This window comes from Gossypium arboreum, chromosome 8 (genome assembly GCF_025698485.1).
Source record: "Gossypium arboreum isolate Shixiya-1 chromosome 8, ASM2569848v2, whole genome shotgun sequence".
NCBI classification, from domain to species: domain Eukaryota; kingdom Viridiplantae; phylum Streptophyta; class Magnoliopsida; order Malvales; family Malvaceae; genus Gossypium; species Gossypium arboreum.
In genome coordinates this window covers 3,352,600-3,424,688 of record NC_069077.1, presented here as the reverse complement: position 1 = coordinate 3,424,688, position 72,089 = coordinate 3,352,600, and the positions used below count along the sequence as shown (strand labels likewise).

Sequence of the window (72,089 nt, the reverse complement as noted above, 5' to 3'; positions counted from 1 at the left end):
ATCTTGTCATGTTTTGCATGAAAATGACCGGTTACGTGAACGAAGATAAGCTACTCGTACATTGTTTTCAAGATAGTCTAGTAGGATCAGCTCTTCGGTGGTACAACCAGCTCAGTAAGGAAAGGATCCGATCCTAGAAAGACTTGGCGTCGGCATTCTGTGAGCAGTACAAGCATGTATCAGATATGGTGCCTAATCAGATGACTTTACAAATGATGGAGAAAAAACCGTCAGAAACTTTTAGACAGTATGCGCAGAGATGGAGGGACGTCTCAGCCCAAGTGGAACCCCCACTAACAAAAGCGGAGATAACCGTCCTCTTTATCAACACCTTAAAGGCGTCGTTTTATGACAAACTAGTGGGAAGTGCCACGAAAGATTTTGTGGATATTGTAATATCCGGTGAGCTTATAGAAAATGCCATGAAGAGCGGTAGAATGAAAGGTCAAGAAAGTTCAAGAAGGGTAGCGCCCGTGAAGAAGAAAGAACCAGAAGCCCATATGATGGAAATTGGAAGCCGCTATACCCCGAGTCCATATCCAAACCAATCCTGACCTCGAAATTATCCACCTGCGAATTTCTATTATCCTCTTCAAACCCCTTACTATCAAACATCACTTACTTATTCTTCTTACCCCGTTTACGCTACAAGTAACCTGAGACCAACCGCCACGTTCCCATAAAATACAATGCCCATCCAAAGCCAACCCAAAAACGAGCAAAGGCCAGCAAAACTCAATTCCGAGATACCACAATTTACCCCTATTCCCGTGTCATATAGGGAACTGTACCCAAAAATTTTGGAGAAGCAATTGATATCCCCACATTATATGGCACCCCTGAGGCCCTCATACCCGAAATAGTACGACCCAAACGCTAGTTGTGCATACCATGTGGGAAACCAGGGACATTCCATAGGAAATTGCCTAGCCTTTAAGAGGAGAGTTCAAGGACTAATTGATGCGGGTATCCTACGATTCGATAGTGCCAGTAATGCAACTGGGAACCCGTTCCCTAACCATACTGAAGGGAATGTGAGCACAGTAGGGAAAGAGGACGAATGGCAAGTCAAAAGATGTGTTTCAGAAATAAAAACGCCTCTGCAAAAAATCTGGGAGGTACTAGTTAAGAAAGGATTGCTTTGTCACCCCGATAGATTTCTCGGGGAAGAAGGTCAAAGTTTTTGCAATTTCCATGGAATTGTAGGACATGACATTCAGTCGTGTGAGGAATTTAAAAGGTTGCTTCAGGACCGAATGGATAATAAGGAGATTAAGGTCCTTAACAAGAGGGAAGAGACCAACGAAAGAGAAGTATGCAACTCTGATAACCGTTAGTAATTTATTACGACGCGATGAAGGAGTTGGTGAAATCAAAAATGATAATCGAAGTACCGTCTCATTTCTCGTACAAGGACGACAAAGCCGTACCATGGAAATACGACGTCAATATCGTCACACCTGAAGATGAAAAACCCAAAACCATAACTGGAGATGTTGGAGAGGTAGGTCATTTTACCCGAAGTGGAAGATGTTATTCGAAAGAGGTCGAACCAGTGAAGAAGAACAGTGACTGGAAGCAAAAAAGGAAAGCAGTGATGCATGAGGCCAAAGTCGAGCAAGAAATTCCACCCGTGCAAGAAACTAAAAAGCCTGTGGATGAAGAGGAAGCACATGAGTTCTTGAAATTTATCAAGTACAGTGAATACAATGTAGTGGAACAATTGAATAAGCAACCAGCACGAATCTCGATTTTATCTCTGCTATTAAATTCGGAGCCACACCGGAACGCTTTGCTGAAAGTGTTAAATCAAGCTTATGTGGCAAACAATATATCCGTAGAGAAGCTTGACAGATGGGAGAACAACTTGATTGCGGATAATTTTATCTCTTTTAGTGATGATGAAATACCACCCAATGGTAGAGACTCAGTGAAAGCACTGCATATTATGACTCGCTGCAAGGGATACATAATACCGAACGTGCTCATCGATAATGGGTCGGCACTCAACGTCATGCCTTTGGCCACACTTTCCAGAATTTCGATGGATTTGTCCTATTTAAGGCCCTGTCATTCCATGGTAAGGGCATTCGATAGGACAAAGCGTGAAGTCATGGGGAAGATTGAGATCCCTCTAGAAGTGGTTCCCTACATATATGATGTCAAGTTCCAAGTCATGGACATTACACCCTCATATAACTGCCTTTTGGGAAGACCCTGGATCCATTCCACTGGAGCGGTCCCATCATCCCTCCATCAAAAGGTGAAATTTATCATGGATAGCTGTTTGGTCACTGTCGAGGGAGAAGAAGGCATTTTCGCATCTATCTCTACTGATGTGCCATATCTTGAAGTAAGCAAGGACGCAGTGGAATGCTCCTTCCGATCCCTTGAATTCGTCAATGCCACTTTTGTCACCGAGGAAAACAGAATCCCAGTGCCAAAATTATCGAGAAATACTAAAATGGGTGTCAAGTTGACTGTAGAAAAGGGAGCTCGAGCGAGAAGAGGTTTAGAGAGATATCTGCAAGGAATAGTCAAGGCTGTAACGCCCCAATTTTCGGGAATTCTATGAATGTTGGCATAGGTTTAATTATGTTAGTGGCCCTCTAGAAAGCCCAAACTTAAGATAGAACCCGACAATTTTAGTTAATTTTTTCTCCATAAGAAAAAGGGGGTGAAATTATGAAATAGGACCTATGTGAAAATGTTTGAAAATGCTATAGGCTAAATTGAAGTGGCCAAATAAATAGGAGTGCAAAATAGGAGGATTTGCATGACAAACCTCCCATTTTACATGAAGTGGCCAGCCATCATGTTGTTGTAGACAAAATGTACACTTGATATCCATAATTTATGGTACAAATTGATACAAATTGATAATAGCTTAGGTAAATGTTCCATGATAATAGGTTAGGTAAATGTTCCATGATAATGGGTTAGGTAAATGTTTCATGATAATGGGTTAGGTAAATGTTTCATGATAAGAATTTCATGTCGTTTGTATTAAAGAATTAAATGGATGAAATATGAAGTTTTATTAAAAGAAAAGGGTGAAAAGAACAAAGTTTTGTCCATCTTTGTTCATCATAGCTGAAAGTTAGAGAAGAGAAAGGAGAGGAGAAAACTCTTGAGTATTTGGTCATTAGGAGGAGGAAAATTGAAGGTAAGTTCTTGGTACCTTGCTTCTATTTTGAGGTTCATGAGTTCTTCTTGATTCTACCTTAACTCTTGAAGTATATTTTGATTTTTAGTTGTGTTGTGAGCATTTAGTCATGAATTAAAATGAAGGAAATGGTTGTTGTTTCATGTTCTTTTGATGAAAAATGGAAGATAGGTGAAGTTGAGCCAAACAAATGATCATGCATGTGCCTTAGATGTTAAAGGAAAAATCAGCTAACATGTTGTGCTTTAAAATGATGAAATGGAGATTATACTTAAGTAAAATCATAGATATGTGATGATTGATTGGTGATATACATGTTTAAATAACATGCATGCAAGGTATGTGTGAAAGAGTGATTTGGTAATAAATCTGCTTGGGACAGCAGCAGTAACGTGACTTTGGAAAATCACCATAAATTGTGGGAGATGAATTAGAAGCTGAATAAATTATGTAATTAAAGCTTATTGAGTCTAGTTTCTAATGAAATAAACAAGAACATATTTTGAATTCTGTAAAATGAGAAATTTGATTCGTAATGAAGAGTGGTCAGATTAGTCAAACAGTGAAACATGGGAAACTTTAGGAAAAATCTGGTATTGATTGGCCATACCAAAAATTCTGAAAATTTTATGGATAAAAGATATATGAGTCTATTTTCAGGGAAAATTAACGGCACTTGATTTGGAGTTTCGTAGCTCCAGTTATAAATAATTTAGTGACTGTTGCTCAGGAAGACAGCTTGCAGTGAAATTATGATTATGTGGTAAACATTGACAAAAATTTGTTAATGAGTTGCTTATTGATTTCTTATAAGCTTACTATGATCTGTAGGTGTGGTTGGCCGAATATTGTAAGGGGTTAATACATAGTTTGTATTTGAATAGTTAGATTAACGTGTTAGTAATCCAATTGTAGGCAGTTCGTGTGTGGATCTCACAAGATATCGTCGCAAAGCAGTGTGTAATCGACACCCTCTCATAGACTAGATTGGCAAAAGCCGAAAAGCCGAAATGTCGAAAAGTCGTTATTTTGGGAATTTGCGAGTGTGCGAATGCTCGTAAGATAGTTGGGTTTGTATATTTGGTAATCTAAAGTAATAAACTGCAGTACGCGCGATTGGGCTTAATGGGCCAAAGATCGGGTTCATGGGCCAACGGCCCAATTAATAAGTATCTTGTGGTAAGTGTTACGATAGTACGTAAATAGTTAGGATATGCATAAAACGCTAAAAGTAGCTAAATTACTATAATACCCCTATGTATGAAAAATTATTTATTATACCCCTAGGTGTAAAATTACCGTTATACCCCTAGGGTTAATTTTGACCGAAAAGCATGACGATCGATTACGTATGATGTATGCCATGATTATATATCATTGCATGGGGACATGGGTTATATTATGGAGGAAGCGTTCGGTGGCTATGCCACAAATAATCGATCTGGTGGCTCGCCACAAATATCGATCTGGTGGCTCGCCACATATATCTCGATTCGGTGGCTCGCCACGATTATCTCATATCTGGTGACTCTGTCACATTATTCGCTCAGCAGCCATGCTGCAAATTACGTGGTGTGTAGCGGTTGGGTGGGTCGAGTTGTCTCCCCACACGGTGTAAGGTTGGTACGGGATGTATACGGTTGGATATGGTTGGGTTTCGCATAAACATGTAATATCTGCTACGTTACATTATGGGCCTATGGGCTTTATTTTGAATTCATTCGGGCTAAGGCCAACTTATTCTATTTCGTGGTTTAAGCCGATATAGGCTATGGTTGGGTTAATTTACACACCGAGTTTCCCCAAACTCACCCTTTTATTTTCATCCACGCAGTAATCCCCAACCATAGTGGGCTTGGAGTATGAGGGATTCGAGTGGCCACCTATTCGAAAGTTTGATTTTCTTCGGTGAACTGGACATCCTTTTATTTACGTTTGAAGTTTTGGGTTTTAAATGTAATAAGGCCGCTTATTTATTTTTGATGGTTTTTTATATGTATTACTAAGATAAGTAATACTTATTTTAACTATTGAAATTGGATAGCTTTAGGCGCGTTTTCAAAAACAACAGATTGATTTCAAAATAACACGACAACAAGCAAAGCTTCCGCAATGAAAGTATTTTCCAAAAATTAATCACTTTTCCTAAAATGACTTAATCAAATCGGTTTCCTAGAAATATCCATGACGTTAAGGTGTGGCAATGGCGGTATGCATGTCTAGGATTGGATCCGAAGGAGCTTGGTATAGCGATCCGATGGACTCACCACCTCTTTTCCGGTTTCCTACGGTGCACGACTTCCATTCACTTTAACCCTTAATGAATTAATCTTTTGAACATCAAGTATGATTTTCGGACTTAGAATGGAAATTTTTTTTAACGTTTTTGATGTGGCATGCCGGATCCGGCCATAACTTCTGGGCCGGGTTTGGGGTGCTACAAGGGCTCTAAAGCCAGTATACCACAAGGCCCTATACGGTTTAGGGTTCCAGCCAGACATGCGTCAAAGAAGAAAGCAGTGGAAGAAAGATCAGGAAAGAAGGATCGCGAGAACATTAGGCCGAGAACCAGAATGGGAGCCCATGGAATTCCCTCATTTGTCAAGAATATTTACGTCTGCGAGAATGATATACCCAGGGCAGTATAGTGCACAAAGTACAATGTTAATGATCGAAGAGGGTTTTCAGAATATCAGTATAAATGTCATTGACAAAGGAGCTAACGCGAGTAAAGACGTCTCAAAGATACGCTCTTGTCCCCCGGGTTTCATGTTGAACAATTGGACTGCCGAGGATCTTCTTGTAGTTTATAAGTCTTCAGAGTAATGCTGAAACGTTAACATTCTGTTATGTCCTTAGATATAATAGAATTCTTTTGTAAGAGCTTTCATTCGCTCTTTATCATTTAAATGAATATCAATGAAGATGCATTTTGTCACGATTTTTCGCATTATCACTAATTCCATAATCATTTCATATCCTATCTTTACAATTGCCTCATGCCATACCATAACATTCAGTTTGTTGGTTTCAATACTTAGATGCCCATCTATAGTTTCCTTTTCCATTCAACTTTCAGGTGCTCAGATATCAATTGCATGAATAAACCCATTACGAGTCCTGAAATCAATTTTGAGAAGGCTGTTTGTTTAGGAAAATTCGAAGCCGAAGAAAATGTTGAAGACTATGTCTCATCTCCTGACTTGCTAAAAATGGTGGAACAAGAGGATAAACAGATTTTGCCTCATCAAGAATCTGTTAAACAATAATGTAATACCCTGAAAATTTTTACAGTAAGATATTATCCTTGATATAGTAAAATAAGGAAATAAAGTGACATAAAGGGAAATTTTGAGTTATGTCAATATTAAGAAGTATATTATGATATATTAATTCAAGAAAGGACTAAATTGTAAAAGTGAGAAAAGTTTTGTTGCACAAGAGTAAATACTCAAAATTTAAGGGGTTAAAGTGTAAATATGAAAAAATTTGAAGGACCAATAGTGTAAATATTTTAAGAGTGGAATGATCTAGAAACTAAGGAAAATGGATGAATTAGGACCAAATTGAATAGGTGAAGAACTATGAGGGACTAAATTGCAATTTTACCAAAATTAAATGATGACTCAAGGATGTAATTTTAAAAGATAATAAAGGGCAAAATGGTCAATTGGAAGAGAGAGAAATCTAGAAAGTAATGATGATGTTGATGATATTTTATGACTATTTAATTAGATATATATTATTTTAATGAGATATTTTATTATTATTTCATTATTAATTATTTAGTATAAAAGGAAGGAAAGATGAAGAATTTTCATCATCTTTCCATGCATGCAGCCAACGTTAGAAGAGAAGGAAAAGAAAGAAATTTTCTTTTCTTTACAATTTGGTCCTTCCACCAAAAATTCACCATTTTCACCTAGAAATCAAAAGAATTTCCATTGCTACTAAGAGAGAGAAATGTTAAGGAGGCCATGGGGAGTTAGAATATCAAGTTGGATTCAAGAAATAGAAGCTGGAGGAGAGAGAAAATCAAGTTAAAGATTAGTATCAATAGAACAAGGTAAGTATATCAAGATTTCAATATGTTTTTAAGTTTGTTATTATTGATAAAACATGGAAATGATGTTATAGTAGAGTTTTCTTACATAAGGTCTTATGTTCTTGATATGTTAGTGAAGAGAAAATAAGAGAAAGTGATGAGAAATGGTGTAGAAAAAGAAAATAAGGATGTTATAACATGGTAATTAATATCTTGTACTAAAATAGTATTAGACAGCAGCAGTAGACTAACTTTGAAAAATCACCATAAATTGTATAAATCGAATTAGAAGATGAAAAAAATATTAAATTAAAGATGATTGAGTCTAGTTTCTCATAGAAGAAACGGTGTAAGCAATAGATTTGTAAATCATGAGATATAATAAATTTTGTGAGACAACATCAGAATGATTTCGGGTTCCCCTGTTCTGACTTTGAAAAATCACAAAAAATTGGATAATCATAATTATGGGCTTAAATTTATATTTTTAGAATCTTGAATGAGTTTAGTTTCAATATAAATAAACGGGAACATCATTCGAATTCTGTACGAGAAGATAATTAACTTTTAGTGAAGAAGGTTCACAACTGTCAGACGGCAGAATAGGGGTAACTTTAAAGAATAAACTGTACTTATTGAATGAAGCAAAAATTCTGAAAATTTTATGGTAAGAAGATATAGGAGTCTAGTTTCAGGGAAAATTATCGGATCTTAATTTAGAGTTCTAGAGCTCCAGATATAAATAATTTAGTGACTATGACATAGATGGACAGCTTGAATATTCATAAAAGTAAATAATAAAAATTATGGATAATGTTACTTACAAGTGTGTTATCTACATTAAGGATGTGGAATGGAAAGGAGGAGGAGGAAAAATATGTATGAATATTCATCTAGCATGGGTAATTTGCATATTTTAGGCTCAGGGACTAAATTGAATAAAAATAAAACTTTATGGGCAATTTTATAAAAATGTCAGAAATGACCAAATTGCATGAAATAGATTATTTTATTATTTAAATTACAAAATTGAATGAAATTATTAATTTAGTTCAAGATCGGGGGAAAACATGTTTTAGGGATTAAATTGAAAAGTGTTGAAATTATGGAAAATTCTGATATTTTATAGAATTCATGGACTGTTATCAATATATATATGAGAATAATAGCTGGAAATAAGGATTAAATTGCAAGAATTTTATTTTCCTGACCCTAAGGGCGAAATCGTCATTAATTAAAAGTTAAGGGCAAAATGATAATTTTACCTAGAGCATTAATTAAATGCATTAGAATATGAAATGAATGAAAATGATGATCAAATTTATTTATAAAGATCCGGACGACTCAAATATGAGACTTGATCGTGGAAAAGAAAAGATATCGGATTACTGAAATTATAAACACAAACAAGCAATGAGGTAAGTTCATGTAACTTGAATTATATTCTTAAATGCTTGAAATGCATGTTTTTGATATGAATATGATTTGAATGTTCAGTATATGAAATTTTATGAAACATTGACATATTTGATAAAAGAAGAAGAAATTTCGGTTGAATGAAAGGAAAATTCGATGGATCTCTGAAAAGGAATTGACGGTAAAAAGGATCTAGCCCGGACGGGTGATCCTATCCTATTATAGCTCTCCCGAAGAATACGTGTAAATGGATTTAGCCGGACGGGTAATCCGAATTAGGTCTGAATTTAGCTTTGGATGGTAATTGGATCCAAGCTCATTAGAGTAATTGTCGTTGCGAGGATTTAGCCTAGACCGGTAATCCCGACAATACTCCATGAGTTTATATTACAGGGGATTTAGCCTAGACTGGTAATCCCACTGTAAGGATGAGGTTCACTGGAGTGTGCTCTTTGATATGAAATGTGTAAGACCATGGTTGAAAGATACCATGGCAGCCTGATATGAAACGTGTAAGACCATGGTTGAAAGATACCATGGCAGCCTGATATGAAATGTGTAAGACCATGGTTGAAAGATACCATGGCAACATGACGGGAAATAAATAAGACCATGGTTGAAAGATACCATGGCAGTGTGACATGAAATGAATAAGACCATGGTTGAAAGATACCATGGCAACATGACAAAAAATGAGTAAGACCATAGTTGGAAGACACTATGGCATCATGTCAAAGATAAATAAGACCGTGGATGGGAGACGCTATGACATCTGTTGAAAAATTGATATTCAGGTAATATGTATCAGATGGCGAATGGTTATATGAAATAATTATAAAGATAGATAAACTAAATAAGTATAAGTACATGGAATATAATTTATGTTAAGTTTGATATAAACTATTACCGGAATAAATATACATAAAATATATGGAAATGATAGAGCATGAAATATTGATATAATGAAATGAATGATATATGCTTATGAAGAAACGGTAAGAGCATGATATGTTTCATGACATGTACATATATGATTATCTTTGATATGTTGATACAAGGAAAATAGATATATCAATGTTGAATTTATATGAGATATGTGCAAGTATACTAACAATGCTGCTGTTTGATGCTTATACAAGTGTCAAAACTGTTGACTGAATGGTAATATATTTATTTATATGATGCATTGAATCGGTAAGTATTTAAATTTTTTTTAGTGATCTGTAAATGGTAGTAAGGCTCTGAAACCCTGTTCTGGCAGCGGATACGAGTTAGGGGTGTTACATTTAGTGGTATCAGAGCTACGGTTTAGTCGGTTCTCGGACCAAACGTAGTATATGTGAAGTCTAAAAACACATGTCATTATAAATGTGATAGTATGATATCTCCCGACTCTGATGAGATTTGTTTTACTTATAAAATGATATGCTTTCTAACCCAAGATAATTCTGATAATGCTAAAAAGCGATACTCGGTATATGAGTAAAAAGTTGATTAGAATGAATTGGAATTCATAAAGGTATGAATAAATACATGTTGATGATGAATGTTATGTGTATTATTAAAAGTAAATTATATTGCTACACGAAATATTGTGCTGATGACTAAATTACAAAATATATAAAAGTCGTATATGAAGTACATGATAAGGATTATTAGTAAATTATGGATGAATAAGAGAATTTCAAAAAAATATTACATGTATTAAAGGTAGAAGACATAAATAAACGGATTATTGGTACAAGGATTAAATTATAAAGCATGTAATAGTATTATGCGAAAGGTGTAAAAGTGATATGCGTGCATGAAATAATTTGCCCAAGTAGACAAGATTAGAACTACCAGGATATTAAGGGACCTCAACATGTTCTTTGATTTTCTAGCACGTTAGTGCTCTCTGATTATTAGCACATTCAACACATTCGTACTCTCTGTATAGCACTTCAGTGTTCTCTGTTTAATAGTGCATAATAATGCACCTCTATATAAGTCTCGTATATCCGAAGTATTGTATCTAGTCTACTGGGCCTCTGCTAAGTAAAAAGTAAACAATTTTCGTTATGAGGAAAATGATTATCTCTGAGTAAAAATGTTAGTTATGATGAAGCAGAACTCGTAAAAGTACGGATAAATGTTTTATAGTACTTGAGAATGATAAATGTTATATGAGTAAATACATGGAAATTAAATTATGAGGCTTTACGATCTATACTCCTTTACTAATACAGTTATATGCAATGAAATGCATAATATTTATATTGATTAAGTTCAGAAGCGGAAAGTGAAAAGCTCAATGGTTGAACAATTGATAATGCAGTCGGAACTGAGAATGAGTTAATAAGTAAAGATGGGTTCTGAATAAAGATATCAGATTTTTCTTAAACTAGTTAAGATATACAGTGTCACTGTTAAAGAAAGAAGTTATTTATGGGAAAATTGATTTATTTAAATATGGTATTTACAGAATAGTTAACTGAAAATTTCTTCCGAATTATTTTTTTTTAGTGAAGTAAATGATGTGAAATTATTGATGACTATACTAGTCAATAGATTGGTGAATAAATTGCAAAAATATTTGAATATAGCCGTTATAACTGGGTATATTATAGTAAATTTTTGGGATTTTATATGGGTATCTTATATATACTGATATTTTCAGAGACATATGGAACTGTTCATGTTTGGATGCTATAATCAATATATGAAAAGGTTGGATAAATATGCTAATAGAAAGAAATTATCGCAAGTCTAATTGATTCACAAGTGGTACTACTTTATCTTTCTTTGGTTTTCCAAGCCAATATATGTGATAGAACACTTGAGAATAAGATTCATATGATATTATTTTCTATTTCTGTTGGTAGAAGCTCTGAAAGGCAAATGTGAAATATTGTATTGAAAATATATTGTGAATGAAAGGATAGAGAATGGATATAAATGATAAACTGGGCAAATATGTACAGAAAGAAACTATAGAACTATAGAAATAATGAAATTCATGATCAAAAGAAAACAAGGAAATTTCGAGGACGAAATTTATTTTAAGGGGGAGAGAAATGTAATACCCTGAAAATTTTTACAGTAAGATATTATCCTTGATATAGTAAAATAAGGAAATAAAGTGACATAAAGGGAAATTTTGAGTTATGTCAATATTAAGAAGTATATTATGATATATTAATTCAAGAAAGGACTAAATTGTAAAAGTGAGAAAAGTTTTGTTGCACAAGAGTAAATACTCAAAATTTAAGGGGTTAAAGTGTAAATATGAAAAAGTTGAAGGACCAATAGTGTAAATATTTTAAGAGTGGAATGATCTAGAAACTAAGGAAAATGGATGAATTAGGACCAAATTGAATAGGTGAAGAACTATGAGGGACCAAATTGCAATTTTACCAAAATTAAATGATGACTCAAGGATGTAATTTTAAAAGATAATAAAGGGCAAAATGGTCAATTGGAAGAGAGAGAAATCTAGAAAGTAATGATGATGTTGATGATATTTTATGACTATTTAATTAGATATATATTATTTTAATGAGATATTTTATTATTATTTTATTATTAATTATTTAGTATAAAAGGAAGGAAAGATGAAGAATTTTTATCATCTTTCCATGCATGCAGCAAACGTTAGAAGAGAAGGAAAAGAAAGAAATTTTCTTTTCTTTACAATTTGGTCCTTCCACCAAAAATTCACCATTTTCACCTAGAAATCAAAAGAATTTCCATTGCTACTAAGAGAGAAATGTTAAGGAGGCCATGGGGAGTTAGAATATCAAGTTGGATTCAAGAAATAGAAGCTGGAGGAGAGAGAAAATCAAGTTAAAGATTAGTATCAATAGAACAAGGTAAGTATATCAAGATTTCAATATGTTTTAAGTTTGTTATTATTGATAAAACATGGAAATGATGTTATAGTAGAGTTTTCTTACATAAGGTCTTATGTTCTTGATATGTTAGTGAAGAGAAAATAAGAGAAAGTGATGAGAAATGGTGTAGAAAAAGAAAATAAGGATGTTATAACATGGTAATTAATATCTTGTACTAAAACAGTATTAGATAGCAGCAGTAGACTAAATTTGAAAAATCACCATAAATTGTATAAATCGAATTAGAAGATGAAAAAAATATTAAATTAAATATGATTGAGTCTAGTTTCTCATAGAAGAAACGGTGTAAGCAATAGATTTGTAAATCATGAGATATAATAAATTTTGTGAGACAACATCAGAATGATTTCGGGTTCCCCTATTCTGACTTTGAAAAATCACAAAAAATTGGATAATCATAATTATGGGCTTAAATTTATATTTTTAGAATCTTGAATGAGTTTAGTTTCAATATAAATAAACGGAACATCATTCAATTCTGTACGAGAAGATAATTAACTTTTAGTGAAGAAGGTTCACAACTGTCGACGGCAGAATAGGGGTAACTTTAAAGAATAAACTGTACTTATTGAATGAAGCAAAAATTCTGAAAATTTTATGGTAAGAAGATATAGGAGTCTAGTTTCAGGGAAAATTATCGGATCTTAATTTAGAGTTCTAGAGCTCCAGATATAAATAATTTAGTGACTATGACATAGATGGACAGCTTGAATATTCATAAAAGTAAATAATAAAAATTATGGATAATGTTACTTACAAGTGTGTTATCTACATTAAGAATGTGGAATGGAAAGGAGGAGGAGGAAAAATATGTATGAATATTCATCTAGCATGGTTAATTTGCATATTTTAGGCTCAGGGACTAAATTGAATAAAAATAAAACTTTATGGGCAATTTTATAAAAATGTCAGAAATGACCAAATTGTATGAAATGGATTATTTTATTATTTAAATTACAAAATTGAATGAAATTATTAATTTAGTTCAAGATCGGGAAAACATGTTTTAGGGATTAAATTGAAAAGTGTTGAAATTATGGAAAATTCGATATTTTATAGAATTCATGGACTGTTATCAATATATATATGAGAATAATAGCTGGAAATAAGGATTAAATTGCAAGAATTTTATTTTCCTGACCCTAAGGGCGAAATCGTCATTAATTAAAAGTTAAGGGCAAAATGATAATTTTACCTAGAGCATTAATTAAATGCATTAGAATATGAAATGAATGAAAATGATGATCAAATTTATTTATAAAGATCCGGACGACTCAAATATGAGACTTGATCGTGGAAAAGAAAAGATATCGGATTACTGAAATTATAAACACAAACAAGTAATGAGGTAAGTTCATGTAACTTGAATTATATTCTTAAATGCTTGAAATGCATGTTTTTGATATGAATATGATTTGAATGTTCATTATATGAAATTTTATGAAACATTGACATATTTGATAAAAGAGGAAGAAATTCCGGCTGAATGAAAGGAAAATTCGATGGATCTCTGAAAAGGAATTGACGGTAAAAATGATCTAGCCCGGACGGGTGATCCTATCCTATTATAGCTCTCCCGAAGAATACGTGTAAATGGATTTAGCCAGGACGGGTAATCCGAATTAGGGTCTGAATTTAGCCTGGACTGGTAATTCAGATCCAAGCTTATTAGAGTAATTGTCGTTGCGAGGATTTAGCTTTGGTGGTAATCCCGACAATACTCTATGAGTTTATATTACGGGATTTAGCTTGGACCGGTAATCCTCTTGTAAGGATGAGGTTCACGGGAGTGTGCTCTCGATATGAAATGTGTAAGACCATGGTTGAAAGATACCATGGCAACTCGATATGAAATGTGTAAGACCATGGTTGAAAGATACCATGGCGACTGATATGAAACGTGTAAGACCATGGTTGAAAGATACCATGGCAGCCTGATATGAAATGTGTAAGACCATGGTTGAAAGATACCATGGTAACATGACGGGAAATAAACAAGACCATGGTTGAAAGATAGCATGGCAATGACATGAAATGAATAAGACCATGGTTGAAAGATACCATGGCAACATGACAAAAATGAGTAAGACCATAGTTGAAAGACACTATGGCATCATGTCAAAGATAAATAAGATCGTGGATGGGAGACGCTATGACATCTGTTGAACAATTGATATTCAGGTAATATGTATCAGATGACGAATGGTTATATGAAATAATTATAAAGATAGATAAACGAAATAAGTATAAGAACATGGAATATAATTTATGTTAAGTTTGATATAAACTATTACCGGAATAAATATACATAAAATATATGGAAATGATAGAGCATGAAATATTGATATAATGAAATGAATGATATATGCTTATGAAGAAACGGTAAGAGCATGATATGTTTCATGACATGTACATATATGATTATCTTTGATATGTTGATACAAGGAAATTATGTAAGTTGAAACTATTATTAAACTCAAGTGCGATATGTCGAGAAAATAGATATATCAATGTTGAATTTATATGAGATATGTGCAAGTATACTAACAATGCTGCTGTTTGATGCTTATACAAGTGTCAAAACTGTTGACTGAATGGTAATATATTTATTTATATGATGCATTGAATCGGTAAGTATTTAATTTTTTTTTAGTGATTTGTAAATGGTAGTAATGCTCTGAAACCCTGTTCTGGCAGCGGATACGGGTTAGGGGTGTTACAAATAAACTTGGAAACTGAAGAAAGGAAGCAAGAAGTGAAGATTGGGACCTCTATTTTAGGGGGCACCAGGCATAATTTGGTTGCTTTGCTCTGTGAGTACAAGGATGTATTCGCATGGTCATATCAGGACATGCCAGGGCTGGATGAAGATTTAGTGGTCCATAAACTCCCATTAAGGCCAGAATGCAAACCCATTCAGCAAAAGCTGAGACGGATGAGACCTGAGATGCTATTGAAGATAAAAGAAGAGGTCAAAAAGTAATTCGATGCGGGTTTCTTACAAGCTTCCAAATATCCAGAATGGGTGGCTAACATAGTCTCGGCACCAAAGAAAGATGGCAAAGTACGAATGTGTGTGGATTATCGTGACCTGAATCGAGCAAGTCCTAAAGATAATTTTCCCTTACCACACATTGATACGTTGGTGGATAACACAGTAAAACATTCATTGTTTTCTTTCATGGATGGATTCTCGGGGTATAATCAAATCAAGACGGCCCCTGAGGATATGGAGAAAACTATATTCATAACAATATGGGGAACATTTTGCTACAAGGTAATGCCGTTCGGATTAAAGAATGTTGGGGCAACATATCAGAGGGCTATGGTGACGTTATAGAGGTCTACGTCGACGATATGATTACTAAATCTCGAGGGCAAGAAGAGCATGTAGTGAACCTGAAAAAGTTGTTCGACAGACTGATAAAGTTCCAGCTAAAGCTCAATCCGGCCAAATGTACGTTAGGGGCTACCTCGGGAAAATTGCTAGGCTTCATTGTCAGTGAAAGAGGTATCGAGGTTGATCCAGATAAAATAAAAGCCATTCAAGAGTTACCACCTCCGCGCACGCAAAAGGAAGTCAGAGGATTTTTAGGGAGGTTAAACTACATCGCCCGATTCATCGCTCAACTTACCAACCAATGCGACCCAATCTTTCGGCTTCTTCGAAATCATAACCGGGAGAATGGAATGAGGAATGCCAGGTGGCCTTTGATAAGATAAAACAATATTTGTCTAGTCCTCCAGTGCTAGTACCGCCAACTCTAGGAAGACCATTGATATTGTATTTGACTGTGTTTGAAAATTCAATGGGCTGCGTACTGGGGCAACGCGATAAGTCAGGAAAGAAAGAAAAGGCGATTTACTACCTCAGTAAAAAGTTCACTGAATATGAGGCAAAGTATTCATCCATTGAAAAATACTGTTGCGCTCTGGTTTGGGTAGCTCGGAGACTCAGGCAATACATGTTGTATCATACGACATGGTTAATTTCAAAGATGGATCCAATAAAGTACATAATGGAATCACCTACACTCTCAGGAAGAATGGCACGGTGGCAGATCTTACTATCGGAATACGACATCGTCTATATGAGTCAAAAGTCAATAAAAGGAAGCGCAATAGCTAACTTATTGGCAACTCGAACAATGGATGAATATGAGCCATTGAGATTTGATTTCCCGGATAAAGATTTGATGTGCATTACAGAAAAAGAGGGCGAGTCATCAAAAAAGAAGTCATGGAAGATGAGCTTTGATGGTGCATCGAACGCATTGGGGCATGGGATTGGAGCAGTCTTAGTATCGCCAGAAGGGAACCATTACCCACTCACTGCCAGGCTAAACTTCTTCTGTACCAATAATATAGCGGAATATGAGGTATGTATCATGGGACTTCGTGCAGCTATTGAACGAAACGTCAAAACTTTAGAGGTATACGGAGACTCAGCCTTGGTGATTTACCAAATCCGTGGAGATTGGGAAGTGAGAGACTCGAAACTGGTTAAATACAGTGATCTAGTGGCAGAGTTGATTAAAGAATTCGAAGAAATAACTTTTAATTACCTCCCACGAGAAGAAAACCAATTGGCTGATGCCTTGGCCACTTTGGCTTCAATGTTCAAAGCAAATAGAGAAACAGAAATAATGCCTCTTCAAATGAGCATATATGAAGTCCCTGCATATTGTTTCAGCATTGAAAAAGAGCCAGATGGACGGCCATGGTACTATGATGTCTTAGAATACATCAAGAATCAAAAGTATCCCGAACAAACAAATGAGAACGACAAAAAAACAATCAGAAGAATGGCAGCAGGATTCGTTCTTGATGGGGACATCCTGTACAAAAGAGGAAAAGATCAGGTACTCTTGAGATGCGTGGATGATGTTGAAGCCAGAAAAATACTTGAAGATGTCCATGAGGGAATTTGCTGGACACATGCCAATGGTTTCACTATGGCCAGGAAGATTATGAGACTCGGTTATTACTGGCTGACGATGGAAAGCGACTGCATTAATTTCGCATGAAAATGTAACAAATGTCAAATTTATGGTGATAAAATTCATGTAGTCCCTTTGCCCCTTCACGTCATAACTTCTCCGTGGCCTTTTTCTATGTGGGGCATGGATGTTATAGGGCCAATTTCCCTAAAAGCTTCTAATGGACACCGATTCATTTTTGTGGTTGTTGATTACTTCACAAAATGGATAGAAGCCACATCGTTTGCCAATGTGACGAAGACTGCAGTTTGCAGGTTTTTGAAAAAGAAAATCATTTGTCGATATGGTTTGCCTGAAAGAATCATTTCAAATAACGCATTGAATTTGAACAACAAGATGATGAAAGAAGTGTGTGAGCGATTCCAAATAAAGCATCATAGCTCCTCGCCCTATCGCCCAAAGATGAACGGAGCTGTTGAAGTGGCCAACAAGAATATTAAGAAGATTATTGGGAAAATGACCGAGACATATAAAGACTGGCACGAAAAGCTACCATTTGCTTTGTATGCATATCGCACATCTGTACGGACATCTACGGGGGAAACTCCTTTCTCTCTGGTCTATGGAATGGAAGCTGTGCTACCTATCGAAGTTGAGATCCCCTCTCTACGAGTCTTAATGGAGTCGAAATTAGAGGAAGCAGAATGGGTTCGAGCTCGATATGACCAGTTAAACCTCATCGAAGAAAAATGTCTAAAAGCAATTTGTCATGGACAGATGTACCAGAAGAGAATGATCGCGGCTCATGATAAGAAAGTACGGCCAAGAGAATTCCACGAAGGAGAACTCGTGCTGAGAAAGATTCTCCCAATACAAAAAGACTTCCGAGGAAAATGGGCGCCAAATTGGGAAGGTCCATACATCATAAAGAAGACATTCTCGGGCGGAGCTTTAATTCTCACCGAGATGGATGGGAAGGAGTTACCGAATCCAGTGAACTTAGATGCTGTAAAGAAATATTATGCTTGAAAAAGGAAACCAAGATGAAAACCCGAAAAGGGCATCTTAAAAAAAATAAGAAAAAAGGGTGATCAAGGTGAAAACCCGAAAAAGGGCGTCTTGATTAAACACAAAAGATTAGGATGAAAACCCGAAAGGGCATTCTAATGAAGCAAGCACTGGCTTAAAAAGCAAGGCGTTTTGAACGGTGGGTCAAATAGTGAGACTACAGTATTTGAAGTATTTCTGAAAGCTCGAAATCTTCTACGCAAGAAGCCATGCTCAAAAAGATTCTTGATTGAGGAACGTGGAGGAATTCATGCATTGAATATTTAGAGCATTTGTATTCATTGAATGCAATCCCTTTTCTTTTTATGACACTTTTTTTTACTATCATTGGTTAACTTTCTTTGTTTGCTACATTTGAAATGAATAAATGTGAGGTATCCTTTTGTCCCTACCTGACCATTTTCATGCATCTCATTATGTGGTTCATTTACATGATAAATAGTGAAATGACATACTCTAAACAAAAGAAATGTTAAGCATTACCCGGGTAAGAATTTGAGCCTCAACGCAAGGACAAAGCTCAACCAGGGGCTAAAGAGCGATATCTGAGAAACACAGATTATTCGTGAAGCTTGAGGACGGGTACAGGGCCTGAAGAGAAAGTCAAGAGTCAAAGCAATGAACACAGATCATCAAAAATCATGACGGAAAATGACATATGACAAACAAGCCCAAGGCGCATAGCATAATCATGTAGGCATAAAGGCATTAAGACCAACATGTACATATCATGATAACATCAGGCATGACATATACAGGTATTCCAGCAGAGCAAGAGGATATGATGTTAGCTGTACTGAATCAATGAAAGACACCTGAGTTCCACCAGACGACATGTTCTGGTATTTTGATGTTTATTTCTGTTTTAAAAAAACAAACTCATATTGCAAGAGGTGAGTTGAGCCTCGGGTCATACGCTGAGGTATTTTCCATTTCTGTTCTTTAATTTTTAACGTTCAAAAAAATCAGCTCATATTGCGAGAGGTGAGTTAAGCCTTGACTGACATGTTGAGGTATTTTCAATTTCTGCCTTTCAAAAAAATCAACTCATTTTACGAGAGGTGAGTTGAGCCTCAGGACACGCTGAGCTAATTTCAATTTCTGTCTTTCAAAAAAAAAATCAACTCATATTGCGAGAGGTGAGTTGAGCCTTGGGACACGCTGAGATAATTTTTATTTCTGTTTCAAAATTCAACTCATACTGCAAGAAGTGAGTTGAGCCTCAAGAGACATTGAGGTATTTTCAATTTCCGTCTTTCAAAAAATTCAACTCATACTGCAAGAAGTGAGTTGAGCCTCAAGACACGTTGAGGTATTTTCAATTTCTGTCTTTCAAAAAATCAACTCATATTGTGAGAGGTGAGTTGAGCCTCAAGACACGCTGAGGTAATTTCAATTTCTGTCTTTCAAAATAATCAACTCATATTGTGAGAGGTGAGTTGAGCCTCAGGACACGCTGAGGTAATTTTGATCTCTGTTTTCAAAAATCAACTCATATTGCGAGAGGTGAGTGGAGCCTCGGATCGCATGTCGAGGTATTTTCAAATTCTGCTTTTCAAATTAAGTTTCAAAAACCAACTCATATTGCGAGAAGTGAGTTGAGCCTCGGCACACACGCTGAGCTATTTTCAATTTCTGTTTTTAATGTTTATTTTTAAAGAGTCAATTCATATTAGTGCGAGAAATGAGTTGAGCTCAGGATCACATGCCGAGTAAAGAATAAATATTGGAGCTGATTGAAGACACTAGATTTTATATCCCTGAAGTTACAAGTAGAGCTAATCGAGGATACGAGATCTCATCTCTCGAAGTTCTGAAGAAGCGAGATCACACGAATTTTATATCCTTGAAGATGCGAGTAAATTGAAGCTACAAGTCATACCGAAAGATGCAATGGATTGAACCAAAGCGACAATATGGTGGACTGGAAAGAGACTACCTGGACAAGAAGAGCACCAATGAAGTCAAGAGTCGACAAGACGGAGCAAAATGGCCTTCCATTATGTCTTTACTCTATTCCCGTTATACGATAATGAGCAAAGAGGGGCAGCTGTTATAGGCCAATTTTGGCCCAGTCCATTTACAAATAAACCAAAATAAATAGTCCTTTTTACAATGGCCCGGCAAGCCCAAAACCAAACTACCCATACCCAATTCACAAACCCTAAACTAGCCCATTTACAACCAAAACCCTAGCCCCATTTTCGGCTTCCACTTGTTCTGACACCAGCCATCAGCCCCATACCCTGGCGCCCCAACTCTCCATGCCACCATGTCGGCCACCACGCCCCTCGCATGCGGAGCCACCACACACGCCACCACGCCTCTGAGGGTCATCTGACACCTGCAAAGTGAAGCAAGCACCAAGACAGAAGCAGACAAAAATAGAGAATGACAAAGAAAAACAATATTTTTCTACTATTGTAATCGGCTATAAAGCCAAGAAGAAATCAAAACAAAGGGGGGATTTTGTCTCAATACCAAGGATTCTAATATACAAGCAGATTCAAAAAAATATACAAGGAAAACACAAGAATAGCATTAATCCAGTAATCAAAACACAAGCATCAAACATTAAGGTGAATTTTTTTTTTCTATTTTTAATTTTCGTTTTCAGACCCTTTTTTTACCTATATATATATATATATATATATATATATATAGAACATATTAACATAAAAAAAAATTTTCAAAAAAAAAATTACCTTTTGAACTTCCAGACACTGCGCGCGGTGGCCGACACCGACGACGCACGGTGGTCTGGTGACCGGACCGGTGCCCCCCCACGCCGGAATCCCTCCCCTCTCCCTCTTCTCTCTTCTTCTCTCATTTTCTCTTTCTTTTTTTTTCTCTCTTCCCTTCACAAATGATTTTTTTTTCTAAAATTGGGCCTATTTATAGCCCTCCAAAACGACGTCGTTTTGGGGGCTATACTTAAGCCCCAAAATGACGTCGTTTTGGCCTAACCCGATCCGACCCGACCCGTCTTACCCTAGGATCCGCGTGTTTTTTGTTTGATGGTTTAATTGCGCAATTGGCCCTTCTGCCTTTTCATGTTTTCGCAATTGAGTTTTTAATATTTCCTAATTAGGCCCCGAAATTTGTTGCGCTTTGTGATCTAATCCTCTACCATGCGTGGCGTTTTAGGAGGAGGGAATATTGCGCTTTTGGTCCCCCAGAGTTGCCCGCGTGTTCATTTTGGTTCTTTTCCCTTTATTTCTTTTTAAATTTGCCCCAAAATTCTGTTCTTAGTTCGATTTAGTCCTTTTTTTCGTTTATTTTCATTTCTTTTTTACATATTATTAATATTATTACTATTATTTTATTTCTATTATCTTTATTATTCTTTGTTAGTATTATTTTCATTATTGTTATTTTTATTAACATATTAATTATTTTCTAATGTATTATAATTACTAATTATTATTATTTCTAGTTTTATTATTATTATTAATATTAGTGTATGTATATTATATATGTATGTATATATGTTTATATATAGTACTATTTTAATTACTTTATTTTAATATTACTATTATATTATATTTGCTTTTTATATATTTCATTATTATTTTTAATATTATTATTACTATTAGTCGTTATTTATTTCTAATATGTATATATAATGTAAATGTTTGAATATTATATTATATATTCTTCATATATGTTATATATATATGTTTTCAATATTATGTTTTATATATTATTATATATTTTAGTATTATTAGTTATATATATTTTATACTATTATATGTATATTTATAATATTATATTGTATATTTCTAATACTATTATTTATATATGTATATATATGTGTGTGTATATTTGTGTAGTGTACAAAGTAGTTTTTATTGTTATTATCATTTCTAAGGTATGTATATATTGTACATGTTTTATGTATGTTATGTATATATTTTAATATTACTAATTATATATATTTCTTATACATTTCCATGTACATGTTTTTATACCATCTTATGTATATATTTTAAATACTATATTGTGTATATATATATATATATATATATATATATATTCTTAAAACCATATTGTACATATATCATTATTACATTTATTTTATTCCTACTATGTTTGTTATTAATATCAAGACATATATTTTATTATACTTGTATGCATATTTTATATATAGTATTATTTTCAGTATATCATTATAATTATTATACCCATTATTTTCACTATTATCACTTATTATTTTATATTACTATGTATATATTTTTCATATACGTCATGTGCACACATTTTTCATATGTATATATGTATATATTATGTATATATTTTAACATTATTAGTTATATTCTTACCATCAAACATTATATATAGTTTACATACATACTCTTAATATCATGTATCTACATTCATTATTTCCATTTCATATTTAATTCTAGTATCATATATATCTTTATTGTTTATAATATTATTGTCACATTTATATTCGCTTCAATGTACCTCTAGATTTGTCTTTTATTTATTTTTATTTATTAATTTGCTTTGCATTACTTGAAAACCATATTCTTGTTTTCTAATTAATTTCAATAATCAAGGCAACGCATCGATTTAACATTAAGCCATTGATTTCATCGCTATGTTGGGTGAAAATTAATCGACTCGTGTTAAAACGGTATGTCATTCTCAAAAATCAAAAGAATTGAAATTTCTCGTCTTTTCAATCGGATCACGATTAAATCTTACTTTGAACTTGCAATTTTGAAAATTAAGACAACGCTTGTTTAATAAGATACCAATTTTGGGTGTCGCGAGGTGCTAACACCTTCCTCGCACGTGAATCGACTCGAACCCAACTTTACTCGGCTTTTGACGAGACCTAAATTCGACCTTCATTTTGTGCAAGAATAAGTTTTCTTTTCTAAAAAAGGAGGATTTATTAGGTGTCCGGTCACACATCAGAAAAAGATCGGTGGCGACTCCCTTTTTTTAAAATCGAAAATTGGTTTTCAAATGTTTAATAAATCGCCACAATTAACGAATCGAAAGCGAAAATTTTACGTCACATATATATATATATATATATATATATATATATAGTATTTAAGAATATATACACAATATATATGCTAGGAATAATAATAATAGTGAAAACCATTAATAATACATAAATAGATATAAAGTAACAGTATATACATATATTAGCAATAAAATAAACTATAATACAATACATAAGTACGCATATATATAAATAATAATGGTATTAAAAGTATATAATATATAGTATTAGAAATATATACACAAAACATCATAAAAGACATATAACTAATGACATTAAAATATATACATAATAATATATATAAAATATTAGAAGACATGTATACCTAACATATATAAAAATATATATAATACAAGATTAAAATATACACATAATATATGCTTATTAGAGATAAATATAATGTTACAAGACAATTATTGATAAAACTACATAAATATATACACACACATATATATATATATATAATAACATTATACAAGAATATTAATAATAATAATCAATTAATTTTAATCATAAAATAGTAAAAATAACTAAAAAGGGGTTAACTTGAACATAAGCAAAAGTTCAGGGCCAATTTAAAATAAAAATAAAAGGAGAGGACCAAACAGAACACGCGAATGAAGTGGAGGGACTGATTGCGCAAATATGCCTCATCCCTGAAACGACGTCGCTCCAATGTCCCTTCCCCATATGGTCAAATGACCAAATTGAAGCGGAGTTAAAATTAAAAGACAAAATTAAGAAACAGGAAATGATTAGATTAGAACATGATAAAAATGCGGAGGGGCCGCGTGCGAAATTACCCCAATACCAAAAATCACGCGGATCCTTCTAATGGGTCTGGTCGTCTGCGCTGGTTTGGCTTGAAACGACGCCGTTTAGGCGTCTATTCCCTGGGCACAAAACGGTGCCGTTTTGCCATGCTATAAAAATCAAGTTTTTCTGAAAAAAATTCATTTCCTTCCTTCCATAAAAAAACAAAAACAAAAATCAACCCTTAAAATCCTCTCAAACCTTCCCCCCTTCGGTGGAATCCCGGTCACCGAGCCACTGCTGTTTGTCGCGCCGTCGCCATCGTTCGGTGGCCGGAATTCCCAAAAGTATTTAATTTTTTTCTATTTATTTATTTTTTGTTTATTAATCTATTTATATATGTGAAAAGAATAGGCCAGAAAAAAAAAACGAAAAGGAAGTTGAAATCACCTTATGCTTTTGTATTTTCGGTTCTTCGATCTCTGATATTGGGTTTGATTTTTTTTGTGCTATTCTTTTACTTAGATGTGGATGGAATCACTATTTTTGCTCAAAAATCGAATGTTTTTCTTGTATATATATTTTTTAAAAGTTGTCAAAGAAGGAAAAAGTTTTAGACTTGGCTCTCTTTTATAGCCATTTACAATGCCCTAAATCTTGTTGCTTGCGTGTTTGTCTGATTTTGCAGGTCGGTTGATGGCCGGTGGAGGTGACTGTGGGGCAAGTGGGGCTAGGGGATGGGGCTGCAGTGGGCAGGTGGTGGCAGAGGCAAGTGGGGACTAGGGTTTCAGGATTGGGCTAGCTTAGGTGGGCTTTTGTTGGGTTTGGGTAGGTTTAGTTATGGGTTTGAAAATGGGTTAAATGGGTAATTGGGTTTGAGGATGGGTTAATGGGTTTAGGTTAAAATGTTGTAAACGGACTTGGCGAATTTTGGGCTTCTACATGATGCATTGATAGATAGGGGCTTGGTGTTGGAGGGGATTTTGCTACTAGGGACAGAAGAAACAAACAAACAAACAAAAAAACTTTGGAGAGGAAAACTTAAGGAAAATAGAAGTTTAAGAACAAGCTTTGAATGTATTTTCATTGCCTTGAGTAAAATATCTTCCACATATTTATACTATAGTGAACCATATTAAACCATATCCTAAGTGCCAATCTTTTTTTATCAATATCGTTATTTTTATCATTTTATCCAAAATGTATAATTTAGAATTGAATTAATTATAGAACAATATTTTAATCCAATAAATGGTTTATTAATCGAGAAGACAAGTAAAATAACAAAAAAATGTTTATCTATTAAATTTTTTATTCGATAAGCATAACTATTGAGTTAACATCTAAGATAATTTTATTAAAAAAGTACCCTAATTAAGAACTAATAATAACATATAAATAGTAAAATTTAATCTAAGTCGACGGTGCTTCAGATGATTCTTTAGAACAGTACCCCTTGAATTTGGAAGTCACATTACGCTAGGCAACATATACTACTTCTTTAAAGCAATAATCTGGAACTGCCATAATTCCAAAACAACATTCTTTTGGAATTAAAACCTTGTGGGACCTAAAAGATTTTAACATATCTGTAAGGCATTCGCCGTAAACATTATCTCCCAAGAATTGATTGCATGTATCTAATATCGAATCCCCTGTTGGTGACTCTTCCGGTGGCGGCTTTGTATCATTTGATGGTGGTGAGCTAAAAAATGGTGGAAAATTTAACAATGGTTGCAAAATTTGGTCTATTAACCATAGACAAGGGAACCGTGGCGAAAAATTATTAGGTTGTTCAGTTGAATGATAATCATTGATAAAAAATCCTTATCCCGACAACGTGGATAAGAAAGACAAAATAAGTAACGAAGTTAACAAAACACCATTCATATCGATGAAATTGTGAAAAGATTAACAAGATTGAAAGAAAGAAAATAAAATATAATTTGGTAATGCATATAACTAATAAAATAAGCTGGTATTTATAGTAAGAAAATTTTATCTTACTTTTAAAATAATTATACACTAGATATATAACAACCTTATCAATTAATTGTAAATAAAAACTAATTTTTGAAATGAAATAATTTAATGCAAATCATAACCTCTTTTATCTATTAGCAACAAAATTTGAAAAATTTGAAAAAATACATTTATAAATTAATTAAGTTTGTTTTTTTCTTATTGAATAAAATTTATCAATATAAGAGGTATGAATACAAAGGAATTAAGAATTTGTTTGCAATTGTTTATCCTAGTTGGCTAGTTGCAACGCTTCCTTATCATTGTTTGATGTCATTGTACTTATAACATTAGTCCATCTAATTTTTTCCTGTGTGATTGTTAATCTATTTTAAAATTTTCCTTTTTAAAACAAATAAAATTTTCAAAAATTTAAAAGGAAATGTAAATCAACTAAGTAGATAAATAAAATGATATAATTAGGGCAATGCCAATTTTTAATATAATTAAATTGACGAATTCAAAAATAAATATTATTTTCTAATTTCGAGTTTATTAAATTTAGATAACAACCATTATCAATTATTCATTATTATTCAATAATAATAATAGAATAAATATTTTGATTAAAAGTAATTTTTATCTTTACTTCAAAAAATTTAAATGATTAACTTAATTTGTTCATAATTGGTGAGGATATTTAGTCAAATAATGATATTTTAAAGAGTTTACTTAACTGTTTTAAAGAGATATTACATTCAAAGTAGTTAAAGTGAGAAGTATTTCTTTTATTTTGTACTATAACAAGAGCAAAATTCAAGTGATTTACAATCCTCTTTATATTGAAAACTTGTTTTTTTTTAGTGTGTAAATTAGAGAGTTCAATTTAGTTCATTGAAAGGAACATTCATGAGTATTTTTATGTGATAAACAGTCATTATGAAAAGATTTAGTGAAAAAGTTGAATTTAGATAATTGTATAGGAAGTGAGGAAAATAGGTTGGAAAATGGGTTGATTATCTGAGATCTTATGTCAATTATTGACAAAGTATGAAAGTAATGGGAGGTTGTGAATTCTAAGTTTTGAACAAAATGCATCTGATTACTTAGAATATCCGTGGGACAAGAAAATCGGTGAAGAGAAGACTTCAGACGGAGATGGTCTAGAAAGCTAGGTTTGGTATGATCATAATTCAAGAATTGAAATTTGAAGAGCTTCCAAGTAATTAGGTTTAGAAGGTATGGATGGCCAAATGACTTTTTTTGACTTTATTTTTTCTCTTTTTTTAGTATTTCAGGAGAGATAATTGTTATCCTGTATAAATATTTAATCTCATACTCTTTAGAATTAATCGGAATAAATGATTGTTCGGATACAAATTAATTTGAATATTGTCCAAATTAATTCTAAATATGTATTTTATTATTTATAATTATAATTTTATTGATTGCAATAAAATAGAAAGAACATGCATGATAAAATAATACCTTTTTCTTTCGACCTAAGCTAAACTATAAATTATAAAATTTGCTAGGGTTGAATAAGAGAGCTTCCACTATTAAAGAGTTTATGGGCTAAAATCTGGTTTGCCGCCTCTGTAGGATGAAAGCTATCCCAGAAAACATATTGAGATGCATTGGAGCATGTTCCAATGGAGTGTTGATTGCATAGTATTGACGTTTCAAGCAATCCAGTCCCACAACAAGCTTTATTTTTTCAGTACATATCTGCAGTTAAAACTAATCTCATAAACTCTCATCTTTATTTTTTTTCTGTACATAACTTTAATTAAAGCAAAATAATATGAAATTTTCAATTTAAAGCAAAAAGTCATAAATCAATTTTATTAAACATAAAACTATTAAGTTTTTTATTCGATATACATAACTATTGAATTAACATCTAAGATAAATTTTATTGAAGAATGTACCCTAATTAAAAAACTAAAATAACATATAAATAGTAAAATCTAATTTAAGTTGATGGTGTTGCCGCTAATTCTTTAGAACAATATTCCTTGATTTTGGAACTCACATCACGCCAGCCAACAAATATTACTTCTTTAAAGCAATAATCTAGCATTGCCATAATTCCAGGACAACATTCTGCTGGAATTAAAACCTTGTGAAAATAAAAAGATTTTAACATATCATCAAAGCATTTGCCGTGAACATTTTCTACCAACAATTGATTACACTTATCTTCTCTTGGATCCCCCATTGGTGATTCTTTCGCCGGCGGCTCTGAATCATCTGGTGGTGGTGAGCTAAAAAATGGTGGAAAATTTAACAATGGTTGCAAAATTTGGTCTATTATCCATAGACAAGGAAACCGTGGTAAAAAATTATTAGGTTGTTCAGTTGAATGATAATCATTAATAGAAAATCCTTGATTGAACAATGTGGCTGAGAAAGATAAAACAAATAACGAAGTTAACAAGACACAATTCATATCTACGAAACTTTGAAAAGATTAATGAAATTGAAAGAAAGAAAATAGAATATAATTTTGTAATGCATATAACTAATAGAATAAGCATATATTTATAGCAAGAAAGTTTAATCTTATTTTTAAAATAATTATACCCCATATGAGATTTATAACAACCTTATCAAGTAAATAAAACCTAATTTTTGAAATGAAATAATTTAATGGAAATCATAACATCAACAAAAATTTCAAAAATTATATTTATAAATTAAATAAGTTTTTTACTAATTGAATAAAATTTATTGTCATCGGATGTGTGAATATAAAAGAAGAATTTGTTTACCATTGTTTATTCTAGTTGGCTAGTTGCAACATTTTCTTATCATTTACTTATTGTAACGCCCCAATTTTCGGGAATTCTGTGAATGTTGACAAAATTTCATGCTTTGATTTTGTCATTTGTGAGTGAAATTATGAAATAGGACCTACGTGAAAATGTTTGAAAATGCGATAGGCTAAATTGAAGTGGCCAAATAAATAGGAGTGCAAAATAGGAGGATTTGCATGATAAACCTCCCATTTTACATGAAGTGGCCAGCCATCATGTTGTTGTAGACAAAATGTACACTTGATATCCATAATTTATGGTACAAATTGATACAAATTGATAATGGGTTAGGTAAATGTTTCATGACAATGGATTAGGTAAATATTCCATGATAATGGGTTAGGTAAATGTTTCATGATAATGGGTTAGGTAAATGTTTCATGATAAGAATTACATGTCTTTTGTATTAAAGAATTAAATGGATGAAATATGAAGTTTTATTAAAAGAAAAAGGGGTGAAAAGAACAAAGTTTTGTCCATCTTTGTTCATCATAGCTGAAAGTTAGAGAAGAGAAAGAAGAGGAGAAAGCTCTTGAGTATTCGGTCATTAGGAGGAGGAAAATTGAAGGTAAGTTCTTGGTACCTTGCTTCTTATTTTGAGGTTTATGAGTTCATCTTGATTCTACCTTAACTCTTGAAGCATATTTTGGTTTTTAGTTGTGTTGTGAGCATTTAGTCATGAATTAAAATGAAGGAAATGATTGTTGTTTCATGTTCTTTTGATGAAAAATGGAAGATAGGTGAAGTTGAGCCAAACAAATGAACATGCATGTGCCTTAGATGTTAAAGGGAAAAATCAGCTAACATGTTGTGCTTTAAAATGATGAAATGGAGATTATACTTAAGTAAAATCATAGATATGTGATGATTGATTGGTGATATACATGTTTAAATAACAAGCATGCAAGTTAGGTGTGAAAGGGTGATTTGGTAATAAATCTGCTTGGGACAGCAGCAGTAACGTGACTTTGGAAAATCACCATAAATTGTGGGAGATGAGTTAGAAGCTGCATAAATTATGTAATTAAATCTTAATGAGTCTAGTTTCAAATGGAATAAACTAGAACATATTTTGAATTCTGTACAATGAGAAATTTGATTCGTAATGAAGAGTGGTCAGATTAGTCAAACAGTGAAACATGGGAAACTTTAAGAAAAATCTGGTATTGATTGGCCATACCAAAAATTCTGAAAATTTTATGGATAGAAGATATATGAGTCTATTTTCAGGGAAAATTAACGGCACTTGATTTGGATTTTCGTAGCTCCAGTTATAAATGATTTAGTGACTGTTGTTCAGGAAGACAGCTTGTAGTGAAATTATGATTATGTGGTAAACATTGACAAAAATTTGTTAATGAGTTGCTTATTGATTTCTTATAAGCTTACTATGATCTGTAGGTGTGGTTGGCCGAATATTGTAAGGGGTTAATCGTAGTTTATATTTGAATAGTTAGATTAACATGTTAGTAATCCAATTGTAGGCGGTTCGTGTGTGGATCTCACAAGATATCGTCATAAATGTGTGTAACTAACACCCTCTTTCTTAGTCTAGATCGGCAAAAGTCGAAAAGTCGAAATGCCGAAAACCGTATTTTGTAGATTTATGAGTGTGCGAATGCTCGTGAGGTAAATCGATTAATGTTTTTGGTAAGCTGCAATGTTTGGACCGCAAAGTGCATGATTTACGTGCCCTCGTTATTTTTGGGCTTAATGGGCCAAAATTGGAATGATTGGCCAACTGCCCAATTCGTAAGAACCCTCAAGAGTGATTCATTAGTACGTGAAAGGTAGGAATATGCATGAAAACCCTAAAATAGATAAATTACTGAAATACCTTTAAAAGTGGAAATTTTACGCTTTACCCGGGAGATAAATTACCAAATACCCTAGGGTTAAATTGACCTAAATGCATGTTTGATCGTTGTTATTTATCGCATGCCATGTTGTTATTATCGATGCATGGACCGGGATATTGACGGAGGAAGTACTGAAAGTGGCTTGTCCACGATTGGAGGCTTTGCCTCAATTTATCGTTAATCGAGCGATAAAAGTGCAAGCGTGGAGTGTTGGGCTGGGTGGGTTGAGCTATTCCCCACATGGAGTGTATGGCTGGTACGGGTGGAGTGTAGTGGTTGGTGGGTTGAGTAGTCTCCCCAAATGGGCTTGCATATGTTTACTGATGTTGCATGTATTTTGAAATGGGCCTATGGGCCATACTGTTATCTGAATAAGGGGCTAAGGCCCAGTTTATTGTAATCTGAAAAGGGCTCGCCCAAGACCATTGCATTTGAATGGGCTTAGGCCCAATGGGCTTGAGCTGACTTGGGCTTTGAATGGGTTTTCCTTACACACGAGTTTCCCAAACTCACCCTTCTTTAACCTTGCGGTGAGTCTTGATGTGGGTGACTTGGAGCCGGAGGGGATTCAGAGTGGCCATTGTGAACACTTTTGGGTTTGAAAAAGAGACTGGTTTTCTTAAGTTATTTTTAATTACTATTTAAGTTTTGGGTTGTAATAAGGCCATTTTAACTTTATTTTCTTCTTTGATTTTCTGAGATTATATTATTTTAAACAACTTTAAATTGATGGATAATAATAATTCAAATGGGCTAGACTTAGGGCACGATTTCAAAACGCTATTTTTTTAAATAACACGATGACACGAATATTCAATTTACCAAAGATAACCACTCAAAGAAATTTCAACTTGTTATAACCAAGTGTGGCAATGGATGTGGACATGTCTAGGATTGGATCCAATCGAGAGCTTGGTACTTAGCGACCTTCATGGCTCACCTCTTCGTTATGGATACCTACCGGTGCCCACTTCCATTCACTTGGTTAGTTTGACAAAATTCGGCTTTTTTAAAACACTAAAAAGGAACACGGGTTTTGACTTCAAAGTGGCATGTCGGATTCGCCTTAACGTCTGGCGGGTTTGGGGTGCTACACTTATAATATCATCCATCTAATTTTTTTTCCTTTGTGATTGTTAATCTATTTTAAAATTTTCCTTTTTAAAACAAATAAAATTTTCAAAAATCAAAAAATCATTAAAAGAGGAAAAGTAAATCAAATAAGTAGATAGATAAAATGATATAATCATGGTAATGACAATTTTTTAATTTAATTCAATTCACGAATTCAAAATTAAAAATTGTTTTCTAATTTCAAGTTTATTAAATTTTGATGACAACTATTGTAGAAGCCCAAATTGCCCGGGTCCGATTATATCAAAACCCAACCAAACCTCTAAATCTACTAAAACCCTTAACCCATGACCCATTTACATCTACCCAAACCCATTACAAAACCCAAATATTAAACCCAATTCAAAAGCTCATTAAGCCCCCCAAAAACCTAACCCCTCCCCCCCAAAAAAAAAAAAACCTAACCCCCCAAAAAAAAACCAAGAAACCCTAACCACCTAGCCACTTTTCCACTTGCCCCATTTTTCCTCCCATTTTTGATATCCATTGTCTACCACCACCACCTACAAAATAGAAAAACAAATAATAGAAAATCATGTAAAAGATGGCTATAAAAGGCCATTCGAAATCATGTAAGGAAGGGATTTTTAGAAAGATTGAAAAAGGAAAAAACACAAAAATCCCTTCAAATTTTGAACACAAAAAAAATATCAATAAAAATGTTGCATTTTTTCTTTTTTCCTCTTCTTTCGAATCTTTTTCTTTCTTTTTTGTATTGTTTTTTCTTTCTTTATATATACATATATTGTTAAGATTTTTTTCCGCCACCGTAGTGGTGGTTTGGCGCCGGTGTTGGCGCCGGTGATTTAGCGACGACCGACAATCGGCCATGATCGCCCCCTTGGCCGGATTTCCTTTCCCCCCTCTCTTCTCTCTTCTTTCCCCTTCTTTTTTTTTAGGTATTTTATATATATTATGTATATATTTTTTAATGCCATTAGTTATATATTTCTTATGTATATATTCTTAAATACTATTATATATACATATATATATATTTTAAATACCATATTGTGTATATATTATTATTACAAATTATTACTATTGCTAGTATTATTATAACTATTATTATATTAGTGTATATTTTATTTACATATGTATATATATATATATATATATATATTTGTACATATCATTATTTTATATTATTATTGTAAATTTTTATGTATATATTTTTTATGTACGTTTCCTAATATTTTCTTTTATTGTAGATATTATTATTATTATTATTACATACTTTTATTATATGCATATATATATATATGTATTTTTATGTACATATTATTATTTTATATTATTATTACCAAATATATCATTTTTCTATTTTATTATTAGTACATGATTTGTTTTATTTTGTAAATATCATTATTATTGTTATTCTAATATTCTAGTATTCCATGTTAATATTTTTCATTAATGATATCATTTTTTTAGTCCTTTATCTATTTTTAATTTCTCACTTTAGGAATATTTTTCTCATGTTTTAATTAATTTCAAAAATAAGGCAATGTACCGATTAAATATTGAGCCATCGATTTCATCGCTATGTTGGGTGAAATTCGTCGGCTTGTGTTAAAAAACGGGACACCCTTTCTAAAAAAATCGAAAACTAAAAATTCTCATTTTTCAATCGGATCACGATTAAATATTATATTGAACTCGTATCTTTGAAAATCAAGTCAACACATGTTTATGAGATACCAATTTTGGGCGTCGCGAGGGTGCTAATACCTTCCTCGTGCGTAACTGACTCCCGAACCCCAATTTTTCTCTAGACTTTCACGTAGACCTAAATTTGGCCTTCTTTTTGTTTTAAAATAATTTTATTAGGTGTCCGATCACACCTATAAAAAAGGATCGGTGGCGACTCCCCTTTTAAAAAAAAAACGAAAGTCGGTTTTTCAAATTTCCAATAAATTACCTCAATTAGCGACCGAAAGCTAAAAATTTTTTTTACGTCGCTACAGCTGGCGACTCCACTGGGGAGCCTTTTTGAGAGTCGAGTCGAATTAAACTCGCGTTGTCAAAATTTTCAAAGTTCCTTGTTCAAATTAACATTTAGTCGTGATCTTCAAATTTTTTGTTTTCAAAAAAATCATGCATTTGCATCGTGTTGTATATATTCTAACTTGTTTTATCCGGTTGTTTTTCAGCTTTAAATTTTTGTGATTTTAGTTTTGGTTTAGTTTTTTAAATAAAACGTAAAGGTTTGCAAGTTTCTCCCCACACACCGTGCACGTGCATTTTTGTTGCATAACATGAGCTCTATACCCGGGCTCCGTCCCTGTTTAAGTGAAAGTAAACACTACGCCTTCGTGAGTTAACTCGTCCCTCCGCACAGGCTAGTGAATACTTTCGGGTTACATATGACTTATGCTTTCGTGAGTTAACTTGTCCCTCCGCATAGGCATAAGTAAATGTAATCCCTCGAATTGAACTCGTGAGTCTGTGATGGGCTATGACCGAGGCTTCGTACTAATCTTAGCAGATGATAGTACGGACAATTCGAGTATCTATCTAGAACTAAAACCGCATATAATAAACTATACGAGCCACCTAACTAGAGCCATGCCGAACCTCCGCTCGTTTAGTAGTCACCGAAATAAGTACACGGGAAAAGCACATCTTACCTTCTATTTCTTTTACATTTGTGCTTCCTAAGCAAGGGAATCGAGTCCACTGGACCAAGTAGCTTAATTTGTTAGATTTTCCACAGTTTTTCTCTGTTTATATGTGTTGCGCTAACCAATGTCGTTTGTCTGTATTTTTATTTTTCATCATGCATCGAAGGCATCTTGTTAGGAAGGTGTTGATTAGAGATTGGTTGCCAAAAACGGGTTTCTAATAGAGGAGTCAATTATACGAGTGACCGAAACGTTGTGTAATACTCCTTTGATTAAGGAAATGCCTAAATAGGGGCTATCTTGAAATTAACACCAAATTTTTGCATATTCATTCATGACTGACATTCATTTGACATTCATGCATTCATTCATGCATTCATTCATACATTGCATATCCCATACTCGGTCGCCGAAGATAAAATATATAATTCGCAGTTGTAATACCACAATACTGGAACCACGTCATCCGTATAAAACGCGCCGACAAGCTAAAGTAATGGAGGCTAAATTCAATGAGAGAATTGAAAGGATGGAAAGGGCTCAAAAGGAATTACAAGAGCAACTGGCCAAATCGCAACAAGAAACGAGAGACCTAATGGTGAGATCTCGAGAGGAATCACTCGAGCAAAGAGATCAGATGGCCAAAATGATGGAGATGATGACAACTTTGGTCAAAGGAAAAGGACCCGTCAGAACCCCGATGTTATGGAACCTCACCAAGAATTCACCACGATCAGATCCACTCTATCCCCGGATTCACTCCACCACCCGCATATACAACACAAAGAGGGTATACTCAAGGGAACCCACAGTCTTGAAACAACGACCTATGCCACCTGCACCACCCACTAATCTGGGGCAAGGATTATTCGTGTCGAACCGAGGGCAAGCCCCACGATCCACTAGTTCCAGATCTGGACGACCCAACAGAGGTAGCCAAGTTGAAATTGGATAATCATGATGCAAAATATAGAAGTCTAGAGGAAAGACTCAAAGCAATAGAAGGCACTGAAGTCTTCTCCGCACTAGGTGCCAAAGAACTCAGTTTGGTACCTGATCTAATCTTGCCTCCGAAATTCAAGGCGCCTGATTTTGAAAAGTATGATGGGACAAGGTGCCCAAAAGCACATCTCATCATGTTCTATCGAAAAATGACCGGTTATGTGAACGAGGATAGGCTACTCATACATTGCTTTCAAGATAGTCTAACAGGGTCAGCTCTTCGGTGGTACAACCAACTTAGTAGAGAAAAGATTCGATCCTGGAAGGACTTGGCATCTGCATTCTGTGAGCAGTACAAGCATGTATCAGACATGGTGCCAGACCGGATGACTGTAGCACCCCAAACCCGGCCCAGAAGTTATGGCCGGATCCGGCATGCCACATCAAAACGTAAAAAAAAAAATTCCATTCTAAGTCCAGAAAATCGTACTTGATGTTCAAAAGATTAATTCATTAAGGGTTAAAGTAAAGGAAGTCATGCACCGGTAGGAAACCGGAAAAGAGGTGGTGAGTCCATCGGATCGCTAAGTACCAAGCTCCTTCGGATCCAATCCTAGACATGCATACCGCCATTGCCACACCTTAACGTCATGGATATTTCTAGGAAACCGATTTGATTAAGTCATTTTTAGGAAAAGTGATTAATTTTGGAAAATACTTTCATTGCGGAAGCTTTGCTTGTTGTCGTGTTATTTTGAAATCAACTGTTGTTTTTGAAAACGCGCCCTAAAGCTATCCAATTTCAACAGTTAAAATAAATATTATCTATCTTAATAAACATATAAAAACCATCAAAAATAAATAAGCGGCCTTATTACATTTAAAAACCCAAAACTTCAAACGGAAATAAAAGGATGTCCAGTTCATTAGAAGAAAATCAAACTTTCAGAACGGGTGGCCACTCCGAATTCCCTCACAGCTCCAAGCCCACTATGGTTGGGGATTTCCTGCGTGGATGAAAATAAAAGGGGTGAGTTTGGGGAAACTCAGTGTGTAAGGAAAACCCATTCAAAGCCCAAGTCAGCTCAAGCCTATTGGGCCTAAGCCCATTTAGGTAACAGTGGTATTGGGCCAGAGCCCTTTTCAGATTACAATAAACTGGGCCTTAGCCCTTATTCAGATAATAATGATGGCCCATAGGCCCATTTCAAAATACATGCAACATCAATAACATATGCAAACCCATTTGGGGAGACTACTCAACCCACCAACCACTACACTCCACCCGTACCAGCCATACACTCCATGTGGGGATAGCTCAACCCACTCAGCCCAACACTCCACAGTTGCAGCATTGCTGCTCAGTTAATAGTAAATTGAGGCAAAGCCTCCAGTACGTGGACAAGCCACTTTCAGTACTTCCTCCGTCAATATCCCAGTCCCATGCATCAGATAATAACAACATGGCATGCAGTAAATAACAACAGTCAAACATGCATTTAAGTCATTTAAACCCTGGGGTATTTCGATAATTTATCTCCTAGGGGTAAAACTGTAAATTTTTCACTTTTAAAGGTATTTCAGTAATTTATCTATTTTAGGGTTTTTCATGCATATTCCTACCTTTCACGTACTATAGAATCACGTATCGAGGGTTCTTACCGAATTGGGCCCGTTGGCCCATCATTCCAATTTTGGCCCACTAGGCCCAAAAATATCGAGGGCACAGAAATCATGCACTTTGCAGTCCAAACATTGTAACTTCCCAAAAACATTAATCGATTTACCTCACGAGCATTCGCACACTCGCAAATCTACAAAATACCGGTTTTCAACATTTCGGCTTTTCGACTTTTGCCGATCTAGACTAAGAAAGAGGGTGTTAGTTACACACTGCTTTGCGACGATATCTTGTGACGAGATCCACACACGAACCGCCTACAATTGGATTACTAACACGTTAATCTAACTATTCAAATACAAACTACATATTAACCCCTTACAATATTCGGCCAACCACACCTACAGATCATTGTAAGCTTATAAGAAAACAATAAGCAACTCATTAACAAATTTTTGTCAATGTTTACCACATAATCATAATTTCACTGCAAGCTGTCTTCCTGAGCAACTGTCACTAAATCATTTATAAATGGAGCTACGAAACTCCAAATCAAGTTCCGTTAATTTTCCTTGAAAATAGACTCATATATCTTCTATTCATAAAATTTTCAGAATTTTTGGTTTAGCCAATCAATACCAGATTTTGCTTAAAGTTTCCCATGTTTCACTGTTTGACTAATCTGACCACTCTTCATTACGAATCAAATTTCTCATTGTACAGAATTCAAAATATGTTCTTGTTTATTTCATTAGAAACTAGACTCAATAAGCTTTAATTACATAATTTATTCAGCTTCTAATTCATCTCCCACAATTTATGGTGATTTTCCAAAGTCACGTTACTGCTGCTGTCCCAAGCAGATTTATTACCAAATCACTCTTTCATACACCTATCTTGCATGCATGTTATTTAAACATGTATATCACCAATCAATCATCACATATCTATGATTTTTACTTAAGCATAATCTTCATTTCATCATTTCAAAGCACAACATGTTAGCCGATTTTTCCCTTTAGCATCTAAGGCACATGCATGCTCATTTGTTTGGCTCAACTTCACATATCTTCCATTTTTCATCAAAAGAACATGAAACAACAACCATTTCCTTCATTTTAATTCATGACTAAATGCTCACAACACAACTAAAAACCAAAATATGCTTCAAGAGTTAAGGTAGAATCAAGAAGAACTCATGAACCTCAAAATAGAAGCAAGGTACCAAGAACTTACCTTCAATTTTCCTCCTCCTAATGACCGAATACTCAAGAGCTTTCTCCTCTCCTTTCTCTTCTCTAACTTTCAGCTATGATGAACAAAGATGGACAAAACTTTGTTCTTTCCACCCCTTTTCTTTTAATAAAACTTCATATTTCATCCATTTAATTCTTTAATACAAAAGACATGATATTCTTATCATGAAACATTTACCTAACCCATTATCATGAAACATTTACCTAACCCATTATCATGGAACATTTACCTAACCCATTATCATGGAACATTTACCTAACCTATTATCAATTTGTATCAATTTGTACCATAAATTATGGATATCAAGTGTACATTTTGTCTACAACAACATGATGGCTGGCCACTTTATGTAAATGGGAGGTTTGTCATGCAAATCCTCCTATTTTGCACTCCTATTTATTTGGCCACTTCAATTTAGCCTATAGCATTTTCAAACATTTTCACATAGGTCCTATTTCATAATTTCACCCCCTTTTTCTTATGGAACAAAAATTAACTAAAATTGTCGGGTTCTATCTTAAGTTTGGGCTTTCTAGAGGCCCACTAACATAATTAAACCTATGCCAACATTCACAGATTCCCAAAATTGGGGCGTTATAACTCTACCCTCCTTAAAGAAATTTCGTCCTCGAAATTTACCTAATCCAAACAGATGAGGGTATTGTGTTGCATCATCTCTTCTGCTCCCAAACTCGAAGTTTCCTTCCTTAACTTGTTGAAAACGAGCGACCAAAGACTCATCGTTCAACTGCTTTTTCCTTAATCTAATCTACCGTGTTGGCCTCACTTGCAACTCACCAACAGACTTCCATCATCATCTGACTCAGACGAGCAAACATTGCTCTCGGATCGACTGACTTTCACGACTTAGAGCATCGGCTACCACATTAGCCTTGCTTGGGTGATACTCGATCGAGCAGTCATAATCCTTAAGCAACTCAATCCATCTCCTTTGCCTAAGGTTCAGCTCCTTCTAAGTCAACAAATACTTAAGACTCTTATGGTCGGTGTATATAATACACCTTTCTCCGCATAAGTAATGTCTCCAAATCTTAAGTGCAAATATTATCGCGCCAACTCTAAATCATGAGTCAAATAGTTTCCCTCATGAGGCTTAAGCTATCGTGATGCATATGCAACCACCTTACCCTCTTGCATTAACACGCAACCCAAACCCACGTGTGATGCGTCCATCGCACACAAAAAATCATTCCTGCACTCATTTGAATTAACACAGTGCTTCAATGTAACTTTCTTCAACTTCTCAAAAGCTTCTTGCTGCTTCTTAGTCCATGCAAACGGTACTCCTTTCCTTATGAGTTTTTTCAGAGGTGCTGCCATAACAGAAAAACCTTCTACAAACCTTCTGTAGTATCCTGCCAGTCCTAGGAAACTCCGTATTTCTGACACCGTCCTAGGTGGCTTCCACTCCAAAATTGTTTTAATCTTTCGAGGGTCCACCTTAATCCCTTCAGCAGAGACCGCATATCCTAAGAAGGTTACCTCCCTCAACCAAAGTTCAGACTTGTTGAACTTCACAAAGAGTTCCTTCTCCCTTAACACTTGTAGCACTATACGGAGATGCTCATCATGTTTCGCTTCAGTTTCAGAATATACCAGGATATCGTCAATAAAGACGACTACAAACTTATCCAAAAATGCTTGGAACACACGATTCATCAGATCCATAAACGCTGTAGGAGCATTCGTTAGTCCAAATGGCATAACCAGAAACTCATAATGACCATACTGAGTCCTGAATGTCATCTTTTGGATATTTGCCTCCTTGACCCTTAACTGATGATATCCAGATCGAAGGTCGATCTTGAAAAATACAGAAGCTCCTCTATGCTGGTCGAATAGATCGTCAATCCTTGGCAATGGATACTTATTCTTAATCGTCAGTTTGTTCAACTGGCGATAATCAATGCACATCCGCATCGTACCATCCTTCTTTTTCACGAATAGCACTGGTGCTCCCCATGGAGACACGCTTGGCCTAATAAAGTCCTTATCCAACAACTCTTGAATTTGAGCCTTTAACTCCACTAACTCCTTCGGTGCCATTCTATACGGTGCGATGGACACAGCGCCATTCCAGGCAACAAGTCTATTCCAAACTCAACTTCTCGATTCGGAGGCAATCTTGGAAGCTCCTCTAGAAAAACATCTTGAACCTCCTTTACGGTCCTAACCTTATCTACTATCAGTCCTTCCTCTTCCGACTAACTTACAAATACCAATTAGGCCTCACAACCTTTCCGAATCCACTTTTTGGCTCTTAATGCCGACACTACTTTGGACAAATAATCCCTTCTCTCACCTATCACCATAACCTCATCATCCTTTGTAGTTCTTAACACCATTCGTTTAGCAGCACAATCCAGAGTTGCCTTATGCTTAACAAGCCAATCCATTCCTAGAATGAGGTCAAACTCTCCGAATGGTAACTCCATCAGATCTCCAGGAAAAATCCTACCTTGAGTTTCTAAGGGTACATCCTTATATAGTTTGTTTACCCTAACCGAGTTATCCAAAGGGACTTAGTACAGATACCCCACTCACAATCTCCTCAGAGCAGTCCAAGTCGTCCATAATCCGTTCTGTGGCCTCCAACCAATATTCCGCCACATTCGGGGCTATACCAGACATGCCCTTAAAGATCTCCGTTCCGTTAGTCCCGAAGTCATTCAGAAATAGATCCCTGAATTTCGTTGCCTGAACTTGCTCAGGTAACCCTTTCCAGAACACGAAGCATTGCCTGTGACAGGGCATCATCCTCGGCGGCCCTATCATACGGCCCATTCTCATCCGTCGGTGGTGGTCGTGCTACTCCAGTGGGTATGTGTTCAGAAGACGAAGTTCCAGCTTGAGTACTACCTCGGCCTCGACCACGGCTTCTTCCCCGAGTAGCTCTCGTACTCATATCGATTTATCTTGATTACGAATTTTTATGCATCAATTCAATATTCCAGTGTTTATTACAGATGTTTTATGAATCAGACAGTAATTCAAAGTTTGTTTTCGTAGAATCGAAGTCTAGCTACAGTTTCAGTCTCTTATCAGATTTTCCTATGTTCAGAATCATCCTATCTAGAGTATCCTAGTAGGGTTTCAGTACAGACAGATAATTCAGGAAAATATTCAGAAAAAATTCAGAATACTTACAGACTTGAACCGGAGATTCAGAATGCCACCTTCTAAAGATCTAAATTTTGAAAATCAAGTTTTTCGCATTCTTTATAAAATTTTTGCTTTCAAAAATCTTTGTTTTTGTAAACCCATTCTACAGCCGAGTTGTTGTAACCTAGGCTCTGATACCACTAAATGTAGCACCCCAAACCCAGCCCAGAAGTTATGGCCGGATCCGGCATGCCACATCAAAACGTAAAAAAAAATTTTCCATTCTAAGTCCAGAAAATCGTACTTGATGTTCAAAAGATTAATTCATTAAGGGTTAAAGTGAAAGGAAGTCACCACCGTAGGAAACCGAAAAGAGGTGGTGAGTCCATCGGATCGCTATACCAAGCTCCTTCGGATCCAATCCTAGACATGCATACCGCCATTGCCACACCTTAACGTCATGGATATTTCTAGGAAACCGATTTGACTAAGTCATTTTTAGGAAAAGTGATTAATTTTGGAAAATACTTTCATTGCGGAAGCTTTGCTTGTTGTCGTGTTATTTTGAAATCAACTGTTGTTTTTGAAAACGCGCCCTAAACTATCCAATTTCAACAGTTAAAATAAATATTATCTATCTTAATAAAACATATAAAAACCATCAAAAATAAATAAGCGGCCTTATTACATTTACAAACCCAAAACTTCAAACGTAAATAAAAGGATGTCCAGTTCACCGTAAGAAAATCAAACTTTCGAACGGTGGCCACTCCGAATTCCCTCACGACTCCAAGCCCACTATGGTTGGGGATTTCTGCGTGGATGAAAATAAAAGGGTGAGTTTGGGAAACTCGGTGTAAGGAAAACCCATTCAAAGCCCAAGTCACTCAAGCCTATTGGGCCTAAGCCCATTTAGGTAATAGTGGTATTGGGCCGAGCCCTTTCAGACATAATAAACCGGCTTTAGCCCCTTATTCAGATAATGATATGGCCCATAGGCCCATTTCAAAATACATGCAACATCAATAACATATGCAAACCCATTTGGGAGAATACTCAACCCACCAACCACTACACTCCACCCGTACCAGCCATACACTCCATGTGGGATAGCTCAACCCACCCAAATTTAACACTCCACAGCTTGCAAAGATTGTCGCCGCTATCAAAGAATTGAGGCAAAGCCTCCAAGACGTGGACAAGCCACTTTCAAGACTTCCTCCGTCAATATCCCATCCCATGCATCGATAATAACAACATGGCATGCAGAAATAACAACAAATCAAACATGCATTTAAGTCAATTTAACCCTAGGGGTATTTCGGTAATTTATCTCCTAGGGGTAAAATCAGAATTTTTCACTTTTAAAGGTATTTCAGAATTTATCTATTTTAGGGTTTTTCATGCATATTCCTACCTTTCACGTACTACAGAATCACGTACCGAGGGTTCTTACCGAATTGGGCCCGTTGGCCCATCATTCCAATTTTGGCCCATTAGGCCCAAAAATATCGAGGGCACAGAAATCATGCACTTTGCAGTCCAAACATTGTAACTTCCCAAAAACATTAATCGATTTACCTCACGAGCATTCGCACACTCGCAAATCTACAAAATACCGGTTTTCAACATTTCGACTTTTCGACTTTTGCCGATCTAGACTAAGAAAGAGGGTGTTAGTTACACACCTATTTGCGACGATATGCTGACGAGATCCACACACGAACCGCCTACAATTGGATTACTAACACGTTAATCTAACTATTCAAATACAAACTACATATTAACCCCTTACAATATTCGGCCAACCACACCTACAGATCATTGTAAGCTTATAAGAAAACAATAAGCAACTCATTAACAAATTTTTGTCAATGTTTACCACATAATCATAATTTCACTGCAAGCTGTCTTCCTGAGCAACAGTCACTAAATCATTTATAAATGGAGCTACGAAACTCCAAATCAAGTTCCGTTAATTTTCCTTGAAAATAGACTCATATATCTTCTATCCATAAAATTTTCAGAATTTTTGGTTTAGCCAATCAATACCATATTTTTCTCAAAGTTTCCCATGTTTCACTGTTTGACTAATCTGACCACTCTTCATTACGAATCAAATTTCTCATTGTACAGAATTCAAAATATGTTCTTGTTTATTTCATTAGAAACTAGACTCAATAAGCTTTAATTACATAATTTATTCAGCTTCTAATTCATCTCCCACAATTTATGGTGAGTTTCCAAAGTCACGTTACTGCTGCTGTCCCAAGCAGATTTATTACCAAATCACTCTTTCATACACCTATCTTGCATGCATGTTATTTAAACATGTATATCACCAATCAATCATCACATATCTATGATTTTTACTTAAGCATAATCTCCATTTCATCATTTCAAAGCACAACATGTTAGCCGATTTTTCCCTTTAGCATCTAAGGCACATACATGCTCATTTGTTTGGCTCAACTTCACATATCTTCCATTTTTCATCAAAAGAACATGAAACAACAACCATTTGCTTCATTTTAATTCATGACTAAATGCTCACAACACAACCAAAAACTAAAATATGCTTCAAGAGTTAAGGTAGAATCAAGAAGAACTCATGAACCTCAAAATAGAAGCAAGGTACCAAGAACTTACCTTCAATTTTCCTCCTCCTAATGACCGAATACTCAAGAGCTTTCTCCTCTCCTTTCTCTTCTCTAACTTTCAGCTATGATGAACAAAGATGGACAAAACTTTGTTCTTTTCACCCATTTTTCTTTTAATAAAACTTCATATTTCATCCATTTAATTCTTTAATACAAAAGACATGATATTCTTATCATGAAACATTTACCTAACCCATTATCATGAAACATTTACCTAACCCATTATCATGGAACATTTACCTAACCCATTATCATGGAACATTTACCTAACCTATTATCAATTTGTATCAATTTGTACCATAAATTATGGATATCAAGTGTACATTTTGTCTACAACAACATGATGGCTGGCCACTTTATGTAAAATGGGAGGTTTGTCACGCAAATCCTCCTATTTTGCACTTCTATTTATTTGGCCACTTCAATTTAGCCTATAACATTTTCAAACATTTTCACATAGGTCCTATTTCATAATTTCACCCCCTTTTTCTTATGGAACAAAAATTAACTAAAATTGTCAGGTTCTATCTTAAGTTTGGGCTTTCTAGAGGCCCACTAGCATAATTAAACCTATGCCAACATTCACAGGGTTCCCGAAAATTTGGGCGTTACAATGACCTTGCAAATGATGGAGAAAAAGCCATCAGAGACTTTCAGACAGTATGCGCAGAGATGGAGAGACATCTCAGCCCAAGTGGAAACCCCACTAACAAAAACGGAGATAACCGTTCTCTTTATCAACACCTTAAAGGCGCCATTTTATGACAAACTAGTGGGAAGTGCCACGAAGGAGTTTGCGGATATTGTAATATCTGGTGAGTTCATAAAGAATGCCGTCAAGAGCGGTAGAATGGAAGGTTCAGAAGGTTCAAAAAGGGTAGCGCCTATGAAGAAGAAGGAACCAGAAGCCCATATGGTGGGAATGGGAAACCGTTATGCCCCTAATCCATATCCAAATCAACCCTAACCTCGAAATTATCCACCTCTAAATTTCTATTATCCTCCCAAACCCCTTATTACCAAGCACCACCTTATTCCTATCTCGTTTACGCCACGAACAGCCAAAGACCTATCACCTCATTCCCACAAAACACTATACCCGTTCAAAGCCAACCCAGAAATAAACTAAGACCAGCAAGGCCTAATCCCGAGAGACCACAGTTTACTCCCATCCCTGTGTCGTATGGGGAATTGTACCCAAAACTTTTGGAGAAACAGTTAATATCCCCCCATTACATGGCACCCCTTAAACCTCCATACCCGAAATAGTACGATCTAAACGCTAGTTGTGCATACCATGCCGGGAACCAGGGGCATTCTACTGAGAACTGTCTTGCTTTCAAGAGGAGAGTTCAAGGACTCATTGATGCGGGCATTTTGCGATTTGATGGTACTGGCAGTACAACTGGGAATCCATTCCCAAACCACACTGAAGGGAATGTGAGCGCAGTAGGAGAGGAAAAAGAACGGCAAAGTAGAAGATGGGTTTCTGAAATAAGAACACCTCTACAGAAAATCTGGGAGGTACTAGTTGAAAAAGAGTTGCTCTATCGTCTTGACGGAGTATTCGAAGGAAAAGATGCAAAAGGTCACAGTTTTTGTGAGTTTCATGGCGTTGGAGGGTACGATTTTCAGTCCTGCGATGAGTTCAGAGGATTACTGCAAAGTATGATGGATAACAAGGAGATTTGGATCTTTTATAAAAGCGAGGAGGCCAATAGAGGAGAAATATGCGCTTCTGACAATCAATCATCAGGTTTCCCATATAGCGCTGACCGACCGTTAATAATTTATTATGACGCGAAGAAAGAGCTGGTGAAGCCCAAAATGATAATCGAAGTACCATCTCCTTTCCCTTATAAGAACAATAAAACAGTACCGTAGAGATACGATGTTAATATTTTCACACTGGAAGTTGAAAATTCCAAAGCCATAACTGAAGATGTGGGAGAGGTAGGTCATTTTACCCGAAGTGGACGGTGCTATTCTAAAGAAATTGAACTGGTAAAGAAAAATAGTGACTCGAAGCAAAAAGGGAAAGCAATGATGCACGAAGTCGAAGTCGAGCAAGAAATTCCACCCGTGCAAGAAACTAAAAAGCCTGTGAACGAGGAAGAAGCTCAGGAATTCTTGAAATTTATCAAGCACAATGAGTATAGTGTGGTGGAACAATTAAGCAAGCAGCCAGCAAGAATCTCAATTTTATCTCTACTCTTAAATTCAGAGCCACATCGGAACGCTTTGCTGAAAGTGTTAAATCAAGCTTACGTAGCTAACAACATATCCGTTGAGAAGCTTGATAGGTGGGTAAACAATCTAAATGCGGACAATTTCATCTCTTTTAGTGATGATGAGATACCGCCAAATGGTAGAGGCTCAGTGAAAGCGCTGCATATCACGACTCGCTGCAAGGGCTACATAATACCGAACGTGCTCATCGATAATGGGTCACGTTAAATGCTATGCCATTGGCCACACTTTCCGAATCACCGATGGATTTGTCCTACTTAAGGCCCCGCATTCCACGGTAAGGGCATTCGACGGACGAGGCGCCAAGTCATGGGAAAGATCGAAATCCCTTTGGAAGTGGGCTCTTACATTTATGATGTCGAGTTCCAAGTCATGGACATTACACCCTCTTATAATCGCCTTTTGGGAAGACCACGGATCTATTCTCATTGGAGCAATCCCATCATCCCTCCATCAAAAGGTGAAATTTATCATGGACAGTTGTTTGGTCACTATCGAGGGAGAAGAAGACATTGTCGCATCTGTCTCTGCCGATGCACCGTACTTGGAAGTGAACAAAGACGCATTGGAATGTTCCTTCCGATCCTTTGAATTCGTCAATGCCACTTTTGTTGTTGAGGGAAATAGAATTCCGGTGCCAAAACTGTCGAGAAATACTAGAATGGGTGTCAAATTGACCGTAGGAAGAGGAGCTCGAGCGAGAAGAGGTTTAGGGAGATATCTGCAAGGAATAGTTAGGGCTTTAAAGCCAGTGCACCACAGGGCCCGATACGGTTTGGGGTTCCAGCCTGACATGTGTCAAAGAAGAAGACAGTGGAAAAAAGATCAGGAAAGAAGGATTGCAAGAACTTTGGGCCGAGAACCAGAATGGGAACCAATAGAGTACCTTCCTTTGTCAAAAACATTTACATCTGCGGGAATGATGTACCCGGGACAAGATGGTCCACGAAACACGCTATGGTTAATTGAAAAGGGTCTTTAAAATGTCAGTATAAATGTTATTGACAAAGGGGCTGATGTGAGTAAAGACGTCTCGAGGATACGCCCTTGTCCCCCTGGTTTCATGTTGAACAATTGGACTGCCGAGAAGCTTCTTGTAGTTTATAAGTCTTCAGAGTAATGCCAAACATTAACCTTCTATTGTGTCCTTAGATATAATAGAATTCTTTTGTAAGAGCGAGCATTCGCTCTTTATCATTCAAATGAATATCAATGAAGATGCATTTTGTCACGATTTTTTTCGCATTATCGCTAATTTCATAATCATTTTCTCATTTCATTGCCTATACTCACATTTGCCTCATTGCCATGACATGACATTTCTTTGTTGGTTCCAATACTTGGATGCCCCTCTATAGCTTCCTTTTCCATTCAACTTTCAGGTGCTCAGATATTGACGACATGAATAAGCCCGTTACGAATCTTGAAATTGATTTTGAGAAGGCTGTTCACTTAGGAGAATTTGAAGCCGAAGAAAATGTTGAAGATTACGTCTCGTCTCCTGAATTGTTAAGAATGGTGGAACAAGAGGATAAATAGATTTTGCCTCACGAAGAATCTGTGGAAACAATAAATTTTGGCACTGAAGAGAGGAAACAAGAAGTGAAGATTGGGACTTCTATTTCAGAGAGTACCAGGCATAATTTGATCACCTTACTCCACGAATACAAAGATGTTTTCGCATGGTCATACCAGGACATGCCAGGGCTAGATGAAGATTTAGTGGTCCATAAGCTCCTATTAAAGCCAGAATGCAAGCCCATCCAGCAAAAATTAAGACGGATGAGACCCGAAATGCTGTTGAAAATAAAAGAGGAAGTCAAGAAGCAATTTGATGTTGGCTTCCTACAAGCCTCAAATATCCGAATGGGTGGCTAACATAGTCCCAAAGATCAAGAAAGATGGCAAAGTACGAATGTTCGTGGATTACCGTGACCTGAACCGAGTAAGCCCAAAAGATAATTTTCCCTTACCACATATTGATACGTTGGTGGACAACACAGCAAAACATTTATTTTTTTCTTTCATGGATGGATTCTCGGGGTATAATCAGATCAAGATGGCCCCTGAGGATATGGAGAAAACTACCTTCATAACAATGTGGGGAACGTTACGCTACAAGGTGATGCCATTCGGTTAAAGAATCTTTGGGGCAACATATCGAGGGCTATGGTGACATTATTCCATGACATGATGCATAAAGAAATAGAGGTCTACGTCGATGATATGATTGCTAAATCTCGAGGAGAAGAAGAGTATGTAGTGAACCTCAAGAAGTTGTTCGAAAGGCTGAGAAAGTTTCAGCTAAAGCTTAATCGAGCCAAATGTACGTTTGGGGCTACCTCGGGGAAGTTGCTAGGCTTCATTGTCAGTGAAAGAGGTATCGAGGTTGATCCAGATAAAGTAAAAGCCATTCAAGAGTTACCACCTCCACGCACGCAAAAGGAAGTTAGAGGATTTTTAGGGAGATTAAACTACATCTCCTGATTCATCGCTCAACTTACCAACCAATGATACCCAATCTTTCGGCTTCTTCGAAAACATAACCCGGGAAATTGGAATGAGGAATGTCAGGTGGCCTTTGATAAGATAAAGCAATATTTGTCTAGTCCTCCAGTGCTAGTACCGGCAACTCCGGGGAGACCATTGATATTGTATTTGACCGTGTTCGAAAATTCAATGGGTTGCGTATTGGGGTAACACGACGAGTCAGGGAAGAAAGAAAAGGCGATCTACTACCTCAGTAAAAAGTTCACTGAATATGAGGCAAAGTATTCATCCATTGAAAAATACTGTTGCGCTCTGGTTTGGGTAGCTTGGAGACTCAGACAATATATGTTGTATCACACGACATGGCTAATTTCAAAGCTAGACCCAATAAAATACATGATGGAATCACCGGCACTCTCAGGAAGAATGGCACGATGGCAGATCCTCCTATCAGAATATGACATTGCGTATGTAAGTCAGAAGTCGATAAAAGGGAGCGCAATAGCTGATTTCTTAGTGACTCGAACGACGGGGGAATATGAGCCCTTGAAATTTGATTTCCCAAACGAAGACTTAATGTGCATCACAGAAATGGAATCCGAGTCATTAAAAGAGAAGTCATGGAAGATGTGCTTTGATGGTGCGTCAAATGCTTTAGGGCATGGAATTGGAGCAATCATGGTATCACCAGACGGGAATCATTATCCGTTCACTGCAAGACTGAATTTTTTCGTACCAATAACATAGCGAAATATGAGGCTCAGTATCATGGGACTTCGTGCGACTATTGAACGAAACATCGAAATCTTAGAGGTGTACGGGGACTCACCCTAGTGGTTTACCAAATCCGTGGAGAGTGGGAAGTGAGGGACCCAAAATTGATTAAGCATGTTGATTTAGTGGCTGAATTGATCAAAGAATTCAAAGAAATAACTTTTCATTACTTCCGCGAGAAGAAAACCAATTGGTCGATGCCCGCCACCTTGGCTTCAATGTTCAAAGCAAGTAAAGAAGCAGAAATAATGCCCCTCAAAATGAGCATATATGAGGTCCCTGCACACTGTTGTAGCATTGAGAAAGAGGCAAACGGACGGCCATGGTTCCATGATATCTTATAATATATCAAGAATTAAAGCTATCCCGAATAAGCGAATGAGAACGACAAAAGAACAATCAGAAGAATGGCAATGGATTTGTTCTTGATGGGGATATCCTCAGATAAAGAGGAAAGGATCAAGTACTTTTGAGATGCGTGGATGATGTTGAAGCGAAAAGATACTTGAAGATGTCCATGAGGGAATCAGGGGACACATGCCAATGGTTTCAGATGGCGTAAAGATTATGAGACTCGGTTACTCTTGGTTGACGATGGAAAGCGATCGCATTAGTTTTGCGTAAAATGCCACAAATGTCAAATCTACGGTGATAAAATTTATGTAGCCCCTTCGCCCCTTCACGTCATGACTTCTCCGTGGCTTTTTTCTATGTGGGGCATGGATGTCATAGGGCCTATTTTCCCGAAAGCTTCTAATGGACATCGATTCATTTTTGTGGTCATTGATTACTTCACAAAATGGATAGAAGCCGCTTCGTTTGCCAATGTGACGAAGACTGCAGTGTGCAAGTTTTTGAAAAAGGAAATCATTTGCCGATATGGTTTGCTCGAAAGAATCATTTCGATAATGCCATGAATCAACAATAAGATGATGGACGAAGTGTGCGAGCAATTCCAAATAAAGCATCATAACTCCTCGCCCTATCGCTCAAAGATGAACGGGGCTGTGGAAGCAGCCAACAAAAATATTAAGAAGATCATTGGGAAAATGACTGAGACATATAAAGATTGGCACGAGAAACTACTATTTGCTTTGTATGCATATTGCATATCTGTGCGAACATCTACAGGAGCAACTCCTTTCTCTCTGGTTTATGGAATGGAAGCTGTGCTACCTATTGAGGTTGAGATCCTCTCTCTGCGAGTCTTAATGGAATTAAAGTTAGAAGAAGCAGAATGGGTACAAGCTCGATATGATCAGCTGAACCTCATTGAAGAAAAGTGTCTCAGGGCAATTTTTCATGGACAAATGTACCAGAAAAGAATGATCACAGCCCATGACAAGAAGGTACGGCCAAGAGAATTCCATGAAGGAGAACTCGTCTTGAGGAAAATCCTTCCAATACAAAAAGACTCATGAGGAAAATGGGCACCAAATTGGGAAGGACCATATGTCGTAAAGAAGGCATTCTCGGGAGGAGCTTTGATCCTTACCGAGATGGATGGGAAAGAGTTGTCGAATCCAAAGAACTCGAGATCTTGTGAAGAAATATTATGCTTAAGATGAAAACCCGAAAAGGGCATCTTAAAAAAAAAAAGGGATCAAGGCGAAAACCCGAAAAGGGTGTCTTGATTAGTACAAAAAGATTAGGATGAAAACCCGAGAGGGCGTCCTAATGAAACAAACCTGGCAGTCGAACGATAGGTCAAGCAGTGAGGCTACAGTATTTGAAGCATTTCTGAAAGCTCGAAATCTTCTACGTAAGAAGCCGCGCTCAAAATAATTTTTGATTGAGGAACGAGGAAGAGTTCATGTGTTGAATATCTAGAGCATTTGTATCCGTTGAATACGATCCTTTCTTTCTTTTTGACATTTTTTACTCTCATTGGTTAACTTGCTTTGTTTGCCACATTTGAAATAGATGAATATGAAATATCATTTTGTCCCTATCGACCTTTTCATGCATCTCATTATGTGTTTATTTACATGATAAATGGTGAAATGACATACTCTAAACAAAAGAAATGTTAAGCATTACGGATGAAAATTTGATAAGCACAAGAGTCTCAAAGTAAGAACAAAGTTCAATCGAAGGTAAGAGTGATATCTCGAGAAACGTCGATTACTCGTGAAGCTTGAAGACAGTATAAGGCACGAAGAAAAGTCGAGAATCAAAGCAATGAACACAGATCCTCAACAATCGTGGCTAAATGGACATCTGAAAAACATGCTTAAGGAGCACTTTGCATAATCATGTAAGCATAAAAGCATTTAAGACAAACATGTGCATATCATGATAACATCATACATGGCATATACAGTACTCCAAAGAGCATGAAATCTTGAATGAGAGTCGACCGAATCAAAGGAAAAGACACCCGAGTTCTACCAAAGGATGTGTTTTGGTATTTTGATGTTTTAATTCATGCTTTTCAAGGAAATCAACTCATATTAAGAGAGATGAGTTGAGCCTCAAGACACGTTGAGGTATTTTTAAATTTTTTTCAAAATCAACTCATATTAAGAAGTGAGTTGAGTCTAGGGCACGTTGAGGTATTTTTAGTTTATGTTTTAAATTGACTCATATTGCGAGAGGTGAGTTAAGCCTTTTAATTTTGTTTTTCAAAATCAACTCATATTGCTAGAGGTGAGTTGAGCCTCGGGCACGCTTGAGGTATTTTCAATTTTGTGTTTTAATTTCAACTCATATTAAGAGAGGTGGGTTGAACCTTTTAATTTCTACTTTTTCAAAATCAGCTCATATTGCGAGAGGTAAGTTGAGCCTCGTGTCACGTTGAGGTATTTTCAATTCTGCTTTCAATTTACGTTGTTCAAGAATCAACTCATATTGCGAGAGGTGGGTTGAACCTTTTAATTTCTACTTTTTCAAAATCAGCTCATATTGCGAGAGGTGAGTTGAGCCTCAGGTCACGCTGAGGTATTTTCAATTCTGCTTTCAATTTACGTTGTTCAAGAATCAACTCATATTGCGAGAGGTGGGTTGAACATTTTAATTTCTACTTTTTCAAAATCAACTCATATTGCGAGAGGTGAGTTGAGCCTCGTGACACGCCGAGGTATTTTCAATTTCATTGTCAAAAAATCAACTCAGATTATGAGAGGTGAGTTGAGCCTCGGGACACGCTAAGGTATTGTCAATTTTTCAGATGTTTCAAAAAATCAACTCATATTGCGAGAGGTGAGTTGAGCCTCGTGACACGCCGAGGTATTTTTAATTTCATTGTAAAAAAAATCAACTCAGATTGCGAGGCGAGTTGAGCCTCGTGTCGCACGCCGAGGTATTTTCAATTTCCGTTTTCAATTTCTTCCTTTCAAAAAACAAAATCAACTCATATTGCGAAGGTGAGTTGAGCCTCGTGACACTTGAGGTAATTTCAATTCTCATGTAAAATAAATCAACTCAGATTATGAAAGCGTGAGTTGAGCCTCGAGTCACATGCCGAGGTATTTTCAATTTCCGTTTTCAATTTACGCCTTTCAAAAAAAATCAACTCATATTAAGAGAGGTGAGTTGAGCCTTGGCTCACGCTACTGAGCTATTTTCAATTCTGTCTTTCAAAAAATCAACTCATATTATGCGAGAGGTGAGTTGAGCTTGAGATCACACACTCGAGGTATTTTTTCAATTTATATTTTCAAAAAATCAACTCACATTGCGAGATGTGAGTTGAGCCTCGAGTCACATGTCGAGGTATTTTCAAAATCTGCTTTTCAAAATCTGCTTTCAAAAATCAACTCATATTGTGAGAAGTGAGTTGAGCCTTGGCTCACGTCTTGATCTATTTTCAATTTCTTTTTTTTCAAAAAATTCAACTCATATTAAGAGAGGTGAGTTGAGCTTTTAATTCTCGAGAGTTGAGTTGAGTCTTTTAATTTCTATTTTTCAAAAATCAACTCATATTGCCAGAGGTGAGTTAAACCTCCATCACATATCGAGGTATTTTCAAAATCGCTTTTCAAGTTAAGTTTCAAAAATCAACTCATATTGCGAGAGGTGAGTTGAGCCTTGGCTCACGCGCTAAGCTATTTTCAATTTCTGCTTTTAATGTCTATTTTAGAGAGTCAATTCATATTGCGAAAAATGAGTTGAGCTCGGGATCACATGCCGAGTAGAGAATAAAGATTGAAGTCGATCAAGACGCCGATTCTGTCTCCTTAAAGTTGCAATGGAGTTGATCGAGGCATCGATATTGCCTTTCAAGTCGCAGAAGAAAAGACCACAAACCTTATCTCACTGAAGCGATAGAAGAGCATATTGAAGTTGTAGATCTTATCTTTCTGAAGTTACAGTGAAGCGGATCAAAGCCACAAATCTCATATCCTTGAAGTTACATTGGAACAGATTGAAGCTACAAGGCCTTTCTCCTAATTTGCAGTGGATTGAACCAAAGCTACAAGATGCGGTGGACTGAAAAGGGACTAACTAAACAAGAAGAGTTCTAAAGCAAGTCAAGACCTAGCAAGACCGGGCAACTTTGGTCTTCCTTGAAAGTCTTTGCTCTATTATCGTTGCACGACAATGAGCAAAGAGGGGCAGCTGTAGAAGCCCAAATTGCCCGGGCCCGATTATATCAAAACCCAACCAAACCTCTAAACCCACTAAAACCCTTAACCCATGACCCATTTACATCTACCCAAACCCATTACAAAACCCAAATATTAAACCCAATTCAAAAGCCCATTAAGCCCCCAAAAAAACCTAACCCCCCAAAAAAAAAAAAACCTAACCCCAAAAAAAAAACCAAGAAACCCTAGCCACCTAGCCACTTTCCCACTTGCCCCATTTTTCCTCCCATTTTTGATATCCATTGTCTACCACCACCACCTACAAAATAGAAAAAGAAATAATAGAAAATCATGTAAAAGATGGCTATAAAAGGTCATTCAAAATCATGTAAGGAAGGGATTTTTAGAAAGATTGAAAAAGGAAAAAACACAAAAATCCCTTCAAATTTTGAACACAAAAAAATCAATAAAAGGTTGCATTTTTCTTTTTCCTCTTCTTTGAATCTTTTTCTTTCTTTTTGTGTTGTTTTTTTCTTTCTTTATATATACATATATTGTTAAGAATTTTTTCCCGGCCACTGTGGGTATGGTGGTCAAGCGCATGACTAGCGACGATCGACAATCGGCCGGTGATCGGCCCCCCTTGGTCGGATTTCCTTTCCCCCCTCTCTTCTCTTTCTTTCCCTTTTCTTTTTTTTTTAGGTATTTTATATATATTATGTATATATTTTTAATGCCATTAGTTATATATTTCTTATGTATATATTCTTAAATACTATTATATATACATATATATATATTTTAAATACCATATTGTGTATATATTATTATTACAACTTATTACTATTGCTAGTATTATTATAACTATTATTATATTAGTGTATATTTTATGTACATATGTATATATATATATATATTTGTACATATCATTATTTTATATTATTGTTGTAAATTTTTATGTATATATTTTTTATGTACGTTTCCTAATATTTTCTTTTATTGTAGATATTATTATTATTATTATTATTATTATTATTACATACTTTTATTATATGCATATATATATATGTATTTTATGTACATATTATTATTTTATATTATTATTACCAAATATATCATTTTTCTATTTTATTATTAGTACATGATTTGTTTTTATTTTGTAAATATCATTATTATTGTTATTCTAATATTCTAGTATTCCATGTTAATATTTTTCATTAATGATATCATTTTTTTAGGTCCTTTATCTATTTTTAATTTCTCACTTTAGGAATATTTTTTCTCATGTTTTAATTAATTTCAAAAATAAGGAAATGTACCGATTTAATATTAAGCCATCGATTTCATCGCTATGTTGGGTGAAATTAAATAAACTTGTTAAAAAAGGACACCCTTTCTAAAAAATCGAAAACTAAAATTCTCATTTTCAATCAGATCACGATTAAATATTATATTGAACTCGTATCTTTGAAAATCAAGTCAACACATGTTTATGAGATACCAATTTTGGGCGTCGCGAGGTGCTAATACCTTCCTCATGGCAGAATCGACTCGAACCCCAATTTTTCTCTAGAATTTCACGTAGACCTAAATTTGACCTTCTTTTTGTTTTAAAATAATTTTATTAGGTGTCCGATCACACCTATAAAAAAGGATCGGTGGCGACTCCCCTTTTAAAAAAAAAAACGAAAGTCGGTTTTTCAAATTTCCAATAAATTACCTCAATTAGCGACCGAAAGCTAAAATTTTTTTTTACGTCGCTACAACCATTATCAATTATTCATTATTACTCAATAATAATAATAAAAGAAAAAATATTTTGATTAAAAGTAATTTTCTATCTTTACTTAAAAAAAACTTAATTTGTTCATAATTGGTGAGGATATTTAGTCAAATAATAATATTTTAAAGAGTTCTAGCATGATTTACTTAACTTGTTTAAAGAGATCTTGCAATCAAAGTAGTTAAAGGGAGAATTATATCTTTTATTTTGCACTATAACAAAGGTTTAATTGGAACAAAATTCAAGTGATTTACAATCCTTTTCGGTGTGCAAATTAGAGAGTTCAATTTAGTTCATTGAAGGGAACATTCATGAGTATTTTTATGTGGTAAACAATCATTGTGAAAAGATTTAGTGAAAAAATTGAATTTAGATAATTGAATAAAAAGTGGGGAAAATGGATATCCGAGCTCTTATGTTGATTATTGACAAATATGACTTTAGAAAATATAAAACATATACACAAACACAATACGGATGATCTTGATTCTCTTTCTTTATTGCTTCATATAAAAATAATAAATCATTAAATTAAAAAGCACAATACTCTTAATAACTTCTTAAATTCCAATTAGCACCCCTAAATCCACCCAATCTAGTGTGTTTTCGGTTCATTTTTCTCTTCTTTTAGGTATTATAATGTTCTATAAATGATGCAAGAATAATTCATTTTATTGATAACTTTTAATAATATTTTATAGTTGTTGAATTTTGTTGTGAATTTTAATAATTTTAAAAATATTTATTTTATATTCATCCAAAATGAATCGAGAAAAATGGTTGGTTGGATAAAAATAAATTTAAATATTGTTTAAATTCTTTCTAGATATATATTTTATTATTTATAATTATAATTTTGATTGATTGCAATAAAATATAAAGGACATACATGACAAAATATTACCTTTTTTCTTTCAACCTAAGCTAAACTACAAATTATAAAAATTGCTATGGATGAATAAGAGAGCTTCCATGTAACGCCCCAATTTTAGGGAATCCTGTGAATGTTGGCATAGGTTTAATTATGTTAGTGGGCCTCTAGAAAGCCCAAACTTAAGATAGAACCCTACAATTTTAGTTAATTTTTGTTCCATAAGAAAAAGGGGGTGAAATTATAAAATAGAACCTATGTGAAAATGTTTGAAAATGCTATAGGCTAAATTGAAGTGGCCAAATAAATAGGAGTGCAAAATAGGAGGATTTGTATGACAAACCTCCCATTTTACATGAAGTGGCCAGCCATCATGTTGTTGTAGACAAAATGTGCACTTGATATCCATAATTTATGGTACAAATTGATACAAATTGATAATAGCTTAGGTAAATGTTCCATGATAATAGGTTAGGTAAATGTTCCATGATAATGGGTTAGGTAAATGTTTCATGATAATGGGTTAGGTAAATGTTTCATGATAAGAATTTTATGTCTTTTGTATTAAAGAATTAAATGGATGAAATATGAAGTTTTATTAAAAGAAAAAGGGGTGAAAAGAACAAAGTTTTGTCCATCTTTGTTCATCATAGCTGAAAGTTAGAGAAGAGAAAGGAGAGGAGAAAGCTCTTGAGTATTCGGTCATTAGGAGGAGGAAAATTGAAGGTAAGTTCTTGGTACCTTGCTTCTATTTTGGGGTTCATGAGTTCTTCTTGATTCTACCCTAACTCTTGAAGTATATTTTGATTTTTAATTGTGTTGTGAGCATTTAGTCATGAATTAAAATGAAGGAAATGGTTGTTGTTTCATGTTCTTTTGATGAAAAATGGAAGATAGGTGAAGTTGAGCCAAACAAATGAGCATTCATGTGCCTTAGATGCTAAGGGGAAAAATCGGCTAACATGTTGTGCTTTAAAATGATGAAATGGAGATTATACTTAAGTAAAATCATAGATATGTGATGATTGATTGGTGATATACATGTTTAAATAACAAGCATGCAAGTTAGGTGTGAAAGAGTGATTTGGTAATAAATCTGCTTGGGACAGCAGCAGTAATGTGAATTTGGAAAATCACCATAAATTGTGGGAGATGAGTTAGAAGCTGAATAAATTATGTAATTACAGCTTAATGAGTCTAGTTTCAAATGGAATAAACGAGAACATATTTTGAATTCTGTACAATGAGAAATTTGATTTGTAATGAAGAGTGGTCAGATTAGTCAAACAGTGAAACATGGGAAATTTTAAGAAAAATCTGGTATTGATTGGCTAAACCAAAAATTCTGAAAATTTTATGGATAGAAGATATATGAGTCTATTTTCATGGAAAATTAACGGCACTTGATTTGGAGTTTCTTAGCTCCAGTTATAAATGATTTAGTGACTGTTGCTCAGGAAGACAGCTTGTTGTGAAATTATGATTATGTGGTAAACATTGACAAAAAATTGTTAATGAGTTGCTTATTGATTTCTTATAAGCTTACTATGATCTGTAGGTGTGGTTGGCCGAATATGGTATGGGGTTAATATGTAGTTCATGTTTGAATAGTTAGATTAACGTGTTAGTAATCCAATTGTAGGAGGTTCGAGTGTGGATCTCAAATCAACATATCGTCGCATAGCAGTGTATAACTAACACCCTCTTTCTTAGTCTGGATCGGCAAAAGTCGAAAAGCCGAATGCCAAAACCGTATTTTGTAGATTTGCGAGTGTGCGAATGCTCGTGAGGTAAATCGATTAATGTTTTTGGTAAACTGCAAAATTTGGACTGCAAAGTGCATGATTTACGTGCCCTCGATATTTTGGGCTTAATGGGCCAAAATTGGAATGATGGGCCAACGGCCCAATTCGGTAAGAACCCTCGATGCGTGATTACGTAGTACGTGAAAGGTAGGAATATGCATGAAAAACCCTAAAATAGATAAATTACTAAAATACCTTTAAAAGTGAAAAATTTACGCTTTATCCCTAGGAGATAAATTACCAAAATACCCTAGGGTTAAATTGACCTAAATGCATGTTTGATTGTTGTTATTTATTGCATGCCATGTTGTTATTATCGATGCATGGGATTGGGATATTGACGGAGGAAGTACTGAAAGTGGCTTGTCCACGTCTTGGAGGCTTTGCCTCAATTCTATCGATAATCGAAGCGTGAAGGCTACAAGCTGTGGAGTGTTGGGTGGGTGGGTTGAGCTATTCCCACATGGAGTGTATGGTGGTACGGGTAGAGTGTAGTGGTTGGTGGGTTGAGTAGTCTCCCAAATGGGCTTGCATATGTTTATTGATGTTGCATGTATTTTGAAATGGGCCTATGGGCCATCATTATTATCTGAATAAGGGCTAAGGCCCGGTTTATTATAATGAAAAGGGCTCGCCCAGACCACTTATACCCAAATGGGCTTGCATATGTTTCTTGATGTTGCATGTATTTTGAAATGGGCCTATGGGCCATCACATTATCTGAATAAGGGCTAAGGCCCGGTTATTGTAATCTGAAAAGGGCTCGCCCAAGACCACTATTACCCAAATGGGCTTGCATATGTTTACCGATGTTGCACGTATTTTGAAATGGGCCTATGGGCCATCTTGTTATCTGAATAAGGGCTAAGGCCCGGTTTATTGTAATCTGAAAAGGGCTCGGCCCAGTACCACTATTACCCAAATGGGCTTGCATATGTTTACCGATGTTGCACGTATTTTGAAATGGGCCTATGGGCCATCATTATCTGAATAAGGGCTAAGGCCCGTTTATTGTAATCTAAAAGGGCTCGCCCAGATACCATTTATTACTGAATGGGCTTAGGCCCAATGGGCTTGAGTGACTTGGGCTTTGAATGGGTTTTCCTTACACACTGAGTTTCCCAAACTCACCCCTTTTATTTTCATCCACGCAGGAAATCCCCAACCATAGTGGGCTTGGAGCTGTGAGGGAATTCGGAGTGGCCACCCATTCTGAAAGTTTGATTTTCTTCTGGTGAACTGGACATCCTTTTATTTACGTTTGAAGTTTTGGGTTTTTAAATGTAATAAGGCCGCTTAATTATTTTTGATGGTTTTAATATGTATTACTAAGATAGGTATTACTTATTTTAACTGTTGAAATTGGATAGCTTTAGGGCGCGTTTTCAAAAACAACAATTGATTTCAAAATAACACGACAACAAGCAAAGCTTCCGCAATGAAAGTATTTTCCAAAATTAATCACTTTTCCTAAAAATGACTTAATCAAATCGGTTTCCTAGAAATATCCATGACGTTAAGGTGTGGCAATGGTGGTATGCATGTCTAGGATTGGATCCGAAGGGAGCTTGGTATTAGCGGTCAGATGGACTCACCACCTCTTTTCCGGTTTCCTACCTGGTGCATGACTTCCATTCACTTTAATCCTTAATGAATTAATCTTTTGAACATCAAGTACGATTTTACGGACTTAGAATGGAAATTTTTTTAACATTTTGATGTGGCATGCGGATCCGCCATAACTTCGGGCGAGTTTGGGGTGTTACATTTAGTGGTATTAGAGCCTAGGTTGCAACAACTCATTGTGGAATGGGTTTACAAAACAAAGATTTTGAAAGCGAAAATTTTATAAAGAATGCGAAAAACTCGATTTTCGAATTTAGATCTTTAGAAGGTGGCATTCAATCTCGGCTCAAGTCTATAAGTATTCGAATTTTTACTCAATATTTTCTGAATTATCATGCGTACTAAAACCCTATTAGGATACTCTAAATAGGATGATATCGAAACTATAGGAAAATCGATAAGAGACTGAAATCAGAATGGACTTGGATTCTGCGAAAACAAACTCGAACTCTTCATCGATTCATAAAACATCTATAATAAACACTGGAATATTAATTTATGCATAAAAATTCGTAATCAAGATAATACGATATGAGTACAAGAGGCTATGGACGGAGCCTAGGAAGTGCTCGAGCGAGATCTTCGTCTTCGAGACATATGCCGGCGGTGGATGCACCGGTACCACCGGCAACAAAGGTAGAGTCTTATGACCGCGGTACCGAGGATGATGCCTTGTCACAGGCAATGCTTCATGTTCTGGAAAGGGTTGCCGGAGCAAGTTCGGGCAACGAAATTCAGGGATCTATTTCTAAATGACTTCGGGACTAACAGAACGAAGATCTCTAAGGGCGTGTCTGGTATAGCCCCGAATGTGGCAGAATATTGGTTGGAGGCCACAGAACGGATTATGGATGACTTGGACTGCTCTAAGGAGATTGTGAGTGGGGTATCTGTACTAAGTCCTTTGGGCCACTCGGTTAGGGTAGACAAACTGTATAGGGATGTACCCTTAGAAACTCAAGGTAGGATTTTCCCTGGAGATCTGATGGAGTTACCGTTCGGAGAGTTTGATCTCATTTTGGGAATGGACTGGCTTGTTAAACATAAGGCAACCCTGGATTGTGCTGCTAAACGAATGGTGTTAAGGACCACAAAGTATGAGGAGGTTATGGTGATAGGTGAGCGAAGGGATTATTTGTCCAATGTGGTGCCGGCTTTAAGAGCTGAAAAGTGGATTCAAAAAGGTTGTGAGGCCTATTTGGCATTTGTAAGTCAGTCAGAAGAGGAGGGATTGTCAGTGGATAAGGTTAGGACTGTAAAGGAGTTCCAAGATGTTTTTTCGAAGGAGCTTCCAAGATTGCCTCCGAACCGAGAAGTTGATTTTAAAATAGATTTGTTGCCTGGAACGGCGCCTGTGTCCATCGCACCGTATAGGATGGCACCGAAGAAGTTAGTGGAGTTAAAGGCTCAAATTCAAGAGTTGTTGGATAGGGGCTTTATTAGGCCAAGCGTGTCTTCATGTGGAGCACCGGTGCTATTCGTGAAAAAGAAGGATGGTACGATGAGGATGTGCATTGATTATCTCCAGTTGAACAAACAGACGATTAAGAATAAGTATCCACTGTCAAGGATTGACGATCTGTTCGACCAGCTTAGAGGAGCTTCTGTATTTTCCAAGATCGACCTTTGATCTGGATATCATCAGTTAAGGGTCAAGGAGGCAGATATCCATAAGACGACATTCAGGACTCTGTATGGTCATTAGGAGTTTCTGGTTATGCCATTTGGACTGACGAACGCTCCTGCAATATTTATAGATCTGATGAATCGTGTGTTCCAACCATTTTTTAATCAGTTCGTAGTCGTCTTTATAAATGATATCCTGGTATATTCTGAAACTGAAGCGAAACATGATGAGCATCTCAGTATAGTGCTGCAAGTGTTAAGGGAGAAGGAACTCTTTGTGAAGTTCAGCAAGTCTGAACTTTGGTTGAGGGAGGTAACCTTCTTAGGATATGCGGTCTCTGCCGAAGGGATTAAGGTGGACCCTCGAAAGATTGAAGCAATTTTGGAGTGAAAGCCACCTAGGACGGTGTCAGAAATACGGAGTTTCCTAAGACTGGCAGGATACTATAGAAGGTTTGTGGAAGGTTTTTCTGTGATGGCAGCACTTTTGAAAAAAACTCATAAGGAAAGGAGTACCGTTTGTATGGACTAAGAAGCAGCAAGAAGCTTTTGAGAAGTTGAAGAAAGTTCGATTGAAGCACTGTGTTAATTCAAATGAGTCTGGAAGGATTTTATCAGATACTGATGACGCATCACACGTGGGTTTAGGCTGCGTGTTAATGCAAGAGGGTAAGGTGGTTGCATATGCATCACGATAGCTTAAGCCTCATGAGGGAAACTATTTGACTCATGATTTAGAGTTGGCAGCAGTGATATTTGCACTTAAGATTTGAAGACATTACTTGTACGGAGAAAGGTGTATTATATACACTGACCATAAGAGTCTTAAGTATTTGTTGACTCAGAAGGAGCTGAACCTTAGGCAAAGGAGATGGATTAAGTTGCTTAAGGATTATGATTGTTCGATCGAGTATCACCCAAGCAAGGCTAATGTGGTAGCCGATGCTCTAAGTCGTAAAGCTGTATCTGATTTGAGAGTAATGTTTGCTCATCTGAGTCTGTATGATGATGGAAGTCTGTTGGCTGAGTTGCAAGTGAGGCCAACCTAGGTGGATCAGATTAAGGAAAAACAGTTGAACGATGAGTCTTTGGTCGCTCGTTTTCAACAAGTTAAGGAAGGGGAAACTTCTGAGTTTGGGAGCCAGAAGAGACGATGCAATAGCAATACCTTCATCTGTTTCGATTAGGTAAATTTCGAGGACGAAATTTCCTTAAAGAGGGTAGAGTTGTAACGCCCCAATATTCGGGAATCCTGTGAATGTTGGCATAGGTTTAATTATGTTAGTGGGTCTCTAGAAAGCCCAAACTTAAGATAGAACCCGACAATTTTAGTTAATTTTTGTTCCATAAGAAAAAGGTGGTGAAATTATGAAATAGAACCTATGTGAAAATGTTTGAAAATGCTATAGGCTAAATTGAAGTGGCCAAATAAATAGGAGTGCAAAATAGGAGGATTTGCATGACAAACCTCCCATTTTACATGAAGTGGCCAGCCATCATGTTGTTGTAGACAAAATGTGCACTTGATATCCATAATTTATGGTACAAATTGATACAAATTGATAATAGGTTAGATAAATGTTCCATGATAATAGGTTAGGTAAATGTTCCATGATAATGGGTTAGGTAAATGTTTCATGATAATGGGTTAGGTAAATGTTTCATGATAAGAATTTCATGTCTTTTGTATTAAAGAATTAAATGGATGAAATATGAAGTTTTATTAAAAGAAAAAAGGGTGAAAAGAACAAAGTTTTGTCCATCTTTGTTCATCATAGCTGAAAGTTAGAGAAGAGAAAGGAGAGGAGAAAGCTCTTGAGTATTCGGTCATTAGGAGGAGGAAAATTGAAGGTAAGTTCTTGGTACCTTGCTTCTATTTTGAGGTTTATGAGTTCTTCTTGATTCTACCTTAACTCTTGAAGTATATTTTGATTTTTAGTTGTGTTGTGAGCATTTAGTCATGAATTAAAATGAAGGAAATGGTTGTTGTTTCATGTTCTTTTGATGAAAAATGGAAGATAGGTGAAGTTGAGCCAAACAAATGAGCATTCATGTGCCTTAGATGCTAAGGGGAAAAATCGGCTAACATGTTGTGCTTTAAAATGATGAAATGGAGATTATACTTAAGTAAAATCATAGATATGTGATGATTGATTGGTGATATACATGTTTAAATAACAAGCATGCAAGTTAGGTGTGAAAGAGTGATTTGGTAATAAATCTGCTTGGGACAGCAGCAGTAACGTGACTTTGGAAAATCACCATAAATTGTGAGAGATGAGTTAGAAGCTGAATAAATTATGTAATTAAAGCTTAATGAGTCTAGTTTCAAATAGAATAAACGAGAACATATTTTGAATTCTGTATAATGAGAAAATTGATTCGTAATGAAGAGTGTTCAGATTAGTCAAATAGTGAAACATGGGAAATTTTAAGAAAAATCTGGTATTGATTGGCTAAACTAAAAATTCTGAAAATTTTATGGATAGAAGATATATGAGTCTATTTTCATGAAAAATTAACGGCACTTGATTTGGAGTTTCTTAGCTCCAGTTATAAATGATTTAGTGACTGTTGCTCAGGAAGGTAGCTTGCAGTGAAATTATGATTATGTGATAAACATTGACAAAAATTTGTTAATGAGTTGCTTATTGATTTCTTATAAGCTTACTATGATCTGTAGGTGTGGTTGGCCGAATATGGTATGGGGTTAATATGTAGTTCGTGTTTGAATAGTTAGATTAACGTGTTAGTAATCCAATTGTAGGCGGTTCGTGTGTGGATCTCGTCAGCATATCGTCGCAAACAGGTTTGTAACTAACACCCTCTTTCTTAGTCTGGATCGGCAAAAGTAGAAAAGCCGAAATTCCGAAAACCGGTATTTTGTAGATTTGCGAGTGTGCGAATGCTCGTGAGGTAAATCGATTAATGTTTTTGTAAACTGCAAAAATTTGACCGCAAAGTGCATGATTTACGTGCCTCGATATTTTTGGGCTTAATGGGCCAAAATTGGAATGATGGGCCAACAGGCCCAATTCAAGAAAAAACCCTCGATGCGTGATTACGTAGTACGTGAAAGGTAGGAATATGCATGAAAAACCCTAAAATAGATAAATTACTGAAATATCTTTAAAAGTGAAAAATTTACGCTTTTACCCTAGGAGATAAATTACCAAATACCCCTTGGGTTAAATTGACCTAAATGCATGTTTGATTGTTGTTATTTACTTGCATGCCATGTTGTTATTATCGATGCATGGGATTGGGATATTGACGGAGGAAGTCTGAAAGTGGCTTGTCCACGTCTTGGAGGCTTTGCCTCAATTTATCGATAATCGAAAGCAAGGCTACAAGCTGTGGAGTGTTAAATGGGTGGGTTGAGCTATTCCCACATGGAGTGTATGGCTGGTACGGTGGAGTGTAGTGGTTGGTGGGTTGAGTAGTCTCCCAAATGGGCTTACATATGTTTATTGATGTTGCATGTATTTTGAAATGGGCCTATGGGCCATCTTGTTATCTGAATAAGGGCTAAGGCTCGGTTTATTGTAATCTGAAAAGGGCTCGCCCAGTACCACTCATTACCCAAATGGGCTTGCATATGTTTACTTGATGTTGCATGTATTTTGAAATAGGCCTATGGGCCATCTTGTTATCTGAATAAGGGCTAAGGCCCAGTTTATTGTAATCTGAAAAGGGCTCGCCCAAGACCACTTTATTACCCAAATGGGCTTGCATATGTTTACCGATGTTGCACGTATTTTGAAATGGGCCTATGGGCCATCTTATTATCTGAATAAGGGCTAAGGCCCGTTTATTGTAATCTAAAAGGGCTCGCCCAAGACCACTTTATTACTGAATGGGCTTAGGCCCAATGGGCTTGAGTGACTTGGGCTTTGAATGGGTTTTCCTTACACACTAAGTTTCCCCAAACTCACCCCTTTTATTTTCATCCACGCAGAAATCCCCAACCATAGTGGGCTTGGAGTCGTGAGGAATTCGAGTGGCCACCCATTCGAAAGTTTGATTTTCTTCTAGTGAACTGGACATCCTTTTATTTACGTTTGAAGTTTTGGGTTTTAAATGTAATAAGGCCGCTTAATTATTTTTGATGGTTTTAATATGTATTACTAAGATAGGTATTACTTATTTTAACTGTTGAAATTGGATAGCTTTAGGCGCTTTTCAAAAACAACAATTGATTTCAAAATAACACGACAACAAGCAAAGCTTCCGCAATGAAAGTATTTTCCAAAATTAATCACTTTTCCTAAAATGACTTAATCAAATCGGTTTCTAGAAATATCCATGACGTTAAGGTATGGCAATGGCGGTATGCATGTCTAGGATTGGATCCGAAGGGAGCTTGGTACTTAAGCAGTCCGATGGACTCACCACCTCTTTTCCGGTTTGCTACCTGGTGCACAGCTTCCATTCACTTTAATCCTTAATGAATTAATCTTTTGAACATCAAGTACGATTTTCTGGACTTAGAATGGAATTTTTTTTTTAACGTTTTTGATGTGGCATGCCGGATCCGGCCATAACTTCTGGGCTGGGTTTGGGGTGTTACATTCCACTAGTAATGAGTTTTTGGGCTAAAATCTGGTTTGCCGCCTCTGTAGGATGAAAGCTATCCCAGAAAACATATTGAGATGCATTGGAGCATGTTCCAATGGAGTGTTGATTGCATAGTATTGACGTTTCAAGCAATCCAGTCCCACAACAAGCTCTTCTTACCTCTGCAAAACCTGTTTCCACATGCTTAAATTATTAGTGCTTTCTTGCTTAGAAGTGAAGCTTTACTCATGCTACCAGATTTTTGAAATAATATAGAGTAAGTATTTAAGATATATAATAATATTATCTTTACCATTCTCAGCAGGCTCTGTGATAAGGGTGTAAAGAGGATTGTAGATGTCTAAGACAACCAACTTAAGCTTAGAAAGCCTTCTTGTTAACCTTTGAGACCTGTGCTTGAGCTTGTTGTTAAATGAAATCGCATTGTTATTTAACCTAGCCACACACTGATTGTTGCCATGCCCAAAAGCTGTGATTGCTGCTGGTAAGCACCCAAGTGGTGGCAAAGTCGCGACTCCAATTCTCCTTGCTCCAAGCTCGTACAGATTCTGTGACAAACTTCATTTATTAATAGAAAACCATGAAATTGTATTGTTTTTAATTTAAGAAAAAGATGCTAGGGAAAACCTGAATGAAATGATCATATGAGTTAAGGAGAATATCTGAGAATGTGTCTGGAGTATAGGTGGTAAATAATAAAGGATTAATGTAATAGTTTTGAAGAAAGTCACTGCTCCCATCACTAATAAGATGGATTCCACGAGATATTCTGGAAGAAGCATTAGATTTTCCCGTAATATCCACCAACTTATTTTTATACTCTCTGTAGTTCTCCAACTGTTGACTCAGAGAGATGGTATTCTGTAAGAAATAAATATTTAAAAGCCTGTAGGGAAATAGAGAAATAAAGACAAGTTTTTGTTTCATTTTTACTTACATATAAAATTGCTGTAGCATTATAATAACCGGAAGCAGCTGATGCAAAATTGGCTCCAATCAACAACATTTCCCCATTAGCCTTGTCATTCATGTAAGCGGGCTGATGGTCTGTGAAGCGAAGTCCCTCAGCTGTGTTTTTAAAAGCAAAAAGAAAAAGAAAAACTATTAGTTAAATAAATATATATATATAAACAATATAAATAAATAAATAAAAAGTTTATTGAATTAACCAATGATATCTAAAGCTAATTTCCCGTTGCAAAATCGTCCTGTTGGTTCATGGTCAACAAAATCCCTCCCATAAGGAGGGAAGTTAGCTTTTATTAGGGTGACAAGATCATTGTTGTTTCCTACGTCAAAAATGGAGTCTCCAAATATGAATAAAGCAGGAACAAATTGACCCTTAACCTCAAATAGCTGAAAGGTAAGAAAAATAAAAGGAGCTAGAAACTTCATTTTTGACGATAAGTAAGAGAGAAGTAGGTTGGCCTAGAATAGCTTGGAAATGGCTCATAAACAGTAAGTGAGATATAGTTTGAATGCTTAGAAGAATGCTTGTTTGTTGGTGGCATCTACTTTGATTTATAAATTTCTTTCATTAGCTTTTTATCACACTTACTATATTTTTCACCTACTTAAAAACATTATCTTGCATGTTTCACCTAACTTAGACATCTCAATTTTAATGATATTTTGAATACTTTAATTTTAAATATAATTTTTTTCATTAATTTATAATCATAATATTATTCTTTTCACCTACTTAAAAATATTATTATAGTTTTATTTGACGCCATAAATTCTATTTAACATATACATTATAATGTGTGGTTAAGAATAACAAAACAAATAACAAGATTATTAGTAAACCATTCATGACACTGAAACTTTAAAAGTTAAACGAAAGTGAAATTATAATTTCACAATACATATAATTAAAAGAATAGTCTATATAAATATAAAGATAAAATTATCTTATTTTTAATTGAAAAGTAATAGATATTATAATCTAATTTAAAAGGTATATATACAAATATAACAATCTCATCATTTAATTATAGTTAAAAATAATTTTGAAATAAAATAATATGATGCAATTTTTAACTATAATTTATCTATTATAAAATAGATTAATTTTTTTAAATATTAATAAAATTTTATTTATAAATTGACAATTTTTTTCCTAATTGAATAGATCTTCTTAACATCAAAATAGTTTACAACCATAATAAACTCTTTAAGAATTTATTTACCAATGTTTGTTCTAGTTGCAATGTTCCCGTTATCATTTTTGATTCTATATCTATAACGACGACTTTTTAAATAGGACATTATAATATTTTAATTATAATAAAAATCATTAAATAATTAGTTACTACGGACATTATGGATGATGATAATCACCTGAATCATTTGTAAAAAACAAATATAAATATAAACTAACATAAATCTACTAAAATATTACAAATTAGTCGATTGTTGAGCAATTAGTAGGCTTAAACGACACTGTACGCTTTTCAGTATCATGTCCAATCAAGAAATTAACCTGCTCCAAGTTTCCATAAATTGCAAAATCTTCAACAGAATAGAAGCTGAAGCACCTAACAGTGTCTGAAAGCTTAACAAAGGTGTTCAATGGCTTCAACTTAACGTTGACATCAGTGAAATGCACTGTAACATCGGGAATCTCGATGTCGTTTCGAGCATCATAGCATAACAAATTATAACCCTTTAGAACTTCAATCTTTGTGGCATTAATCTGGTTAGACATTGCTGATTCAAGTTGCAAGTATAATTCCGTTGGGAGTAGAGTTAATGTAGTGCCCGAATCGATGATTATGCTGCCATTTTCGGATCCAAAAGAGGTTCCTGTGAACTTTATTCTTTTAGTACCAATACTGATGGCCTCTAGGGTTACGAAGTAGTAAGTGTTAAGGAAGGTTTAGCTGTTGGGGTTGAAACAACACCAGGCCCTAAAACTATGGCATTGGAACCGAAGTTCATGACTTCCCAATTTTGGAATAAGGTAACAAGCAATACGAGAATTTTCCTGTGAATGTTCACCTTGTCCGAGGCCAATGATGCTCGAGGTTTTCTCACCGAATGATCCACTGTTGTTGTGTCCACATCCGATGACTATGTTCGGGACAACTATAGGCCTACTGGTTGTCGAAGCCAATGTGAGTTTATCCGCAGCAATACTGCCTCCAGAGAAGGAGCTATCACCATAAAAGACTGAATATTGGCAAGAATTATGAATAGAACAAGAGCTCCCCTGAAGATTCTTACACTGACGTGCACAACAAGAAATCTTTTTGTAAGTTGATGATTTATGAAGGTTGAAAATTGGAGCATGTTGCTTGAAACACTTAGAAAAAGGCTTGCATTGTGTCCAAATAAGATCACTTCCTGTATTAGCTATAGGAACAATATCGGAATTCGGGGTGCCAAGTGATATATTCATCAAATAAGTATTTGAATCAACGATCAGATCAGCTTCAATTATTTTTGTTTTGACGACACGATTAAAGGAACGATGCAAGGCATTGACTACTTGGGAACAAATGACCGAAAAATTTTTACTAAAATATTTTCTGCCGGCTAAAACGGCTAAACTAAGGAATGATATTTCTTCTTTTGTGCAGATGGATTTAGAAACTCTTTATGACGCATGGGAGAGATACAAAGACTTATTGAGAAGGTGCCCTCACCACGGGTTACCTCTATGGCTGCAGGTCCAGACTTTTTACAATGATGTGAACCCCTCAATAAGGCAACTGATCGATGCAGCCATCAGTGGAACTTTTAAGCTGGTCTCTCATATTTTTACTATATGTAAGCTCAATTCTTGATTATTTCTTGTAAATTTTGTGTTTTCGAGACTTTTACAACTAGGTCCACTTGTTTAATTCATTAGTTTTTTATTTCATGGGTAATTTTGAAAGTTTCCATGAATAAGTGCTGAAATTTTATGATGATTTATCATGGAATTAAGGTTTTAATTTCATTATATGATGATTTTATGAAGAGATTTGCATAAAAATTTATTTTAGGACCTAATTGTGAAAGTTGTTGGAATTAGGGTTTTGTGATGAAGCTTTGAATGTCAAAGGCTGTGAAGTAGTTTGTAGTATTTAGATAAAATGATATTTGAAAGGAATTAGTTTAATTGATGAATGAATTGAATAGGGACTAAATTGTAAAAATTGAAAAGTTTAAGGTAATAGTATAATTTCAAAAATTTAAGGGCATAAGTTTTGAAATAGAATAGAATCGAAATTGATGCTAATGAAAGAATGATTTTATAATTATAGATCAAGAAAACGAAGCGAATCGTAGAAAGGAGAAAATTCAAAAATAGTCCCTAACTTTCTACGACTTTTGCAAATTAGCCCAGGTAAGTTCATATGGCAAATTTAATGTTTTGTTATGAAAATATTATAGTTTTTAAGTATATTATTGTAGATGAATACTATTAAATTGTAAAAAGTATGAAATAGTATTTAAATAAAAATACATATTATTTGGAATAATGGATTTGAGTGCTTCCATTCTGTGACCATAATAAATTGACAGAAAAGATGTGATATGTATTTCCGTATAAGACCATAACTGGGCTATGGCATCGGTACAATGTGATTCGCGTTCCCGTATAAGACCATAACTGGGCTATGGCATCGGTGTGATGTGATAATGTGATTTCGTAAAAGACCATATCTGGGATATGGCATCGGTATGTTATGTGATCTGTGTAAGACCATGGTAGGGCTATGGCTTCAATGTGTGATGTGTGACAATGTGAAAGTCCATAGTTTACAATGGCAATGTGATAATGAAGCACTCAATTCCTTTATTGATCCTTAATTTGACAATGGAAGTAAATGAGAAATGGGCCCAAGGGAGTTAAATTTATGAATAGCAACCTGAAAATTATCCAAATGAGTTTATTAATGAAATTGTGATTTGCAGGATAAATTAGATAAGCTAATAGATATATGATTATGTACAATATTTGGTAAGATTTGTGTAATTATGCCTATGAGCTTATTAAGCTTCTATAAGCTTACTTGTGTATGTTATTTGTTTTGTAGATTAACTTATATACATACGGAGGATCGGATCTACATCAAGGGTCACACCAGATTTGCTCTGGTAGATTTTTTTAAACAACTTTTTGATTTATATGGCATGTATAGGAGTTGATTTGATAATGTAATTGTGTGAATGATTAAATATGTAAAGTATGTTAAATGTGATGTTATGTGTTTGAAAATGAAATATACATATTTTGGATTGAAATAATTGATTGGTTAGGTTCTATTAGTGTATAATTGTGTTTAGGTAAAAGAAATGGATAAAAGAATGTTATTTGATCAAGATTTATAAGTCAATGTTTTGGGCATAAATTAGGTGTGCTTAATATGTGAAAATAGCTTAAAAATAGTGACAAATGAGGTTTTCACACGGCCAAGTCACATGGGCGTGTGCCCAAGCCGTGTGGTAAAGTCAGAAT

At 35.4% G+C, this 72,089-nt stretch overlaps 1 protein-coding gene, 1 long non-coding RNA gene and 1 other non-coding gene across 3 annotated transcripts; all 3 read right to left on the bottom strand.

Moving 5' to 3' along the window:
• Nucleotides 1-36,437: 36,437 nt before the first annotated feature.
• LOC128279368 (uncharacterized) lies at nucleotides 36,438-44,453 on the bottom strand. The gene is made up of 3 exons (XR_008269420.1): nucleotides 44,295-44,453; nucleotides 43,334-43,375; nucleotides 36,438-36,651 (listed from the first exon to the last, which is right to left on the bottom strand). It is a non-coding gene; the product is annotated as an uncharacterized LOC128279368 (long non-coding RNA).
• A 22,172-nt stretch (nucleotides 44,454-66,625) lies between these two features.
• On the bottom strand, nucleotides 66,626-70,040 carry LOC108465487 (GDSL esterase/lipase At5g22810-like). The gene is made up of 7 exons (XM_017765811.2): nucleotides 69,571-70,040; nucleotides 69,123-69,417; nucleotides 67,807-67,993; nucleotides 67,575-67,705; nucleotides 67,265-67,498; nucleotides 66,930-67,185; nucleotides 66,626-66,807 (listed from the first exon to the last, which is right to left on the bottom strand). Exons 1-7 carry the CDS (start codon nucleotides 70,038-70,040, stop codon nucleotides 66,626-66,628), a joined length of 1,755 nt encoding a protein of 584 aa, XP_017621300.2.
• A 148-nt stretch (nucleotides 70,041-70,188) lies between these two features.
• On the bottom strand, nucleotides 70,189-70,295 carry LOC128280351 (small nucleolar RNA R71). Its single transcript, XR_008270531.1, has one exon. It is a non-coding gene; the product is annotated as a small nucleolar RNA R71 (small nucleolar RNA).
• Nucleotides 70,296-72,089: the final 1,794 nt, after the last annotated feature.

What these genes read in the sequence shown, in the direction of transcription:
- LOC108465487 (XM_017765811.2), bottom strand. Translation starts at nt 70,040, where the DNA reads ATGAATATATCACTTGGCACCCCGAATTCCGATATTGTTCCTATAGCT. An exon ending in ATGCTACAGCAATTTTATAT is followed by an intron (nt 67,499 to 67,574) that starts GTAAGTAAAAAT and finishes TATTTCTTACAG; the next exon opens with AATACCATCTCTCTGAGTCA. An exon ending in CATATGATCATTTCATTCAG is followed by an intron (nt 67,186 to 67,264) that starts GTTTTCCCTAGC and finishes AGTTTGTCACAG; the next exon opens with AATCTGTACGAGCTTGGAGC.